This window comes from Phocoena phocoena, chromosome 17 (genome assembly GCF_963924675.1).
Source record: "Phocoena phocoena chromosome 17, mPhoPho1.1, whole genome shotgun sequence".
Taxonomy (NCBI): Eukaryota; Metazoa; Chordata; class Mammalia; order Artiodactyla; family Phocoenidae; genus Phocoena; species Phocoena phocoena.
In genome coordinates, this window is record NC_089235.1 from 78522908 (window position 1) to 78594013 (window position 71106).

At 55.7% G+C, this 71106-nt stretch overlaps 1 protein-coding gene across 1 annotated transcript; it reads right to left on the reverse strand.

Annotated features, from left to right (window-relative positions):
* Nucleotides 1-3150: 3150 nt before the first annotated feature.
* Nucleotides 3151-34398, reverse strand: SLC45A4 (solute carrier family 45 member 4). The gene is made up of 7 exons (XM_065895588.1): nt 34155-34398; nt 10369-10557; nt 8863-9042; nt 7012-8045; nt 6165-6264; nt 4865-5076; nt 3151-3516 (listed from the first exon to the last, which is right to left on the reverse strand). The coding sequence occupies exons 1-7, from the start codon at nt 34396-34398 to the stop codon at nt 3151-3153; spliced, it is 2325 nt and encodes a 774-aa protein (XP_065751660.1).
* Between the last annotated feature and the right edge of the window lie 36708 nt (nt 34399-71106).

Below are 71106 nucleotides of genomic sequence, written 5' to 3' on the forward strand. Positions count from 1 at the left end.
CCGACCTCGATGGCCCCTCGAGCCTCCCCACGGGGGGGCGCTCCCGCACGGGCAGACCCCGCCGCGTGTCTGGGGCATCGATTTGATTCTCCACTCAGCGGACTTTTATAGGGAACCAGGGGTGCAAACCAGACCTATGTTACCCTGTTTTGGTAGTAAGTCCATTTATATGACACGGCGACCAACCAAATCCCTGCCAAGCCCTCTGCTCAGGGACACCGGGCCCTGAGCGGTGCCCGCAGACCCCCGGGGCCCACAAGGCCAACTCCAGGGTCATCTCCAGCATCAGCCACCCGGCCAGCCTACCCAGGGGTTGTCACAGCCCACTGGTCACAGCCTGACCAGTCCCCTTGGCCGGAACACCAGACAGAGTACCTTTCGAGTTAGCAGGCCACAGAGGACCGCTCTGGGGCAGTCGCCCCACATCGCCCTGAGGTACAGCGATAGGAAGCACACAGCCCTGAGCCATGGGCGGCAACCACCGCGTGCAGGCAGCCCGCCCGCCCTGCCTCTCGGCTTCTCTTAAGACACAAGGTGACGACAGAGCTTCAAGTCAGTGCGACCTGGGAATAACCTTACTGCAAGGATGGTCCCTGCTCGCTCCCAGGCGAGGGGCCGGGAGGGCAGTGCTGCGGGCCGGCTCCATGGCTGCCCCCGATCCAGACCGCAAGGCACCTGCCCTCCCAGACCGACACAGTAAGACACACTTTGGTCCCAAACAGCCAGAGGCTTTGAAATCTGTAAAGCTCGATGGCAGGACACTCGCTTCTGCCCCGGAGCCGCCAGCAGCGGCCACGCCCTTCCCTGTGGGCCTTTATCACAAGCACTTTCCAGCGTGGTTCTTGTCCTAACAGTGACTTCAACAAATGTCCTTTGATGTCTTCGCTGGTGCAGATCATGGATCAAGTTTAAGGCTGGGATCTCCAGGGTCAACACGCTTTCCAGGTGGTGGTCTCGCCACAAGCCCCTCTTGCTCCTATAAATCAAACCCCAGCCGGGCCCTGAGGGCCCTGGGTCTGGAAGGGAGCGCTGGCTATGGATAGGGGCAGGCCCACGAGGGGTGGCCCTCTCCCCACCATCTCCGCCACCATCCCCATATAGTCTATGCTCTCCGGCCTCCCTGTTTTCTAGCTGCCAGGAGAACCCTCGAGGAGCAGCTAAACGCAGGCTGCGATCGAATCACAGCGGGAGGACCTACCATCCGAAAGCTATGAAGGCCACTGAATTGCATGTAACTGACCTGCTGGGGGCACCCGCTTGGTTGGGGGGAGCGGAAGGCGAGGGGGAGGGTGTTGAAAAGCACACACCGGATGGCCAGTGGGTCAGTGGGGGCCTCCAGTGGTGGGAAGGACTTTCCCATCCAAGCATGAGATTCCCAAGGTCACGCTCCAGCTACGATGCCATCGAAAACACTCCCATCTTCTGGTCGGTTCTCTGTGATCCTGGGCTTCTGAGGGAGGACACGTGGCCTGTGGACACGTCCGACATGGACAGGCACCGCTGCTCCTTGGGCACAAACCACAACCTACGAAGTGCCACCAGCAACGGAGAGATGGGGCAAGACCAGAGGCTGGTCAAATACACTAAATACCGCTATTCCTTTCAACACACAGAAATCCAAGTGGTTTATTTCAAAACTGCTTAATTTCATCTTGAAATATGTTTGCTTTAGAGTGGTCATATTGCAGCGTGACTCTCACGCATTTTAAAGTCCTTTATTTAAAAAACATCAACTTGAGGCAGCGAAGGATTACAATCCTCTCTCACTTTACCCGGGTAACGGGCGGGAGGCCTCCCTTCTTTCTCCTGAGATCAGTAAACCTAGACTGACCGTTCCAAAGAAGAAAAGCAGAAACTGCTTAGTTATAAAGAGAGTGTGGTTTGAAAAGCATTTCCAAACAGCTGCAGCATGTGACGACCGTGCTCCCCCGGGGCCCGAGTTTGGTTCTCCGCCGAAACCAGAAACACCGCGCCGAGTTGACCCGTGGACTGGACCTTCCTTCTGTCCCAAGACCCACTTCTTCACCGTGAGGCGGCTCCGATGCCAGTGGCCAGCGGGGTGAACAGGTGCAGAGGTCAGAAGGGTGCAGAGTGTCCGGCGTGTGGGCCTGGTGGTGGGGCGCCAGAGGCAGAGCCACACCGGGAGCTCTGCCCTCGGGATTTCCCGCACAAATGGTTTACAGACAAATCAAAGTGCAACACAAGAATCACAGCCTCTCCAGGGAGCTTCGGACAGGACGACGGGCAGGAGGGCTGAGCAGGGCAGCCACACACAGGTAGGCCCGCAGGCAGGGGCAGGTCTGCTAGTTCAAGGGCTACCCCGGCGCTGGCAGCCCACCCCAGCCCGCTGGGCGGGGTGTCTGGAATTGGCCCTTGTGAATTGCCCTGGTCACCCCACGAGAACCCGGGGGCCTTGCCTCCTCCTGGCTTTGGTGTCACTACTACTGCTGCCCGCCGCCCACGAACAGGGCTGCCCGGGCACAGTGCGGCAGACTCTGAGGAAAACAGGAGACAGACGCTGTTCTTCCAAGAAAACCACAGTTTCGGGGAAAAAAAAAAAAAAAAAAAGAAAAAAATATTTTTTTTCCTAAAGTAATCATAGAGAAAAATACTCTCCAATAGCTGTAGCACCAACAAAATGTGATGAGATCTGACTGAACGTCCAAACACCTGCAGGCATCCACAGGGAAAAAAATTCGATAAAGATGTTTTAGTCACTGACTGCATGACTGCTATCTGAAGAATTCAGATAAGATATAGCAAAATACATCAGATATTTTTTGTTTTCAATTATAACTTTAGAAATGCAAAATTCTTATTTTTTTCTAAATCACTTATGGTCTATGTTGTAAATCTGGTTTATACTTTTAAACCATGCAGAATAATATACCTGCAGAGTAAAAGACAAAGTTGAAATTAAAAGATCCTTTTCAATTAAAAAAAAAAGATTTCAAATGATTCTTTTTAATTGTGGGAAAAGTAACTAACGTGGTATTTTTGCCTAGTGGCGCAAAGCTACCCTACAACTACCGAGCTCCCACTCTGGTTTGCGCTGCCGCTAAGGCCACAGCAGCCAGCCTGCAGGGGCGGTGTCCCCCGCCCCTCCCCGCCTCCCTGCCCACCCTGGAATGTGTGTGCACGGGGCGCGGCTCAGACCATCGACTTGGTCTCCACGAGCCGCTGCGGGCCCTCCTTCCGGGACAGCTTCAGGACCGTGGGCTTCTCGATGCCGCTGCTCCCGCCTTCGCCCAGAGCCTGGGAAGAAGACAGGCCCTTCTGCTCTTCCTTGGCCTCTTCAGACCCCTCTGGGTAGATGACCAGGAAGGTGGCCGTCAGGAAGCCCAGGAAAGAGCCCACAGAGGCCACCATAGGGATGACGCGCACAGTCCCGACCGCATCGACCACGCTGCCCAGGGCGGAGGCCACCAGGATCTGGGAGATATAGACCTGGCAGGAGAGGATGGCACAGTCTATGCCAAAGCCACGCTTGGAGTTCCCGGGGCTGTGGTGAACGTACTGCAAGAGAGGAGGACACAGGCGTGAGGGCCGGGGGGTCAAGCCATCGATCATCCTTCCCAGGGTTTGAACATTAGCTCAGAAGCCTGGACACAAAACCTGCCTTCCCCTCAGCCTGCCTGTCCCCGTCCTCACCCGACTTCTATCGAACATACAGTATTGGAGGTGCTGGCCATTGCGATAAGGTAAGGAAAATAAATTAAACCTATTAAGAACTGGAGTCTACGTATAGCTGACTCACTTTGTTATACAGCAGAAACTAACACACCATAGTAAAGCAATTATACTCCAATAAAGATGTTTGAAAAAAAAGAACTGGAGGGGCTTCCCTGGTGGCACAGTGGTTAAGAATCCGCCCGCCAATGCAGAGGACACGGGTTCGAGCCCTGGTCCGGGAAGATCCCACATGCCGCGGTGCAACTAAGCCCGTGCGCCACAACTACTGAGCCTGCGCTCTAGAGCCCGCGAGCCGCAACTACTGAGCCTGCGTGCCGCAACTACTGAAGCCCGTGCGCCAAAGCCCGTGCTCCACGACGAGAAGCCAGAGCAGTGAGAAGCCCAAGGACTGCAACAAAGAGTAACCCCCGCTCGCCGCAGCTAGAGAAGGCCTGCGTGCAGCAATGAAGACCCAACGCAGCCCAAAATAAATTCATTTAAAAAGAAATACAAATGAGAAACGTAAGTATTGTCTTTAAGAAGAATAGGAAAGCAAGAAATAAAGCTCATTATCCATGGATGATGTGATTGTGTATGCAGAAAGCCCAGAAGAATCTATGAATATGCTACAACAATTAATAGAATACACCATACTTGGGGAATACCATAAAGGCTCAATACTATAAACTTCGAACTCTCTCTTAATTGATATATGTAATCAATGTGTTTCCAATAAAAAAAAATCCCGGAAGCTTATTCTAACATTTCAATGGTCAAGAATACCCAAGACAGTCTTGAAGAACCAAGCTGAAGAACTTATACTGCGAGGTTTCGGGTCCGATTATAAAACTACGTAAGACAGTGAAGCATGACCTGTCTAAGGACAGACAGACCCACGGAAGAGGATACAGAGACCGCCCCCCAGACAGACCCCTGACTTATGATGATCACGGCACGGCAGTGCGGGTGGGGACACTGGGTCACAAGGCCATCCCCATCCTTTGTGAGGAAGCCAAAAAGTTCTGATCTACCTTAGATCACACACACGAAGTCCACCCCAGGTAGGCCACAGGCCGGGGGTGCGAGTGCGAGGGAAGACGTGAGCAGGAATGTCCCATGCAGCAGGGCTGGTGAGGACCCCAGAGCCGCCCACAGCTGCTGACCCTGCCCCAGGACCTCACCCACCAGCTACCTCCTTAATGTCGTGGTACTGCCCGAGCAGGGCGTAGGGGCAGTAGGAGATGCTCATGGAGACGACGCCCATGGTGCTGATCATGATCATGGCCACGTAGACGTTGGCGAACATGGCCATCACGGCTGTGCCCACGGAGAAGCCCAGCGTCCCCAGCACGTAGATGACCCTGATGCTCAGGTCGTAGTTGTCCAGGTACTTCTGTAGCAGGGCTGCAGAGAGACAGGCCACCGCGGTGACTGGCAGGCGCCGCCCACTCGCTACCCTCCCTCTACCGCTGCGCTCAGCCCGGCCCAGGAACAGGCGGCCGCCCCTCTTCTTTGCCCGCCAGGCCACCACGTGGTGCTCCCTAACGGGCCACAGCTCACCGTGCCCCACTCGGCTGCCGGGGGCTCCGCACCGCAGAAGCAAGGCGGGGCTCTTGGCCCCAGACCCCATGACCTGGTGCTGTCCTGCAGCTCCCTGGGGCCTCCCTACCCTGCAAGGTCAGGCCTTCCCGATCCTTCCACCAGTCCAGGCCCACTCGGCACCCTCTTGGGCCCTGTGCCTGGTCCTGCCTCGAAGACCGAGCCGTTGCTGGTTTTCCTCGCGAGCACCCACCCCCTCTGGGTCTGGAAGGACAGACTCCTGCTCACCCTTCCTGACCCAACTCTCCCGAGAAGTCCTCTATTAAAGCATCAACAGCACTATGACCGTCATGAAGGCTGCCCGCTGCCCCTGGCTGTTATCTTGGTCATCCTCAGGTAAGAGCACAGGCAGGGGGCCCGGCCCAGCCTCAGCCAGGAGACCCCTAACTGCGGCTCTGCCTCGTTTCCACAAGCTGTGCCAGCATGTCGCTCCCGGGACTGAAGCCTGTCACTCCCACCCCCTATCCTCCAGGACACAGCTGACCCCAGGGAAAGGCTGCTTGTCTCCTCCAGCCACCCTGACCTCCGGCAGGGCCCAAACATACCGTGTGCGCTCAGGCAGGACCCAGGATGCCTGCCTCACCTCCCCCTGGCTGAGGGCACAGCTCCTGCAGTGCCGCCACCCCCTGAGCCGTGGTCAGACCCCTCCCCGAGGAGCCTGGGCAGGCGCCTGCCCAGAGGACAGCCCCCGGTGGGTCTCAGGACACCGGTTCCCAGTATCAGGCTAAGGTGGCTTATTCCCAAGGTGAGGACGAGTGGATCTCTACGCTGCTGTCCCTGAGGGGTGGCCCTGTCTGGTCAGGGCCCGCCATCCACAGATCAGGATGCCCGTCGGTCTTTCCAGTCCTGGAGCACGTCCAGACAAACGGCTCACCTGACTGGGGGCCGCTTACCCGAGCAAGTCGCACCGGTGGCCGCGTAGATGACCAAGCCCCAGCAGCCCATCTTCACGCCTGCGTTGTAGGCCTGCCATGCAGTCGAGTTGGATGGAGCCTGTTCCAGAAACGAGACTGGGGTTCAGGGGGTGGGGACAGCGTGCTGTACCTCTGGGCAAAGGAGGTCATTTACGTGGAAATTTACATCTCGACTGCAGACTAGCCGTGTAGCACCGTGGTAGCACCGCACGGAGACAGGAGCAGCCGCGGCCTAGGCCGGGACCTGTGGCAGATCGTCTGCACCCCCGCCCCCAGCCTCGCTCCTGCCCCGCGTCCGGCAGATGCGACTTGCAGCTCCTGCCTCTGCCCTCTTGGAGCCCAGAGGCCACGTGAAGCAGCTCAGACAGTACAGGACGGTGAGGACCACGTGGGGCGGGAAGGCCTGAGCCTGAGCTGGGACCATCTCAGACCTCCCAGCCCGACTCTGGGCGACACGGGCACAGGTGCGAGTCAGCTGACGCCATGGGGACTAGGACCCAGGCCCAGCTGGCCCGGCCACAAGCCAACACATCGCTGCTTTAACCCTCTGTGCGCGGCGTCTGTACGCGGCGGGAGCGGGCCTTCCTGCCTCTGGCTCCTCGGCGCTCCGGCACTTGCCGAAGCCTGCCGTTTGCTCGCCGCGGACCCCAGTGTGAATGCCCTCTCGGGCGCATGTGCCGACTCCCGACCGTGTCGGCAGGGCCGCACGCTGGCTGGCAGCCCACCATGCACCCCCGCAGCTTTGGGGGTGGCCTGCTGGGCGCCAGGGAACCAGGCAGTCACCACAGCCAGGCTCCGCCCCCCTCCCAAGTGCCCGGGCGCTCACCTTGGGGTCCCCCTCAAAGATGACCTGGCCCATGAAGTCGGTGTAGAACACGGCCTCGGCGATGACGGAGAACCAGGTGAGCAGGTGGCAGAGGCAGAGCCGCACCAGCTCCTGGGGCATCTTCAGCATGGACAGCCAGAGCAGCCGGACAGTGGTCTCGCCCTCACCCTCCTCGCTCTCTGTGTCCCCGCTGGACGTGGTGGCCCCGCTCTGGTTGCGGCGGCGGCAGCGCTGCCGCTGCCGCTTCTGCAGGTCGTACAGGTCGCTCATGCTGCGCGAGGGCTTGATCAGGACCACGGCGTTGGCGCGCCGGTAGCGGTAGCGGTGGGACCCGGTCTTGCCGTAGTAGGAGAAGGTGCTGGAGGCCTGCCGGCGGAACACGTGCCGACGCCGACGCCCGGAGCCCGCCGTGGCCGTGGGCTTCACGTCCGTCCGGCTGCAGCCGCCGAGGCCGCCGTGGGGTGGGGAGCTGCCTCCGTTGGGGAGCCCAGTCGTGCTCAGGTGGTTCTCCAGCAGGGTCTCGTCCTCCCCGGCGGGTTCACAGAGCAGCGGGGGCAGGCGGGGCGGCCGGGCCCGGGCGAGCTCCTGGCTGGTGCTGCAGGGAGTGCCAGGGTAGGAGGCGTCGTGGAAGATGGAGGGCTCGATGTCATGCAAGAAGAGCAGCTCGGGCTCCAGGCCCAGCGCGGCGTCCGGCACGTGCAGCACCGAGTCGCTCTTGCTGCGCACGATGCCCGCGTCCAGGTAGTCCAGGGCCAGCTCGTGTGCCGACTGCACCTCGTCCGGGAACAGGGCGCCGCCGTCCAGGGTGCCGGCACGGGGGCCGGGGACCGGGGCCTCGGCCGCGTCCACGCTGCGCTCCTGCTGGGGGCCATAGTGCTCCTCGTCGATGCTGAACAGGTGCAGGGCCACAGACACCGAGAACACAATGGCCGCGAAGAAGAAGAGCACCTCGTTCTGCGTCCGGAACCAGGAGCCCAAGAAGGTCTGGGTCCAGTCCAGCCCCCCCAGCACGTAGCCGATGGCCCCGCCAAGGCCTGAGGGATGGGGAGGGGTGGCAGTGAGCGGCGAGCCGAGCCGGGGGGGAACCCAGACGGGAGTTCAACACCCCCAACACACACACACAGACACGCATACACACACGCACACAGACACACAGGTACACACACACACGGGTACACACGCACACATACACACACGCGCGCACACACACGGGTACACACGCACACACACGGGTACACACACAGGTACACACACACACACACACACACACACACACACACACACACACAAACACACACAGGGGTCCAGGGCCGCCACTCAGAGAAAACGGGAGGAACAAGGACATGAGGAATGACACCTGAGCCCGGGTTCGGAATCCTGACCTGACAGGTTCCTGCTTCATGAATTGGGACAGAAACAGGCGGCTGCCCGCCTGGCGAATGCTCTCCGTGCTCCCTGCCATCCCCTGAGCTCACATTCCCACATTCCCATCGGACGGGAAAGCTGCCCGACTGCAGGGGGCGGCCAGCACAGGGCCCTGGACGGGGGCCGCCTGGCTAGCATGTCCCCCGCCCCAGACCACAGTCACTTGGCCCTGCCAGGATCCCAGCTCACTGCCTCGCTCACCGGTGTCTGAGACAAAAAAGCCTCAGGCAGAGGCCATGGGAGCAGCCTCCGCCAGCCCTGCCGACCTCAGACGAGCCGGGTAAGGACCGGGGCGCGGTGAACGGGGGGCCGGGGCCTGGGGATGGGCGGGGCAGGGCGCGCTCACCGGCAGAGAAGGCATGGAGGACCGGGGTGCGGCGAATGCGGGGCCAGGGCCTGGGGATGGGCGGGGCACGGCGTGCTCACCGGCAGAGAAGGCATGGATGTTGAGGGCCATGTCCTGCTCGTCACTGTCCGCCACGTCCAGCAGGTAGGCGCGGATGGGCCCCTCGGTGGCGTCAGCGCTGAAATCCAGGACCACCACCCCCAGCACTGTGAGGACGATGCCAATGGGCTGCCGGGGGGGGACATCGCCGAGGGACAGACCTGGCAGGGCACAAAAGAGCAGCCGATCTCAGCCCAGTGGCAGGCAGTGACCTCCCGGGGCGACAGCGGCCTCCCGCCCCAGCCCGAAGGGCACGTGCTTCTCGGCACAGCCTCTCCTTACGGAAGGAGAGTTTTGTCTTTCCGGGCTCTGGGAAGGAGGCTGTGAGCTGTAATCACGCACCTGCCTCAGGTGAGTCTGGCCCTGAACCCAGAGAGCAACCTGCTCCCCTGACAGCTGAGCTAAAGCTGGTTTTACTGGATTCACCGCCGTGGGACCGAGGGGCACTCTGTGCACAGAAGTGATGAGGGGCACTGGGCTCATGGTCTGGAACCCAGGACCAGCCCCTGAGCTCTGCAGATGAGGCGGGCCTCAGACACACCCTCCCTGCTTGAGGGCAGGGGGCCTGCTGGCTACCTGGACCCGGCAATGCCCGGGAGCAACACAGGTGCAGCAAGACAGAGGGCACCGGGCCGGAGCTCCGAGCCGCTGCGTTTGGGCCACAGTGGGCCGGGTCCACCTGCACACACAGGTCCTCGAGAAAGCCGCAACATGCCCTCTAAGTACTATGCCCGCAGGTGCCAGGAGGGCGGCACCCCCGGACTCTTGATCCGGGGGCATCTGGATGGAGGGGAGGTGGGTGGGCGCTCAGGTCAGGGAGGCCTTCCTCTGCCGCCCCCACCAAGCTGGCACTGAGCTCGCCCCAGGCGGCCTCACGCAGCCTCTGAGCAAAGTTTTCTTTCTGCGCCGCCCTCCCCAATTCCTGAGCCCCCTAGCATCAGTGACCCCCGCCTGAACTGACGCAGACTCGGGGCAGGCTCGCCTATGTCAGGACACAGATTAAGCCTTCGACTTACAAAGTCGTTGCCAGAAAACAGGGTTTTGTTTTTCACCAGTGCGGGCGGTTGCTCTCAAGCAAAAGCTATTTTCCCACACGTGGTTGTTTTAATTGAAAACAAAACAACAACAAAAAGAGGCAAAGCCAACCACGAGGACACGAAAGACACAAACGAGAAAGTGTCGCGCTAGGTCTGCACACTTTCAACACCAAGCCTAGGAAAAGGAGGAAAAAAAAGAGAAAAGATAATTTCTGAAATAATGCTGGAAACAGGACGTGGTGTCAGATACGCATGAAAAACAAACGGATCACAACAGGAAACGCTCCCTGAGAACAGGTTCCCACGGCGTTCCCACGTGGGGCCCGTGGCCTGGCCACCGCCCGGGCGCCCAGGGCTCTGCACAGCTGCCCAGTCCAGGACCAGCCGGTCTAAATTCTTTAAACCTGCGCATCTTATCGAGTCCCAGGCAGGGCTCTGCAGGACACTCACCGATGGCAGAGCCGTTAAGGAAAAGTGCCACTCCAAAGAGCACGCCCACGCAGAGCACGAGGATGAAAGGCCGCCGGCGGCCCCAGCTTAGGGTGCACCGGTCACTCGCGGAGCCGATGAGGGGGGTGAAGACGAGGCCAAGGATGGGGCTCAGGAACCAGGTGAGGCTGTAGTACTGCTCCGGAAGGCCTGCAACAGACACGCGGGCCGTTACACACGCGGGCGGGCACGCTGCAGACCGCCTGCCCCAGGCAGCTCGGGCCGCGCGCACACACGCCTGCCAGCTAGAGAGCCCCCAGGCAGACATCCCCACCTGCCAGGCCCGGTGTCTGAAATCAGCCAAAGCCCGATGGCGAAGCATCAGGTGGCCCGAGGCCAGACCTGGGCCGAAGAGCCCGTGTCCTGGAACCCGCCCAGGGCGCACTCGGCAGGCGGGCACAAAGCGTACGGTGCAGGACACAGGACCCAGCGGGCCGCCATGCACACGTGGAGAGGCACCTGCAGGGGCAGCGGCACGAGGGCAAGACCCTCTCATTCCTCTGGCACTGACCAGGGCCTGGGGTCTCAGGGGCTGCTCAACGCCACCCTCGGGGACCAGGCACTGAGCCCGTCAGCCCACAAGGCGGGCGGGGTACTGACGCTCCGCTTCCGGGATCCTGGGCCTCACAGCTGAAATCTAAATCACAAGGGTCTTGCAGAGGGTTCTTGCAGCCACTGACGCACTAAATGACCCCAGCAGTGGGCTTCTGAGCGGCTACTGAGGGGCGGCAAGAGGGGAGGCCTCAGTGTGTGTCCAGCTGGAACCAGGGGGTTGTGTCGGGCGCTTAATCCTCCTAACTGCCCAGGGAGGCAGGGATTACTGTATCCATTTCACAGACGGGAAATCTGAAGATCAGAGAGGTTTAGGTAGGCAATCTGCCCCGGGTCACAGGGCGAAAAAGTAGGAGCCTAGGACTTAAACCCAGGGCTGCCTGATTTCGAAGTCTATGTACCCCCCACCCCACTCTACATGCTTCCTCCCTATAACACAAACCCAACGCCCATCGCCACTGGAACAATGAGAAACTGAGTCTGTCTCATTCATACGCAGGACAACACGGCAGAATCCCGCACATGCTGGGTGCACAAGGGCACACACTGTGGGTTCCATTTACATGATGTCCAACGGGGCCAAAGGAGTGTCTGCTGGCAGAAGCCAGGGTGTTGGTCGCCCGTGGGAGGGGCAGGGGCTTCGGCCTGGTATGTTCTGATCTTGATCTGGATGGGGGTCCCTGGTGACAACTCGCCCAGCTGGAGACTTGGATCGTGCGCCTTCTCGGTGTGTCATACTTCAATGAAGAGTTTACATAAAAAACAAAAGCGTGCCTTGGCACCCCAGCGACTGTTAGCTAATGTCTTACGCCACCAAAGGCCCTGAGAAATGGACTACTGTGCTGAACTACTAAGAAAAATAAACTGTGTAGGAGGAGGAAATCGTTTTCAAAGGAGGAGGGAAGCACCTTTCAAAATCGTTGCGAACGTGCCCATGAAAATATTTACGCATTCAGCCTAGAATTCAAGGTGTCAGCCTCGACCTTCACACCACACAGAACCTTAGCAAGGGCCAATTCTGTTCCCGAGTCAAGTCAGCAGAACGCACGGGTGTTTCAGGAAATGAGAAGCTTGCCGAGTGTGCTCCGCTGGCAAGCGGTGGTTTGCATGGTAGGCCCGGGTCCTCGGCGTTCACCGTCGAAGTCAGGCACTGGGGAAGCGACAGCGGTACCGGCCACAGCGGCCGCGGCGACACTTCCTACGCTCAAGAACGCACCGTGTCGAAGCGTCAGGCTTCTCAGAAACGGCTCCCTCACAAAACCATTCAGCGGGTGCGGGGTGGTCGGTTTCAGAGAGAAAGGAAAGCGTTTTTACCCCAATGGACAGACTCTTAACTATTGTTTGGCTTTTCAAATGTCACAACTTTACTAATGAACGGTGACTAGCTTGGTGACGGGGCTCCGTGCAGAGCTGCAGCACGCATGCACTTGTGCACACGCAGGCACGTGTGTACACACACGTCGACTCCCTGCCGTGCCTGCTGTCTCCCCTGGGGGCCTGGCCCTCCTGCTTCAGGCACAAGGAAGTGTTCTGGACTTCTGCACCTGCTGACTCTCACCTCCCTACCTGGTACCTCTTAGAACTCTGAGGGGGGAGGCTCCCACTCACCAGGGCTCACCACCACTGCTGTAATTCCACAGCCGCTGAACCACCTGTATGCGATCCCAAGAGACGGGCATCTCTGAGGGTGGAGACCCACAGAGGTATCAACAACAGTTGAACTGAACCAAACCTGAGGTGCACCTGCAGCGGGGTCAGCCTGAAGACCCCAACCACCGACCTCTGACCCTGCGCACTGCTGCTGGCCAGCCCCCAACCCGGGTCTGATCTTCAGCTGTGGTTGGCCACCCCATCCCCCGGTGCCCTCACCTGCCAGGCCTACCATCTGCCCCAGGCCACCTTCCCCATCCCCAGCCAGCCCACCACACACATGCCTCCTGGCATCAGTCATCTCGGCTCCCGCTGTTGAACGCACTCAACACTGGTCCAGGAGCAGGGAGACCGGGCACACAACACTCCTGGGACCGGCTGTGCTTGCTATGCAGTGGGGCAGCGGTGGTTCCTGGCCTCGGCAGCTTCCAGTCCCAGGGAGACGGGCATTAGCAAACTCACCAGGCGACAAGCATCTCAGGGTGACCCGTGGCGCTTCAGGGACTGAGGGGTCGGGAGGGCAGCACCCTTGAGTCTGAGGGAGAGAAGCGGATGGGGTGCCGGGCAGCGGGGGCAGAGGGGGTGGGTGTCTCTCGGGCCATGGCAGGTGGAGCTCTTTACAGAGCAGAAGGCCCTGCGACCCCGGCCGGGCCTCTCACAGGGGACAAGGGACGGGAGGTGCGGGACCCGCAGCATCACCCCTCGCACCTGCCTGGATGTCGGGGACACGGGAGGAGTCAGCACTGGATCCCTCCTGGCACCTCAGCTCGGCGTGGCCCGAGGGAGGCTGCTGGGCAGGGCGGCCAGCGGGGCCCCACTGTCATCCCGACGCTGCTCAGAGGAAAGGTGTCCGTTCCAACCCGTCTCCTTCTCAAGGTCAATGCTCTGGAACACGACCGAGCAACTTTGTGGCCCCCTTCTGTTAAGAAGGTTGCTACGTTTTTTAATGGTCGAAAAAGATCGAAGTAAGCACATTTCCTGACATGTAAAAAGTGCTGTAAATAAAGTTTTATTGGAATGAGGCCACACTTGTCCACTGATGAACGGCTGCTTTGAGCTCCACGGCAGAGCTTGGAGCTGCTACAGACACGCGGCCAGGGCGCCAGGAACACTCACTCTGGCCCCAACAGGAACCGCCTGCCAACCCCTGCTCTAGAGGCAGCGCGGTTGTGTGTTGTCCAGGGTTTGTCCGTCTCCTGAGGTGTGCTCAGTCGGCCCTATTACTGCGGAAAGAGGGGTGTGAAATTTCCCAACAATGACCGCGAATGACTGTTGGATTCTGCCTGTCCTTGCCTCGCCCGTGTCTTAGCCTCTGTTCCTCAGGAGCACAGGCACCTCACTCCTGAGCTCACCCTTCCGTCCTGTGAGCTGCCCTCTGTACCCCCGGCAGTGCTTCGTCTGTATCTGAAGCCCCCTTTATCTGGGGTTAATACTCCCCCCAGCCGACTCAGGCTGCCTGTTCCCACCTTTTCACCTCAACCCCTCTGCGTCAGTCACGGTGTTTTACAAGAAGATGGGCGGGTCTTGTTGTTCCATCCACTCTGGTGTGTCTCCTCGCTGGCGTGTTTCGTCACTTACGTTTCGAGTAACTGCTCACGTGGGTGATGTCAGGGCTGCCGTTTTGCTACTTGCTTCCTGTCTGCCCCCTCCTGGGGTCTCTGTTCCTCTTGTTCCCTGCCTTCTTTTGGTTACCTGAGTATTTCTCCACCTTCCATTTGCTTCCACATTGGCTTTTTAGCATTATTTTGTAGTGGCTGCTCTAGAGACCGCCTTACATGTCAACTTTCAGTCTATTAGTGGATATCGTTCACATCACGTAAGAAATTAGTGACTGTCTGTGCCCGTTTACCCCAAGCCCCATTATGGTGAAGCTGGAACATACGTTTCACGTGCAGACACGATAAACCCCACGCCGTGCTGTGAGTTTTACCTGAAACAGTCATTCATTTTAGAAGAATTAATAGGAAGCTGGTCTTTTCTCTTTACCGCCCGTCTTACCATTTCCGTACCCTTCCTTCTTCCTCCTTGAGGTCCCAGTGTTCGTGTGCTGTCACTTCTCTTCAGCCTGAAGAGCTGTTTTTGGCTTCTTCAGCATTTCCTACACAGTCTGCTGATGACAAATGCTCTTAGAATTTACCTAGCTTCTCTTTATCTCACTTTTTGTTCCTAATGGATATTTTTGCTGGATACAGAACTCTGGGTCAACTCCTCTCCCCGCCAGAACTTGAAGACACGGTTCCACTGTCTTCTGAGGAGGCTGTGACAGCCCACATGACTACATACACGTCTTTTCTTCCTCTGGTGCCCTCGAGATTTTCCCTCTGTTGCTGCTTTTCAGCAGTTTGACTATGGTGAGCCTAAGTGAGGCTCTCTTTACATTCATCCTGCTTCACGAAGCTGTAGATTTAAGCTTCCACCAAACTTAAGGAGGTTTTCAGTTATTTCTTACTTCACATTTTGATGCCCCATTCTCTTTCCTCTCTTCCGGGGCTCCAATTACACGTATGTCAGACACTGTCCCACTGCTTCCTGAAGCTCTGCTCATTTCTTTCTTCAACCTTTGTTCTCTCTGTTCTTCACGTGAAGTCATTTCTGCAGACCGATTTCTTAGTGCACTGAAATCTTCTCTCATCCCTAAGGTTAATTTTTATTTCAGATACTGCATTTTTCAATTCCAGAATTTCCATTTGGTTCTTTTTTAAAATAGCTTCTATTTCTCTGTTGAGATCTTCTACTCTCCACCTGGAGCCTGTTTTCCTTTATGTCCCCAAGCAGAGTCAGAACGTGTCTGATGATTCCAACACAAGTCATCATATTGGGGTCAGGTGCCTTGTGGCCTTTTCTCTGGAGTGAAGGTCATGTTTTCCGTTTTCTTTTCTCCCCAAATGCCTAATAGTATTGAGTTGTAGCGTAGACATTGTAAAACGATGTGTGGCAGAGACTATATTCTGTTACATTCCTCTGATGAACAATGATGTATTTCCCCCCCACACAAAGGTCAATAACTGGACTTTGATGAATAATTCTGGTAAAAGCGTTTCTGCACAGATACTCAGGTATAAAACACATACAAAAAATGAACATAAAGATTCCTTCTCTCCTTAAGTACGTCTTAGAACAGCCATGACTAAGTTTAACTTGATATGTATTTCAGAGCTTAAAAACCCAAGAAATTAATAACAAATTTTCGCAGCTTAACTTGAGGCACAGGCGTTTATTGTCCTAACACTGGAAATACTTTCTTGACATTTGATTTGATACTCTTATTGGTTAAGCTTTTGCCTTTTAAAAGTTTTCCTAGGAGAAAATACAAGAAAAAAGTATCTATCCAGATTACCCATCACTCTTAGGAATAACGTGATCTTAAAATAGATCCATTTTGAAAAACACTGACAAAATGCTGGACTGTTATTCTTATATTCAGGATCTCTGTTTTGAAAAAGAAGTGAGTATAAAAAAGTAATTTTGTCCTGACATTGGTGGGATGAGATACAGTCGTACTGTTCACAAATCCAGCACATAAGAGCGTCTGTTTTAAATGAGATCAACACTAATACGTAACAAGAAGTAGAGAAGACAACTTTAGGAGACGCACTCATCCTACCCAGTCCCTCTCGGGTTTTACCACCGTTGATACTTTTGTTTTAACAAACAATTAACTTGGCTGGACTCGAACTCAAAACTGTCTCCCTGCTTTTTTACCTTTAGCTAAAATCTGTCCCATTTCAGGAATTGCCAAGAGATACGAGCAGAGATGACACATGGGATTAGGGGTTCCCCAGCTCTCACTCTGCCCTTGGGTTCGGGTACCCAGCTGTGTTTTAGCCCCTCTGGGCGGCATCACGTGAGGCCAATCTTCAGGGAAAAAGCCATAAAACACAATGAGAAGCTCACCGGGTGCCCGGCCTTCTCCCACTCTGGATGCTCTCTAGTGCTGACAGGCACTAGAGGGGAAACTGCACGGATAAAACTGTTCCTTGAAGATTCGGCCTCTTAGCTGGAAGGACACAGACAGTGGCCAAGTGCCTGCTGCTGGCCATGGGCTCATTACCACAGTGGTGACCATGTGCTGAGAGGGGCTACAGGGCCTGGTCACGAGAGAACTGCTTGTCCACACTCTCTCTCTCTGGCCTACACAAACATTCTGTGAACGTCTGTGAGCTGCAAGGCTCTGCGTCAGACGGGAGCAACTGAAGACTGACCACGGAGGACACAGGGAGTGCCTGGGAGACATGCCCCGGCCCCGGCTCGCCCTTGGCTGCTAAGTGCCCACCGCCCACCCCTGACTGACCGGGCCGGCAAATGTGGGACACACAGGGTCTGGCCGATGGAAAGCCTGTGCTCTTCCCAAGTACACGCTACGACATGGACGCGCGTGGAGAGGCTGGCCATGCAAGGTGACAGAGAAAGCCATCTTCACCGAAGGCGCCCCCTGGAAACCCGGGCTTCTCGCCCCTCCCTGGGAGGGAGCACGGCGTGAGCAGTCTGCACTGCCCTGGGACCGCGACAGGAGCCCCAAGGAGCCCTCACGTGGCAGCTCAGGCTTCAGCACCCGACAGGCTGACCCACCGCCAGGTCCCCTCGGGCAGCGGCATTTACATTCCCGGGGCCCCTGTGCCTGCGGCTGTCGTGTGTGTACTTTGCTCAAGGAGCTGCTGCGCTGAGGACACTGCCCTGCCCGGGTTAAGAGCGCGGCTCACCCCGCACGCAGACTTTCTGAAGTTCAAGTGCGCGTCACCAGAGTCAGACTCCATTCCATATGACTCTGCTCGGGCTGGAGTGCCCGCCCGCTCCCCCCAAAAGGCTCCTTTGCACCGAGCTGTGCCCTGTGCTAAGTTTGATGAAGGTGGCCTTTCGGGGCAGGGCTGTCGGGGGAGCCTGTGCTCTGTGGCCACATCCCCTCAGACGCAGAGGTGACGTGACCTCTGACCCGTGTGACAGTACGAGGATGAGGTACGAGCTTCACAGATGTAAACTGGTAATTTCCGTCAACCTTCTCTGAAAACACGCGCATAACTGAGATTAAAACGGGCACGCAATTTAAAGTGACTCTTAGGAACTCATTAGGAAAGTTGTCAAGCTGGGTGCTGGTTAGCAATTCACCCCAAACCTGTGTCCTGCTCGCCCAGAAACACCACCATCACCAGGCTTCTCACCACCCAGAGCGCTGGCCGCCTCAAGAGGGAGCTGGAGGGACTGCAGGTACGTATGGATTACCTGCTTTGGAGGCTCCCCGGAGCCTCGGCCACCTTCACCAGCGCACCGACACTGAGAGACCGAGCGACATGGCTCGGGGCTGGCAGGGAGTCAGACCCTCAACCCACCTGCCCCTTCAGCTTTGCCCTCCGCCCCCACCAGCTCCAGCCTGTCCTTCCGACAGCCGCCGAGGCGGCTGGGCTGTGCCTTCCTCCGGTTAGGGTGCCATCGTCGCCCCCCACCCGACCCTGTTCAAACGACTCCTTCCTCATCTCCCGAACCCTCCACCTACTGCAGCCTGGTTTCCCCCAGGGCCCCCGCCCCCACCCTGAAACTGCCCTCGGAGGTCACCAGGCCACCTACCTGCCAACCCAGCTGGGCCTGGTTTATTAGACTTGGCCGGAGGCCCCAGGAGGGTAGAGGGCGTTGGCACAAATGCCAGCTCCTGGCACAGAGCCCCGGTGAGCATGGGCGCCAGAACCACGTGCTTGCTGCGTGAGACGCTGCCGGGCCCTTCCACTCGCACCCCGTCCTCCTTCCTGCTCAGCACGGGACACCCCACACCCAGGGAAGGCCTCCGTGGAGGGGCAACCGGGCAGAGGCTGCAAGACCAGGAGCAGCTGGTCAGGCCAAGGAGGCAGGAGCGCCCAGGAGGCCCGACTGGACCGACAGCGGCCTCTGTTCTCCTCCGCCTTGTCCCCAGCTCTCCTAAACGTCCCCCTGGGCTGCAGAGGGAGTGCGAACCCACCAGGAGCTGAGTGCTTGGGGTGTGGGGACAGCCGGGGTCACCCCGCGCTGGGCAAGGAAGACAAACACGTCCCATCACGTCCCCAGAGCAGCCCCGGAGGAGCGAGCGAGCCCTGAGAACATAGCCCCGACCCCATCCGTCCCTGGCGTGGCTGACGCTGGGATGCCCCGGACACGGCATTTCCCAGCAAGGCTCTAAACACACGCAGCACCGGTGCGTAGTAAATAATTTTTGTTTTCTTCCCGGCAAAAATGAACAACAATGGTGGGACCAGAAAGGCTCCCCGTTCACAGGAAACGCCGAGGGTGTCACCGCTCGCTGAGGGCTGTGTGAGGTCACGGGCGACAGCGGCCACGCTCAGTCACGCGCGGCCTCCCATTCAGCACAGCCAGCGGCTTTTTTGATAAACTGGTCCTTCTGGGGGGAGGGGGCCAGGGGACTGGGAAAGCTGCCTATAAATCTTTAACAAAAGATCTGAAATAGGAATAGGAACTACATTCTTTCTCTCAATAGACAAAGCCTTCCCCATCAAGATATGCTTGTATTCTCAGACAAAACCTTCATGATAACATTAAAGCCATGAGAACCCGCTCTCTGTGGGAACGCTTGGCAGCCTGCAGTAACCCGGGATGAACGTAACCAACCCAGCGGGGAACATGGCACTAAGCAGCCCCCTTGAGGGCCACAGCCATGAAAAAGCACCGGTCCGGCCGAGGCCCCGGGGCCCAGACACAGGCATGGTCCCGAGGCAAGCCCCCCCACCCCCGCCCCGAGCAGAGAGGGTCTGCACTGGGCAGCGGGGCAACGCCTCGTCCAGCTGGAGGGAGGGCCACAGAGCTGAAGGAGCCTTCCAGAATCCCAGGAAGGTAGGAAGAAGGATTAAGAAGAAGCAGCTCAGATGCCTGTTCTTGGGCCTCCCCCTTGGAACAGCAACCCCTGGTGTTCCGAGTGCAACTGGCCGGACCCCGTGGGTGTCCGCGGGGGATCCTGTGCAGCCCAAGCCCCTTCCCAGAGCCCAGGCACTCGCCCCGGGCTGGACCTGGGAGCCCAGAACTGAACACAGATGTCCCTCATCACAGCATCAAAGAGCAGGGATGGGTGCCTGAAGGTGCAGACCCCAGAACCTGGGCCACGCGGGGGCCAGTCCCAGTGACGTCGGGGACAGCAGCGACATCAGTGCCGCGGGGGGGAGCCACGTGACGCAGGGTTCGTTCGGTGTGTGCATTAGGTGCTCCCTGCGGGTGGACTCTGGTGCCGAATGAGCCATTTCGGATGCAGAGGCAGTAGTCTGGAAATAGCACGATTCGCACTTACCAAAGGCACCATTAGTCAAATTCCGGAAGGTTCCCAACGGCCTTTCTTCCGGTAAAATAAACATGCTCCAGCCCCTCATGTTGGCCCTGAGGCTGGGCTTAGTTTCTAGGGAGTAGACCGCCAGCCCCACCCGGGGGGCTGCCCAGCACCTCGGTGGGAGCACTGGTCCTATGCTGGAACGAGGAGGAGCCTCCAGGGCCCAGCTGGATGCCCTCGGCCAGGTGCACGCAGGCACTGAGGCTCTGGGAAACCCGTGGGCGCCCCTCCTGCTCTGCTGGGGCCTGGCTGCGGGGGTCCTTCTTCCCGCAGCTCCCAGGAGCACAGCCCACTGCAGACTGGAGCACCAGCCCCTCCCCGCCACCCACCCATCCCACACTCTTCAAAACAGATGCTGCATGCACTAAGCAAGCGTGCCCAGGGCACGGGTGGGGGGAACGAGCCCGCCCCGAGCCCCGCGACGGCCACTCGGCACCCCGGCCCAGGCTGGCCCCTGTGCAAGGCCTGGACACAGTGGCAGCCAAGGTCTCTCCCAACTCTGAGAGTCTGCGACCCGAATTAGGGTCGGGGGGAAAGAACCCAGCCACCACCCTATCTGCTGCGATCCACAGCTCTGGTTTTAATACCAAGTGGGCAGCAACACCCCCAAAGCTCCGGTGGAGCGAGGTTATGAAGCACGCGCTAGGGCGGCGGGACCCCTCCTGCGGACGCCGGCCGACTCCCCTGGTGTGAGTCAGTACTCCCTCCGGCCCACCTCACGATACCGAAGCGAGGTCAGTGAACCGGGGTTTCAGAAAGCCTCTGCATGACATCTCCACACGCAGACACGACACACAAAGGTCACCTCCAAGGGCTGGGGACAGTGAAGTGTAGACGGAGAGGTAGGTAGGCACGTGACTGTGCTACCTTCCTTGTCAACGCAATTCATCTGTAAGCGCGTAATTAATGTTTAAATAATGGATGTGCTCAGCCAAGGACGGACCCAGAGGATTCCTGGAAATTTAGGAGCTGGCTCCAGCACGCCCCTGGGCTGCAAGCAGCGGGGCCTTCAGGGTCTGGTCATTATATCCTACCTCCTGAAAACGCTATTACATGAAAACTAACAAGTGTCTGGAAACTTAAAAAATTAAGTTCTTACTAAACGTTGCTATTACCTTTGTCAATAAAGATCTGGAGTATTTTTTAAAAACCTCTAACCCCATCTCCCTTTATCACATCTCCGCCAAGCGCAGCAGGCGCAGCTCCTGAGGGGCAGGGGCACTGAGAGCCGAGTTCAAATCCCAGCTCCACCACTGACCTGACTCTGTGGGCGCCTCCTTCCTCACCTGCAAAAATCTGTAAGAGGATGTCATCTGCAGGTTTGTATAGGGATTAGGTCACTGGAACAGCTGCTGCTGGCATCGTCACCACGGGGTCCGCACACCTCACTTGTAAGAGCGGGAAGCGGGAACCAACACCGTTAGCCCTGCTCTCCTCTCCTCGTTTGCTGCAGACTCAGGCCTGGCCTGCCCTCAAGAAGAGGAGAGGCTCCAATTCTGAGTCTACACTTTCTGGCCATGGACCCCTGGGCAAGCCACCTCCCTTCCTGAGCCCCAGCTCCCTCGGCACAGACGGCCTTGTCCAGGACCCTGGGGAGGACTGACGGATGACAGGCCACAGCCCTGGGCCAGCGTGGGAGCCTTATTCACGAGCCCGTTTCGACACTGCCCTTCTGTTAGCACTTAGAGCATCCCTCCACCCCGCCCACCAGAAAAGGGTTCCAGGGGTGGTCAGGGAGTGTGCCAGCTCCATCCTTCCCCTGGTCCTAGACAGCTTGCCTCCAGAACTTTCTCCTCTGCACGGCCACGGCCTCGCCATACTGCAGCGCGGCAGGGCCCCAGAGCTGGTGATGTGGGAAAGCCAGCGGTTGCAGTCTGGCTCCCCGTCCAGGCTCGGCTCTGAGCCTTCTTCCCGGCAGCCGGGCTCTCGGGGCTTCCGTGCCCTGGCCTGCAGTGCTGTCCTGCGTGGCAACCTCGGAACCCACTGTGAAAGTGGGTGTCCTCCCCTTAAAGCTGGCCTGCCCTCCCCGAGGACAGGGGCTGCAGTGCCCCCGCACGTGTGGCCTCACCGCCAGGGAAGGTGGAACACGCGGGCCAAGAGACGCAGACGACCTGCAAGGGCTGGGCCTGGCCCACCCTGCCCCAGGCCACACCACTGGCGACCACCCCACGCAAAACAAACAGCGCGAGACACCTACCCTGCTCTTCAATTAGGTGGGATGACTAAAATTCATGAGAGGCACGACAGGCCCCATTTATAAGTCATGAGTGTCGGATTACAGGGGGCCGGCTGGTGCCTGGAAAAGCGCTTCAAACCCAGGTGGTGGCTGGGTCTACACAGACTGCATTTCCGGTCTGGCTGTGGTTAAACCCTGCTTTGCTGTCACAGTCTAGCCCGGAAAACGGTGAAGAAAATGAGGACTTATTCATGGTCCGGAGACTGTGGGGAGGACCCGGGGACCAAAGGCCTTCGGCCAGGCCTGCAAGGCAGGGCGGCAGCGAGAGGGGGCAGAGTCAGGCTCCCGGCTGAGGAAGAGGAAGAGCGAGTGGCCCTGCGGAGCTGCTGCTGGGCCCAGAGACCTGCCATCAAAGCAGGCAGCGACACCCCCTAATCGTGCTGTGAAATGACAGCAGAGTGCAGGGTGTGTGAGTCTAGAGGGACTTTAAGGACATAAATAATTTGGTTGAAACTGATGAAGGCTCACACCCTCTCGCTAGACTCGCTGCCCCCGCCCCTCCTGAGCGGAGCCTGTGGCCTGACCCTTGGCTGTGCTGACCTTGTGCGGGCCCAGGGGCAGGGCTCTTCCAGCGGCACTCAACAGCACAGCACGCAGGTGCCCAGCCCTGACCGCCTCAAACTGAGGCTTAAACGCTTTCAGTTTCTGCCCATTTTGCATGGCGTGCTACATACACCTCCGCTGCGGATTTGCAGATCAAGTACTAACAATCACTCCCAATTCAACATGATGGGTGGCCGTCCTTCAAGTTTCTTTCTGTGATGTTTCCATCAGTTTACAGGCTGTAAGATACACCCCACATCCTCTCTCCACTTAAACGGGGGGCAAACAACCTACACTCACCCCAAGACAAAGGATTCATCTATATACGATTTACATAATTTATTGATACATGTGTATGTACTTCGTGTAAGACTTAAATAGCTGGTTTTTTAATGACAAAATTACCATCATCTGGGAAATAGTTTGCTGGTGGACACATGCTATACAGGTTGCTTTTAAGAGCAAAGAGTAGGACCTACCTGGTGGCGCAGTGGTTAAGAATCTGCCTGCCGATGCAGGGGACACGGGTTCAAGCCCTGGTCCGGGAAGATCCCACCTGCTGCGGATCAACTGAGCCCGTACACAACTACTGAGCCCACGAGCCACAACTACTGAACCCCGTGCCGCAACTACTGAACCCCGTGCGCCTAGAGCCCGTGCTCTGCAACGAGAAGCCACCGCAATGAGAAGCCCGCGCACCACAACGAAGAGTAGACCCTGCTCGCCGCAACTAGAGAAAGCCCGCGCGCAGCAACGAAGACCCAATGCAGCCAAAACATAAATAAATAAATAATTAAAAAAAAAAAAAAGACTTCTAACAACCATTCTTGCTTTGCCGCTGCTCGTGTGTGCAACACTGGCCAAGGGCAGAACCGCTCGGGTTTCTCTGTAAATCGCCTCCTTGGAGTGGCACAGGAGGCCTCCTAGGATCTGGCCCACCAGGGGCCAGAGCTCCCTCAAACGACTCTGCACCAAGCTCGTGCCACGCAGACTTAGTCTCAGCTTCCCCAACACGCCGCACTTCCCCCTACGCCCCTCCCTGCCATGCCGCGGCCTGGAATGTGCCAACTCACCTTCGCTCACTGAGCCCCTACTTATTACTCTTTGCAACCAGGAGGCCCAGGGCCACGTCCTCCACACAGCTTCCCCATCCCCCGCCCCCTTTCTGTGCCCGGGAGTTGCCTCCTGCTCTGTTCCTGTTGTCCGCATGCTTCCCTTTGACACAGCGGGCAGTGACCTGTATTCTGACTGCCCTTCCTACTCTTCCTCTCCAGACCATGAATCACAACCTTGACCCCAGGCCCCGTGAGCACCAGGCACAGCCTCGGCGCCAGCGTGCGAGATGACCTCCCTCCAGGCCTTCCCTGACCTGGGGCCCTTCGATCGCTGGCATGAGGGCGCCGGCAACCCCACACGGACCCCTCCGTGCACGCGGCTCCACCTGAAGCAGAAGCCTCAGGCTGCTCCCCCCCCCCCCCGGGCCCGGCACCTGGCACCACGCCCGGCACCTAGCAGGTAGGTGCTCAGTTAGCGTTTGATGGAAGAACAACAGGCACAGAGCTCCTTGGGAAAAACGACTGCAGCTGACATTTCATTGTTTCTAAAATACAATGATCTGAAACACAAGGAAATCCAGACTTCCCAACGCAAACAAAACAGCCCTGCACAACAGGTTTTCAATCACCTCAGTCAAAATTCAGGAGACTTTGACAAACCCCTGCCTATTTATGGGTCCCCCCGGCATGCTGCCTGTGCTCTGGGGGGCACTGCGAGGGTCCCCCGGCCTGGGTGGGCGGTCACGTCAGGGCTCCCAGGCACGGACACACACGTGTGTTTGGAACTCTCGTCCACTGAGAGAGCGGGCAGTCGGCCACCTCCCAGCCTGGGCCATGTGTCACCCTTCAGGCTTCCTTAGTCTCTCGTCAGCAGGAAATCCAGTTTTCAGTCAGATATTCTGTAAGGCCCATCCAGGTTTCTTTCACATTTAAAAAATGGGGGTAAAATATACATCACGTAAAAGTTACCACTCTCACCCCCTGTGGGAGCTGGGTTCAGTGATAGGGACATCCCCCCCGTCCCCCCAGGACTGAAACTCTGCCCCCGTTCCCTCACTCCCCGTGCCCCTGCCCCAGGGCCCACATTCTACACACGGGGCCTCAGGGCCGCATGGGAGTGGGATCACACAGCCTTCGTCCTCTTGCGTCTGTACTGTTTCACTGAGACTGAAAGTCTCTCGAGGCCCGTCCGCCAGCCCTCTGGGCTGTACCTGCCCCCTCGCTAGATGGCACTCGGGCGGCAGGGGGACGACGAGGACTGAGCCCAGCGATCTCTCCACAGGGAAGGACCGACTGCTGGACAATCGTCCCCCACGTCCCAAGGGGAGTAGCCTGAGCACCGTCTCCCAACAGCAGGGGACCCTGCGGAGCAGAGCAGACCTGCCCCTCCCCTCGGGCCTGCAGACGGGCAACCCAGTGTAAGCCTCAGGGTGAGCCAAGCGCCACGCAGGGCGGGCAGGTCCCGGGGGAGCCCATCCCCAGAGGGCCTTCTGATAACATTCTCCAGGACTGGACAACAGCAGTTTCCAGCGATGCGAGAAGAACTGTTGGATAAGAAGCACAACAAAGAAACCCTCCACCACCTGATGGAGGACGGCCAAGCGTGGTCCGTTTTTCGCTGAAAATGAAAACTGGAAGCATCGACGCAGAATTCAAACTCAAAGACCCTGAGCTGTTCTCAGCCCAGGACCGAACCCCCACACAGGGGAGGTTCCCACGCACTGAACAGCGATGGCACGGAGGACGGGCCCAGAACCAGACGCCTCAGGACCCCCTGCCCGCTGTGACGGCGAGGGTCCTCACATGTCCCAGCGGCCTGAAAGCCTCTGGAGGCCTGTGGGCATCGCCTCGGCTTGGGCAACGAAAGCAAACACAGTTACAAGCTGGGCGCTGTGTCCTTCCCCTGGGTTCTGGTCCCCAGAACCACCACTCGTGCCTGGACCACTTGCCCATTTCCCGGGCCTTCTGGTATGAGGCCTCCAGACCCCTTGAGTTGTCCCTCTTTCAGGCGACACGGTGGCCCGATTCTCTGAAAATAGCCCGTAAGTGACGCAGCTTCGTGAAATCAAGGAGTACCAGGTGTGTATATATATAGCTGATTCACTTGGTTATAAAGCAGAAACTAACACACCGTTGTAAAGCAATTATACTCCAATAAAGATGTAAAAAAAAAAAAAAACAGGAGTGCCAGGTAAACCAGAAAGGTATGCCTTAGGAATTCTTGTGGCACAAAGGAAACTGAGGGCAGTGAGGTGCTAGATCTCCTTTTCCAAAACAGAAAGACGAACCAAGAGTGCCACCTGCAGAGGCCCCTGGGGCGCCATTAGACACTGAGGGCATTCCTAGGAAGGCGGCGGGCACATCTGAGCTGCAGAAGTGCTGCAGAGTATAAAGCACACCTGCTGGAAGGTCCACGTTAGATGCGTCATGCAGAAGGTGGACTCGCGACAGGTCACCCGCGGGCAACATCGTGCTCACTCAGGGAGGCCGCAGGGGACATGCGTTTTCACTTGGGATACAGCATACGAACCTGCATCGCTCAATTCTCACCACAGACTTGTGTTCCCGGGCGCTGCCCTGTGGATTCTGAACGCCAGCCTGAGTCAACAGCACAAGAAGGCACTGGGCGGGCCGGGCTGTAACCTCCAACTCAGGGTGGCGTGAGGGGGCAGGGGCCTGGATTACAGAAGGGTGTCGACGCGGCGGGTGATTCAGCGGGTCTGCCCCCGGGTCATGTTCCCACCCTGCTGCAGCAGCGCGGGCCTCGCTGTCAGTTTCCCTCAGCAATCCGGGGAGTGGAGGAAAATGACTACAGCGCTTGAGGCACTTAAACTTCGAATGTTTTCTTTAAGGTGCGCTTTTAAAGGGTAGGTTTTTCCCACAGGAAGAAGAGGTGAGATTCAAGCTGGGACAAATCATATCCTAGGAATCCTGATTCACATTAAGCTAGGACAGAAAGTGGAAAAGTGTTTTATGAAGAAAAATAGACATATACGGAATGAACAAAGTTTCACTCCTCCTGAATGAGGCAGACAAGACTAAACCTAGCCTTCCGCACAAATAACCCTACAAACCACTCGGTCACTCCCAGGCCACACGGCACCCCCGACGCTGTCAACTGAGAGACCACAGGACATTCCTCTATGACTCTCCTTTTCCCTCCAGGACACTTCCTGAACCAAGAAGGAAACAACGGGCGGGGGTCTGCTTCCCAAGGGAAAAGGCTGTCTGGGAACAGACTGGGTCAGCCCAGGAGGGCGCCTGCCCCTCAGCGAGGTCTGCTCAGGGCTCTGGGCAGGCTGTTCCCAGACTCTCAGAGGGGACCCCAGGCTCCCACTTGATCCCAACTCTGAGGCCAGATTCATCAGCTGCACCTGAGGGCACACACACATTAATATGTACACCCACGCACACACGCGCACACATGCACACACACGGCATGCAAATGACGGGCACCTACCTCCAGCGCCAGGCATGCAGCAGGAGCTGGTCTGCAGGAGCTCCTGGGCAGCCCCTCCCTTGCCCTCAGACCACAGGCCCTGCAGGAAGCAGGCACGGATGCTGCTATGCCTGCTGGGGCCTCTGGGCCCACAGCCCCCAGCATGCCACACCTTCACCCTCTTCCTCGCCTCAGGTTTGTGGGTCTTACCAGAACCCCCTGGACACTAACAAAACAGCAGTTTTTACAGGTGCCCCTCTGACCTCCTTTATCTGACGCTTTGAGCCTGAAGCCTAAGAACATAACATATTTTTACAGGCCCCTCCTAAAGCTGCAGTGTTTGACGAATGGTGGGAATCCAGTGTGTTAACAGACGTGGCCTGTCAGGAAGCGGGAGAGATGACGGTGATGCTGAAGGCACCTGTGGCCAGCCCCAAGGCCAGCCCCGAGAAAGCCCCGGGCTTTCTGCTCTGACCTGGACCTGGGCTCTCTACCTGCCGTGGATGCTCTGCTGCTGCTGGGGGCTTGTCGCGTGTGTTACACGTGCGGGAACCTCCGGATGAAGGCGCACGAAACCGGCTGCCTGCAGGGGCGGCACCAGGTGCTGCAGGGCGGGAGGGGCGGCAGTCTCACTACCGTGACCGCTGAACTTGGTGAAAATGCTGTACATTCAAGAAAGCAGAACTGAAGTTGTTTTTTTGGGGTTTTCTTGCGGTACGCGGGCCTCTCACTGTTGTGGCCTCTCCCGTTGCAGAGCACAGGCTCCGGACGCGCAGGCTCAGCGGCCATGGCTCACGGGCCCAGCCGCTCTGTGGCATGTGGGATCTTCCCAGACCGGGGCACGAACCCGCGTCCCCTGCATCGGCAGGCGGACTCTCAACCACCGCGCCACCAGGGAAGCCCAGAACTGGTTTTTAAAGGCACCCTCCCCTGCGAGGGACGATGTAGAACCACGGTGGCTGCACTGGGCCTGTTCCGTTTTCTTCCCGAGCTCACGGCACGGCAGTCATGGGACTGCTGGCCTGCAGTGTCTCCCACGAGAGGTGGGCGTTCCTCCCATGCTGTGGCCGACCAGAGGTCTCGGCCAATAGGACCAGGGAGGGAGGGCTGTCCTGGCGTCACACCCACCTCCTCCTCTGCTGTCACATGGGCCTTCTGTCCTCCACAGCCCAGCAACGCGGCATCGCCTTCTACCACTGCGGGATAGCACTGCTGCCGGTCCAGAGGCTCCGGCACAAGAGGTGCTCACTTGGAATCAGGGGCCCTCAATTCAGGTCCCAAGCTGGCCGGACAAAAGCCTTGCTGTGGACGAGGCCAAGAGTGCTGCGGTGTCCTTGGTGGCGGGGCACACACTTCACGCCAGGGGCCAGCAAACACAAACGGTTTACAGTGTTCCGATTTAAACTGCACTTACGGGCCTCCCTGGTGCCACAGTGGTTAGAACCCGCCTGCCAATGCAGGGGACACGGGTTCGAGCCCTGGTCCGGGAAGCTCCCACATGCCGTGGGGCAACTAAGCCCATGAGCCACAACCACTGAGCCTGCGCTCTAGAGCCCGCATGCCACAACTACTGGGCCCACGTGCCACAACTACTGAAGCCTGCACACCTAGAGCCCGTGCTCCGCCACAAGAGAAGCCACCACACTGCACCGTGTCAGGAACCAGGAATTGATACTGGTTTGGCAAAAGAACCATCTCATGAGAATGAAGTTACCTGGTTTGTCACCTGGGTGGTGGGTGCCCCAGGTAACAAGCTGCTCAGCCCAGTTAAGGTTTTCTGACCTGTCATCAGTGGGGTTGCTCCTGCCCTGGCCCCCCGGAACCGCTGGAAAGAGGAATGACCTGGCCTCCTCCAAGGGCGTGTGCAGAGCCCAGGCGTGTGGCTGAGGCTGGCTCCCCGGTACCTACCCCACCACCACGGTCTGAGCTCACAGACGGACCACGGAAGTTAACGCTAACCTAAATACGGATTCCAGCTGTCAACCTCAACGCCAGGCGATGGAAACCTGGGAAGAGATGGTGGGGTTTCAAAGCGGCCGCCATGAGTCGGGCTCCTGCACCCACACACGCCCGGGCAAGGCCGCCGACCTTCGGAAGGAGCCGTTTCGATTCCAGCGACACACTCAATTATGAAAAGAATTATTCCAACCAAATAGAAAATACAGATTCTAACAAAGCCACTACCCTTCAGTATGCCACAAAATTACCAAGTGAATCCCAGACGACTTGAGATGGGCGGCCACGGGCTGGGACGCCCGCCACTGGGAAGAACCACGCAGGGGGGATGTGGCAGGACCTTCCCAGAAGCAGGGGAAGGGAACCTGCTGGCGGGTGAGGCGCACCCTGGAGCCCCCCTGATGGGGCCCAGCACCCAAAGCTGTCAGGATCTCCATGGTCTCAGAACCAAGACCACGTGGGGCTCTGTTCCCTCCCGATTAGGGTGTGTGCTTCACCTCCCGGAGGAGGACTCAGAATTCAGTGTCTCCACCATGAAGTGGAGCCAGCAGGGAGGGGATGAGCTCCCCACCTCGGTGCCCGCTGGGGACAAAAGAAGCACATGGGAACCAGGCATGATTCCCGGGGCCTGCGCACTCCGTGTATCCTCCGAGCACCACCTTGCGGCGACCACTCCCTGCCCCTATCCATCCTCCTGCCGGGCCCCTGTGGCGTGGAGGGCACCCCATCTCCCAGCCTGTGACTCCCCTGGTCCTCAACGCAGCGGACTTGAAATGCAGATGGAGGGAGGGGCCAGGCCGAGGGCTGGGGATTCAAGCTGAAACCACTGACTTCCCTCAGCTCTGCTCACCGCGCAGCCCACCTGCTCTATTCGCGGATGGCCGTGAGACCACAAACCAGAAAGGTCTGTAACACACAGTGAAACCTACAGCTTCCACTGCCAGGATGCTGAAGCTGAAACACGGGCCAGACACTTCAAGGTTTAAACACACCCGACTTCCCCCTGGTGGGCTCCCCCGAGGCAGGTGGACCAGCCCTCCCAGCCTCTGCTTCCTCACGTGGGATGGTGAGTAACGCTGTCTCCATAGTATTTACGTGTGTCCTCATCTGAGTGGTTGCGCAGCTCTAACGGAGACTGGCCACATCCGCTTAAAGGGCAAACACACGCAATCGGAACGAGAGGCAATGCATATTAGCTCCGTTTGGGGTGGGCACCGACCCTAGTGTTCCCTAGTTCCCCACAGGCCTTCTGTGTCCTACACGCCAGCAGGTCCAGAGGCCTCATGTGCCCGGGTCGGGGCAGGCCGTCCGGGACCGAGGAAACCAGGAGTCCGGCCTTTGACGAGGCCACGTGGACACGTCTGGCATCTAAGGCACGTCACTCGTTCTTTCCTTCCACACACCCACACAGTGAGCCTCCCCTGGGCACGGGCCACTAGGTGAGCCCATCTGAATCTGCCCTTAAAGGGGGCAGGGCAGGGTGGGGACCTGCAGGAACAGTGACGGGACGACGGCGCTGCGGGCGCTGCTCGGAGCCTCCCCGGGGGCGGAGGACACGCACACACCACAAGAGCCTGGCCCGGGGACGGGCTGCGCGTCATCACATCTAAACCGCCACTCACCGCAGAAGCGACGTGCAAGACAGGATCATCCCTCGGACAGAACTAGACGCCCAAGGGCGTCATATCTGATAAAGGACTCTTTAATAAAGAACTCTCACAACTCATTAAGAAGACAAACAACCTGACTGAAGTATCAGCAGAAAACGTGAACACGCACTTCATCTAAGATACACGAATGCCCACGCAGCACACGGAAAGCTGCTGAGAGTCAGCATCCATTAGGGAAACACGAATGCCGCGAAGGATGTGGAGGCTGGAGGGAACGGTCTTCTCCTAGAAAGCAACCCTGGCACTTACCGTACGGCCAGCCGCCCACTCCGGGGTCTCTACTCATGGGAGATGAAACACAGGTCCACACAGAGCCTTGCAGGTAATGCTCAGAGCAGCTTTATTTGAAACAGCTCCCAAATGGAAACAACCCACCTGTCCGTCAGCTGGTGAGTGAACAGAGCAAAGGGGGGTGGGTCCACTCAGCGCGCTAGCAGTCCGTGCAGCAGGATGGACGGCTCAGCCACAAACGCACTGCAGAAACCAGGCCACGGACCGTGTGATGCTGTTTACACGAACTTCAGAAAGGGCAAAACTATGTATGACAGAGGCGGGCGGGTGGTGACTGGGGGCCAAGGTGGACTGACGTGAGGGGCCACTAGGGAGCCTCCTGGGACAACGAAAATATTCCTGCTCTTAACTGTGGTGTTGGTTCCAACTGCAGACATCTGTCTATCAAGGGGATCAAACTGTCCACGCTGAGTGGGAGAATACTGTTTCAGCTTTAATAATTATTAATATACAAAATCCAGTAATAAGCACCCCACCTCTGGGTGTGACAGACAACTTTAAGAAGCTCTGACTCAGATCAGAAAATTCTGAATACTACGTTGCCCCTAAGAGTATAATGAAAGTACAACCCTGAGAAATACACTGGCCGTCTGTTGTCTGTTTGCAGTCTAAGCCCATCTAGGAACAACTCTCATTAAGCAGCACTCCTTTAACCTGTGCAAACAGCCTCTGTCCACAGTCCTGCTCTGCCCATGACCATGACCTATGCAGTGTTTAGGGTCAATGACAAGGGTCACCTTCATCCCCTTTGGGTCAGTTTGTCACGGCCACCTGTGACGACAATCCTCCCTCTTTCCATCACCATTTCTGGATGTTTATATGGAACCAACGTACCTGCGACTTTCAAAAGCTACATTTAATGTCTAGCCTACGTATCATATAGTATAATACGTATTACCCTGGAATACCTAAAATAGATAGAATTCTCATGTACTACACGAAATACTCAAAACCAAACAATGAAACGTAAGTTGTGTGGAAATTGAGACTCACAACCTGTAAAGTGTGAAAGTTCCAAGGAGCTGTGTTGGTTCCAGCCATAATACACATAACTTATCACCAAGGAAATGTGGAAATAAGAGCTCCCAAATCTCTACCAATTGTACCAACTTACTTCTCAGTAATCAGAGGTTCTGAATTCTGTATTTGTCACCATAACCATGGTGAGATGATCCAGAAGTTAAATAATGGTGCCTGACTCTGACCACACGAGCTTAGCCACACTGCTTTCGTTAAGGCCTCAACCCACGAACCCACATCGCTGCACATCAAAGGGACAAAATAAATGCTTGGTAAGATTAACTGCCACCGGATGCACCCCATCCTGAGGTCTGGCCACAAAGGTGGTCTCCAAGCCTCTCGCCTCACTGCCACTCTGGAGCCGCCCACCCTGAGAGGCCTCCCCAGCCCGCCGGGGCGGGGGGTGTGCCGCAACCTCTGGGGGCCGGCATCTCACCCCAGCTCTTCTCCTCTCAGCAAAGGCGGGTCACTCCCCAACCTCCAGCACGAGGACTAAGCCGCACGGGGACAGACATGGCGCCCTATCCACCCCCAGTGGCCTGGCACATGTGGGCACCCGAGGAAGGTGAGCAGGGTAAATGAGAGGTGATCGACACACGGATGAAAGAACAAAGAGTGGCCCACGTGGTGCACACTCCACCACCCCCAACTCTCCAGAAAAGGTTCTTAACTCATCCGGGCCACTTTCTCAGGCCTCTTTTTTTTTTTTTTTTTTTTTTTTGCGGTACGCGGGCCTCTCACTGCTGTGGCCTCTCCCATTGCGGAGCACAGGCTCCGGACGTGCCAGCCCAGCGGCCATGGCCCACGGGCCCAGCCGCTCCGAGGCATGTGGGATCCTCCCGGACCGGGGCATGAACCCGTGTCCCCTGCATCGGCAGGCGGACTCCCAACCACTGCGCCACCAGGGAAGCCCAGGCCTCTTATTTTTAAAGATGAAAAATAAAACACCGGGGATGCCAAAGGGAAAACATGTTGAAACACAGCAACCTAAACACTAAGAGTGATGAGCCTGCTCCTTTATTAAGGTGCACGGCACCTGCTGTGCTGTGAAATGCCCAAGCGCATCTGCCTGCAGAGCGCCCTGATGCCAGGGGGCCTGTTCATAACTGAAGGGTTTGCATGCTTCTCTAACTGATCTGCACCACGCTGGGCCTTCGCTTGTGCTCTCTGAACAAGAAACATTTTACCATGTTCAGAGAAACTTTCCTGTAACAGCCAAAATAAATAGATTGTTTAAATATTTTACTAGACATGTGGAATTCTAGAATGAAACATGCTTCTAAATAGTTTGGCCCCTTATCCAGTTGGAAAATTACAGATTTTAAAACTTTCTTAGACAACGGGGAAAATTAAATACCTGGCCACATTTTTAGGGCCTAAGGCACCCCCGGTGGCAAGTTGGAAGGGATGTCAGCGTTTTCATATACCAGGCTTAGTAATGCTAACCTGAGTGCAAACTCTGAGAATCCGAGTATTTCTGGAAATATCCATCATTCAGCCACCTAAAGTCCACAGTAAACTCAGATTTAAGTCGATAATAACAACAATATGATGACAGTAAAACAAAACAAACACACACACACACACACAGCATTCTTTGGTGTCTTCTTCAGCCAGGCCCTATTCTGAGCGCCGGCATGTCTCCTGCCCAACAACCCGGGCTGGTCTGCGACTGACCTCACTTTACGAACGAGTGAGAGGCAGCGGGGTTCAAGGGCTTACCCAGCTGGTGGCCGCGTCTGGAGGCACCTTGGGGGAGGTCGGCACGCGCTGGGCCAGAGCTTGGGAACGCCACACACGCCCGAACGCCCAGCCACCAGCTGGCTGGGACCTCTGACTCCACGAGAGCATCCGAGGACCTCCCCCCAACCCCACCCCACCCCACCCCCGCCAGGGGACACGGGGAAAGCCCATCGGAGGAGGCTGAAGGGAGAGGAGACCGGGGACAGCCGTCAGCCAGCGTGCGGTGCTCCGTGTGCCGACACTCACGGGCGTGTGAGGCCCGGGGCCGGGACCCCGTGGAAGCCCAGGCGGCACTTACCGATCTGCAGCAGGATCGGCGTGACCAGCGCCGTCTCCATGGCGTAACAGAACTCCCTGCCAAACATCACAGCCCCGTGCATCACCCACAGGCGCACGGGGATGCGGTCTATGGACCCCTCGCTGACGGTCTCGTCGTGCGTCTCTGCCTCCGCGCTCCCCGGCTTCTGCAGGTCCGGCAGGGGCACCGGCAACTCCTGAACTTGCAGAGATTCTGAGTCGGCATTCTGCGGAGCCATTTTCATTACCACCAAAAAAATATATATATATATATTTACTCTATCTATATAAATAATTCTATCATATATCTTTAAGGATAAATTAAGACGTCTTCTCTTTCTGCTTCAGTGTGTTCCTCCAGCAAGTAATAATACTTATATTCCTCTTTGTACAAACAGGTATCTCGAAACTTCTCACAATCGGATGAGACACGCAGCAGAATAGAACGATTTTTGGTTGGATTCAACATATGGCTTGCTGGTTTACTGTGAATTAGAGTTAAAAATCCATAAATGCCATTCAGTTAATACCAGTTTCATCATCATTACTGAAGAAGTGCTGAAGCTCCTTTCCTTGCTACAGAGAGGTGGGCAGGTGACACACAGAGGTAGGCCGCCGTCGCTCCCCATCGAGGGACTGGTTGATCTGCAAGAGAGGAAAAGCCCTGCCCGGTAAGACGGGGCCTCAGGGCCTCCCACCCCGGGATCCGGGCGCCCTGCTCAAGGGGCTGGTCCTCAGCCTCTCGGAGACCATGGGCCTCCGTTCACTGGTCCTTACCCTAGGTCATCTGCGGAGAAAACAAAACCCAGTTTTTAGAAGAACAACATTTTCCTGCATGGAATCAATCGTGGGGGGAGGATAGAGACGGGACAACAAAGGGAGAAAGGGAGACAGAAAGAGAGCTCCCCGGCAGAGACAGCCCGCTGGGTGCGGGGACCCCGCCCAGGGAAGGGGCACATGGGAGGCTCAGAGTCCATCCTGAGGCGCTGGATTCCTGTTGTGGGCCGTCTACAGCCGTGGTCCTTGACCTGTTTGTTATGAAGTCTTTTGCTAATGAAATGAAAGAGTGCCTCTCCGGGAAAAAACATACACGCAACGCGTGCCGAACACTGAACAAACACCACGTTGAGGGGCCTGAGGACCCCCACCCGCACAGGACATTCCACGGGGCCCTGGAACCTGTCCCTCAATCCTATGTTTCCACCATCCCGGTACCTATGACCCAGCTTTGTGACGCTGTCTCTACCTGGATGAACACAGCACTACCAAGTGTGGATTGCCGAGAACCTAACTAGAAATGTCCCCTTAGAAAGGTTTTAGGAAAGCAACCATCTGCCCTGTGCAAGGCCAGAGCACGGATGCAGTAACACCCTTGCTTTTCTGCACATGGCCTTCCGACATGGCTTCCGTTCAACCCGAGGTGAAATCACAGAAAATGTGATTTTACATTAAGGTAGACCGGTAGCTGAGGTCTTACCGAAAATTTTCAACCATCGTTTTAAATAAAAATATTTCTGGTTAATATTCACTTAACCCAAGATGATCTTAACTCCTTCTCCCCTTCTCCCCAGAAAGGACCAGAAATCAAGGGGTGGCCTTCGCCGAGTGCCCTCCTCAGGGAGCCCTGGAAGTGATGGCGGGTCCCCAGCCTGACTGCTGGCACCGCTGAGCTGCTACCCTGGGGCTCCGGAACCCCAGCTTCACTACTCCACCACGCTGGGGTCTCCTCATGCTCTCTTTCCTTCAGCCCAAACTTCCCAGGGAATCACAGGTCCAAGTGATCCTACCTACTTATTTGCTTCTTAGGCCCCAAGTTTAATGACAATTCCAAACTGCAGCCTTCACACCTGAGATTTCTATCACGTTTATAAATGTCCTCTCTACTGTATAATCAGTATCTGGATTAAAACCAGCATTTCCGGGCTTCCCCAGTGGCGCAGTGGTTAAGAATCCACCTGCCGATGCAGGGGACACGGGTTCAAGCCCTGGTCCGGGAAGATCCCACATGCCGCGGAGCAACTAAGCCCGTGCACCACAACCACTGAGCCTGCGCTCTAGAGCCCGTGAGGCACAACTCCTGAGCCCACGTGCCACAACTACTGAAGCCCGCGTGCCTAGAGCCCGTGCTCTGCAACAAGAGAAGCCACAACAATGAGAAGCCCACGCACCGCAACGAAGAGTAGTAGCCCCCGCTCGCCGCAACTAGAGAAAAGCCCGTGCGCAGCAACAAAGACCCAAAACAGCCAAAAGTAAATGAATGAATGAATGAATTTATTTGAGGGGAAAAAAAGTATTTCCAAACTGGCACCCTGCTACAATCTTTTTACAAAACATTACCATGAAACTCCCTCACATATACAATGCAAACAAAACAGTATGAAAACAAAACACCCAGCATGAACACCTGCCAACACCCTACGGTTCTCATTCCACCCCTGCCCTTCGAGTGATTCCCATCCTGAGACAAAAATCTCAGGACCTTCCCTGAGTCAACCTGTCACTCTTACACCAAAGCAGGGTCAGTGATTTTAAATGCCTTTTTCCACTAGGTAAGGGGTCATTTTCATGTGAAGACAGAACATCCAGACGTGTCTTGAAAACCTACACTGACTGACCAGCCGGACGACTGCAACTAGTTTTCTCAGAAATGCTAAGGACTCAATTATAATCATCAAACCCTTCAGTTCTGTCCCATCACCCCTTGTACCGCTGTGTGTCTATCCCGAGACTCAGGCCCGAAATACAGCAAACTCCGCTAGGAGTCGTTTCAGCAATGGCTAAAAAGTAGGCAATAAAGCTGTGTAATAGCGCACTCAAATTATTCTAAGGCCGTGGGTCTCACCCGGGGCCAACCTGCACCCTTGGGGACCCCACCCTGGGTGATGGCTGGAGATGTTTTTGGTCGTCACGACTAGGGGGAGGGGTTGCTACTGAGGCTCAGGGCGGAGGTCAGGGATGGGCTCAGCGCCCTGCAACAGCCAGGATGCCTCCACAGCAGAGCACGGTTGTTCCCTAAGGTTATTATTAGACAGGAAAAAGGCTCTCCTAAAAACGCTGAAACCCTTATCACACTGAATCAATCAGCTAGCCCAGAAGCTGCAAACTCAACTTCACTTTGAGTTGAAGTGAACTCACTTCCCTTGGTTTTCCTAAACCAGCCTCTGCTCAAAGCAGAACAGGAAGCGCAGGTGAGCTCAAGGCACTGGCTCCTGGAGGACGGGTGGCGTCTAGGGTCAGGTTTATAAGCAGGAAGAGGTGCAACCTGTTCCCTCCCAGTCGATCACCTAGGCCACAGGTGGTGGCATTTCCTGGTATTTATTTGCAAAGAGAAGGTGGGTAAGAGCCAGCGAGGGGCTGCAAAGGACGCACAGCCAGCCGCCTGGCCTCCATCATGTTCAGACTGTGGGTTCCAACCCCAGGCCTACGGCTGCACTTGCTGAAAGGCCTGCGGAATCGGCTAAAGATGGCTAAGCAAGAAGTCTTGAATTTACTGGGAAAGCAAAGGAGGTAGAGACCGAACCCTTGGGGAGCAAAGGGCCCTGCGTCCTTAGGAAAGCCGCACGCCAACAGACCACCAGGTCAGTGCAAGCGTGTCCCCTCTACAATGCAAAGCAAGTCACCACACCTGAGTCCCTTCTGTTTGGGGTTCCCACTAAATTTCTAAGAATGGTCCAACAGTGGCCTCTGGAAAGAACGTGAGGGAGAGGGAGGGAGCCCCTGGCTGTACGCCTCCACTCGCAGGACTTCTCCAGGGTCCCTCACGGTCAGGGGCGGGCACAGCTGCCTAACCTGTCAGCGGAGTCTGCTTCACACTCGGCATCCTGCTGGCCAGTCTGGTGGCCCGGGGACTGTGCACTTCCAGACATACCCATGGGTCCCACTTTAACCCCGGCCACGAGCACCGTCTTCTCAAAAGGGGAGCCTGCCCAGGGCTGGGGCGGGGCTGTGACCTGTTGGGGGGCTCATCCAACATCCAGATCCTGCCCTGACGCTGTTTCGGGCGGGCGGGGGGCGGGCAGAAGGAAGAACTCAGCCTGCAGGGCAGGAGGGCCCTCCACCCTCTTTGTGTCCCGTTTTCCCAATGGCCGTGCGGTTGTCTCCACGTGATTTATTTACAAGTCCACTCCCAGCAATTGGAGATTTCTCCCTTATCATCTCACACTGACTCCGTCTGCAGTGGGTCTATATGTCTCGGTTCGTCCCCTGTTCTCTCCGTCCCGCAAGCCCGTCTGCCCACACCCAGCAAGGCACTATGCAAGGACAGAGCCGCCAGCAGGTCCTGAGGTCTGAGGAGCCACTTCCCTCTGTAGCTTCTCTTCCCAGAGCTCTCCTTTTCACTCCTGCCTTTTTATTTGCAAGAGCTTTATGAGTGTGTGACCTTTAAGAGCTTGACTAGCTCGGGGGGGCGGAGGGGGGATGTTGGTATTTTCAGTGAGATTCCACTGATTTTATAAACTAGCCGAGGGAGAACTGCCATTCTTAGGGCAGTCTCTATGTATCCAAGTCCACCCCAGTGCCTTTCGGGAGGATGTCAAAATATTCCTTCTACAGTTTTGCACATTTCTTGTTAAGTTTCTTCCTAATTATTTTATCTTTTTTGTGGCCACTGTAGACGGGATTCTCTCTTCCTTTGTATTTTCCAACTGGTTGGTTTGCGTATGTCAAGGGGAGGAGTGCTTGTTCATTTCCTCAGGTATAATTTATACTTGGTGAAAAGGTACCATTCAATCAGTTTTGACTAATTTATGTGGAGACACAGAACATTTCCAATGCCCTGGAAAGTCCACGTGAGTCCCTTCCCATCTAGTGAATGCTAGCGATTTTTATACTTTAATTTGATAACCTAGTTCTTTAACTGAGTGAAAATGGGGGAAAGGGAGACTATAACCAAATTAACAGCAAATCTAACCATTACCAAGATGCATCTAGTCCCCCGCTTACCTGAATGGAGAATTGGACTCGCCCCCCCCCCCCCGCCGCCCGGCCCAGTCTGAACTAAGCACAGCACCTGCTCGGGGCGGGGGACAGGGACCCAGGGGGCATGCGGGCACCTTTCCTGGGCTCTGAAAGCCTTCCCTTTACAGCTTCCCACCCTTACTCTGTCTTGAGGGCCCCTCCCCATCAGTGCTCTGCTCTGCCAGAAAAGGGAAGGAGGGCAGCTTTGAGAAGAAGAAAAGGAAGGTGTGAGTGGAGTAAGGACGCCTGCACTCAGGGTGTCACCACGCCCAGGGGACCGAAGGGACACACAAAACCAGATTCGCTGCTCATGACATGGTGCCGTGAAGCAATCTTACACAGGCAAACTGTTTTCTTTAAGGAAGCTATTTCATACAAAGGCCGGTGTTGTTAACTATATAATATCTAAAGCCATGAAAATGCTCTCTTCTGAGGCACCTAATGTAAAAAAACATGCCCAAGCTAAATGACAACAGACTGAAGCAATGTAAGGAGGATTAGCTGCTACTTCCCGAAAGCGCTGGCAGCTGTGTGTTCCTAAGGGCCTCCTCTTGAGCTGCTGAAAAGTGTGGAGAAGTTTGCGTTGTGACCTGTTCCGGCGTCTGCTCTTCAAAGAAACCAGATGACCTCCGAAGACAGGTTTCACCCTGGAGCCTGCCGCAGGACCTGCCGGGCTGTCACTGAAAACGATTTGGGTATGATTCGCAGGTGCACTGAGACAAGTGAAACTACAACTGTTCCAATCAACAACTTCCCCTACTGTCCTGTTTCTAATTTAAGGGTAACTGATGCCAAAACATGTGACTTCCTACTATTTGCTATGTGGAAATGTGGCTGTGTCACGTCATCAGAAAATTAACTGCAGAATCATTTCTTTTTTTTTTTTTTGCGGTACGTGGGCCTCTCACTGTTGTGGCCTCTCCCGTTGCGGAGCACAGGCTCCGGACGCGCAGGCTCAGCGGCCATGGCTCACGGGCCCAGCCGCTCCACGGCATGTGGGATCCTCCCGGACCGGGGCACGAACCTGTGTCCCCCGCATGGGCAGGCGGACTCAACCACTGCGCCACCAGGGAAGCCCCCAGAATAATTTTTGACAGGCAACCCCAGCTTCAGTTACAGTGAAGAGGCTACGTGACAATCACAATACTCCATGTGAATGCGGTAACAAAGGTCAGTGACCCACACGTGCTGGAAAATGGATGAAGAGGGGTTAACGCACGTTTGTTCCCTTCACGGGCCCCCACGTGCAGGCGTGCGTGCGGCCTTCCAGTCACGGGAGACATGCGGCGCATGCTGCGCGGTGCCCGGTGATTTTGTGCACGCACCATTTAAAACAGGCACCTCTACCCTCGGAAAATCCACTACAACTGCTGGTATCTTCATAAGACATCGCCAGCTATCGGCCTCAGCGGAGCCCATCTGACTTCCCTAACTTTCCGCAGCACACAGCACTAATCCAGGACGACACCGAAGCCGGGGAGGCCGGACCAACAGCTGCACCCCACACAGAAGAGCAGCTTTTGGACCAAGAGTTCAAAAGGTGTAAAATCAAATCAAGCAAGGTCGAAGTACCCTTGACAAGAAAGAAAAAACATTCTGGTAAATTTGTTTATAAAGTTATTTCCTCTCGGGACTTCCCTGGTGGTCCGGTGGTTAAGAATCTGCCTACCAAGGCAGGGGACGTGGGTTCGATCCCTGGTCAGGGAACTAAGATCCCACATGCCGCGGGACAACTAAGCCCGTGCGCCACAACTACTGAGCCTGCGCTCTAGAGCCCACGAGCCACAACTACTGAGCCCACGTGCTACAACTACTGAAACCCGCATGCTTAGAGCCTGTGCTCCGCAACAAGAAGCCACCATGATGAGAAGCCCCCGCTCGCCGCAACTAGAGAAAGCCCACACGCAGCAACAACGCAGCCAAAAATAAATAAATAAATAAATTTACATTTTAAACAAACAAAAAAAGATGGGCCAAAGACCTGAACAGACACCTCACCAAAGGGGACACGGAGATGGCAGATAAGCACCTGAAAAGATGCTGCATATCATCTGACATCAGGGAAATGCAAATGAAAACAACGAGATACCACTACTCTACGCCTATTAGAATGGCCCAAGTCCAGAGCACTGACACCACCGAACGCTGGCGAGGCTGTGGAGCAACAGGAACCCTCGTTCACTGCTGGTGGGAACGCAGGACGGCGCAGCCACTTCGGAAGGCAGTTTGGTAGCTTCCTCCAAAACTAAACACACTCTTACCATGCGATCCAGCCATCGTGCTCCTTGGTATTCGCCCAAAGGAGCTGAAAACAGGTCCACACAAAAACCTGCACATGGATGTTTAGAGCAGCTTTATTCATAATGCCCAAAACCTGGAAACAACCAAGATGTCCTGCAGTAGGTGAATCAATAAATACATCAATGAAACAGTATCCAGCACTAAAAAGAAATGAGCCATCAAACCATGAAAGGCCACAGAGAAGCCTTAAATGCACATTACTAAGTGAAAGAAGCCCATCTGAGAAAGCCACACGCTACAGGATTCCGACTATGTGACATTCTGGAAAAGGCAAAACTACGGAAACAGTAAAAGGATCAGTGGTTGCCACCCGCCGTGTGTGTGGCATGAGGGTGGAAAGAATGAGCAGAGCACAGATGTTTAGGGCAGTGAAGCCACCACGATCTAACGGCAGATACACGGCACTGCACGTGTGCTCAAACCCAGGAACGTACCACCAAGAGCGACCTCAGCGTCAACTCTGGGCTCTCGAGGATGAGGACGTGTGGATGGAGGATCGACCATTTACCAAACACAGCACGCTGGCGGGGGAAGCTGGTAATGGGGGAGGCTCTGTGTGTCTGAGGATGGGGGTTTACAGGAGGAACTCTGTGCTTTATGCTAAATTTTGCTGTGGACCTGAAACTGTTCTAAAAAATAAAGTTTATTTTTTTTAAATGTTGTGTCCTTACATTAGAAAAACAGAAGACACAGTCAAAAACATCTGGCCAGAAAGGCATTAAGAGGTGGTCGTGCCATGACTTGGGGACCCTTTCTCACACCTGAAATTATCCAGTTGCGAATTGACCTGCCTCAGGTATTATGTGTGTCACTTGCAGAAACCCAGGTTGGTTTCCTGTGATCACTCACTCAAATGTGCCTCTAGTCTAACGTGTTTGGGCTAAAGAATTACAAAATTAACATAGACTTAAACTAGACATGTTTAACACACAGCTCAACATCCATGTGGATTAGTGTGTGCTCTGGCCTGAACGTCTGTGTCCCCCTCAGATACACACGTTGAAACCCTACCCTCCAAGGTGATGGATTAGGAGGCGGGGCCTCCAGGAGGTGACCAGGTTATGAGGGCAGAGCCCTGTGAATGAGATCAGTGCTCTTATGAGACCCCAGAGACATCTATGAACCAGGAAGCAGGCCCCCTAAGACAGACTTCCCCCGTCTATGGTATTCTGTTATGGCAGCCAAATGGACTGAGACACTGAATCTGTCTGAAACAAGTAGATTCCTGGGTTCCACCTGGCCCCACCGAAACAGAACTCTGGGGAAGGGCCCAAGAACCTGTAGGCCAACTCGCTCCAAGTGTGAGCCACTGGCTGCAGGCACATTGCCGGCCGTGCCCCCTTCGCTCTCAAGGGTCCCGGCTGGCCAGCGCACTGCCCCTCTAGATAGAAATGACCAAAAGCTGATCTACGACTTAACTCTTCATAACCCAGGCTTTGAGCGTCCTGTGTCACAAGACCTAGTCAAGGACACTTCAGAAGCCGATCGTGACGCATGCTAGACCTGACACCCCTTTTGGTCTGTGCTCCTTTCCATCAGTCTGCTGTGAAGTTGGGGCGGGGGGGACGCGGAGGGATGTGACTGTGTGTGTTCTTGTGCGTGCCTTTGTGTGTCTGTCAAATATTCGGAGTATTAGGAGACTGAACTGAACGAAAGGAAATCTGGAAAGGGGCCCCAGGGCGCCCGGGGATGAAACTATCGCTACACTGTAACAAGCCAGTCTAATTAAAGCACCTCTCAAGCCAGGAGCAGCCTGCAATGAGCAGACAGCCCAGACCTGGGCACTGCAGGCATCCAGCGCGCTTCTCCTGGGCTTCTCTTCTGTTGACTACACAGCCCAGCCCTGCACCCTGGTCCCTCCCCGGACAGGGCCCGGTCTCTTCAACCAGAGGGCACCCTGCAAGGCGGCTCTCGGCACACACCACACCCACTGTGAGCTCTCAGAGCCGTGGACCCAGCCCCTCTTGTGTGTCTGCAGGACAGACAGTCCCGGCTGTCAAGGTCCTGGCAGCGTGGCATCCTTGGAGGTGGCCTGGGCCCTCTCTTTGCCTTCAGGTGCCATCAGACCCGGGGGGGCACCCAACACCAGCATCCCAACCTTTCTCCCACCTTGGCACCCTGGGGAAGGGAGAGGGAGCTCCCTGCGGGAGGTAAGTGGGCCTGGGCCGCCCATCCACGGGCCAAGCGAGGAGCAGCTCGGGTCACTCTGGGTGGGCACAGGCACCCGGATGGCTTTATAATAATGAATCCGCAAGCACGGAAGGCAGAGGACCAGGCTAAGCATGATTACTCCGCTCAAAAAAGAAAAACCAACTTTTAGAAATCCCTCCCCCTTCAGAGAGGAGAGCAGGGTAATCGCAGGGCTCGAGGAAAATCCATTGCTCTTCTGAATAGGAAGCAGAAGCCAACGTGTCAATGCCAATGAATAGTAGAGATCGTTCTTTATGCGCCTTTAAACTGGCACACTGCAATTTAAGTAAACTTTCAAAATACACACTCTACTTCAGGACTATTTGTTAAAAGTCACCCCCCCACCCCACCCCCAGATAGATCACAGCATCTCACAATGTCACGCCTATGTGGGATTCTTCAGGAATCACTGTCTTCAATGGGACAGGACACAAGAGCAGTGGCTCTCACCGTTGGGGTTTACATGGGGCGCACCCCAAACCCTCGCCGTCCTGCCTGTCGGGGTTCCCGGTGCCCTGTGTAGAGCCAACACATCTAACACGTCTAGGCAGACTGGTGTCCGAGCAGCTGGGAGGGCTGCGCTGGCCCTGCCTCCTCAGAGGTAATCTGTAGGCATCAAAAGGGCTTCCGCCAGCCCTGGGCTTCCTGGTCCCCAGGGCGGCAGGAGGACCACCTCTGATTCCCCCACCCCGGCCAACATCTGTGACCCCGAGGGCGGGCAGAGAGCAGGATGGGAGGCAGGGGCTCAGATAGACCTAAAGGACAAGTGAGGTCACATCTAAACCAGAGGGGAAGAGCCTCGGCCCACGGTGCTCCCTGCAGAGGGTCTGGCAAGCACGCCCGAGCCCATCCGTGTGCGCCCAGCACGCTGGGTGAACCTGGGCTAGCTGCGCACCCAGAGCGGTGAAGCGCATCGGGGCAGAGCCCTCCTGGAAGGGTACCAAGAGGCTCCCGAGAACAATGACCCTCCAGTTGCGAAGCAACCGGCCAAGGGCAGGGCGCTGACGGAAAGGATGCCAGGCAGTTGACTCTCTCCACTCCCAGGGCCTTGGGTTTTCTCTGACAGCACACCCAACTCCAGAAGCCCCTTTCTCATCCAAAAAGGGAACATCAGAATTGCCAACAGAGCCACGAACTCCTACCAAGAATTCCTAGGACCTCCAGGGACAGGGCACAGCTGCAGGTCCTGCATGGTTGCAGCCCTGCCCAGACATGGAGGACTGCATCATCTCTTAGGAAAGGAACCTACAAGCAGCACGAGGGGGTGAGTGGCGTGGAGCTCATGACAAGCACCAGGGAGCCAGCGCCCCCCTTCCTGACTCCAGTCCAGAAGGAGCAAGGAAGGCTCGGCTCTTCTCCACCGGACAACCTCGGGGGAGCCCCGGTCAGCTCCGATGCCAGGTGTGTGGGAGCCCCCCGCCCGCCCCCCGCCAGCACAGAGAGCACCATACAGGACTCCGTGCTGCCCCTGCCCTTCTGCCCCGGGGACAGGGCAGCTGCCGCTCTGGACCATCTAAAAGCACAGTGTCAGGTAAAAATAAGCAGAAAGGCACGTGGAAGCAAACTCGGCAAACTCTAGTGACAGCTTACATGACAGAAGACGTGTTTAATATTGGACCCTATCAAAGCACACACTACCTATCCTACTTCCTAAAATTGAGAGGGCACGGCACTAGGACGGAACTCAAGCACGCTCCCGAACAGTATATCCGTCTTCACCTTCTACTAAAGCAAACTGTTCCCAACACGCGAAGGAAAGCGAGGCCTAGCATCCAACACCCAGAAAGCTCATGTGGGAGGAAATTACACTGAGACAAGGACGCACTGCTTTGTCCCCAAAGGAGACATTCTCTGCAACGGTTACCTTCTTAGAAAAATACAGAAAGACCCGCTCACCTAACTTTTCACCTCTGACCTTTACATGGTTTTCCTTCATTTGCACAATCAGGTGAGTAGGAGGGTTTTTGTTTTCTAATTAAAAAGCTGCCAGAGGTTTTTCTTTCTTCCCCTTCTTCTGAATGCTTCTAGCATCAATTTGCTAGTTTAAGCCGCTGGGGTCAGAGTGAAGCTCCGGCTACCATGGAAACGGCAGCATGCTTTTCAACTGGGCGGCTCCTGGAACCCCAGCTAAGCCTAGGAAAACTGAGCTCCAGGGTCCACCTAAAATGCCAAGTGGGAAGCCACTTCCAACAGTTCCAGGAGAGACAAGTATTTCTCCAAACTTCTCATTACTTCATCTAAGGCGCAGGGCCAGGTACCAATAAACGCAGGTTCTGTCATCCACGATATGGAAGAGACAGGCAAGCTGCCTACTCGTAACAACCAAATGGTACTTTTAAACAATGAAAAGAAAGATTCCTCACATTACACACATATAATCAAAAACAAGGAATTCCCTGGCAGTCCAGTGGTTAGGACTCAGCACTTTCACGGCCGTGGGCCCGGGGTTCAATCCCTGCTAGGGGAACTAAGATCCCGCAAGCCTCAAGGCACGGCCAAAACAAAAAGGAAAAAGAATAGACCTCAAAGACGGGTAGAATTAAGGGATGCCGCTAAAGACTGCCGAGATGTAATGAACCCTTCTGATGGTACTTACGTGGGATATCAAATCAAAGCAGTTTCCAGACTCTCCGTGTACGCAAAGGCAAAAAAGGATGCGGTGCTACAAAAGGAGAACTGGAGACAACTCAACTGTCTAACAATATGGGATTATGTGAATTACATAAACACAAAATGTCAATGTTTTTAAAAAGAGGAAGTACGAAATATATTTGAGGAACGTTAAAATCAAAACTAGTTTTTTTTTAAAAGGTAACATTTTGGTGAATGAAGGGAACATAAACAGCTTTAGTTTGGGGTTAAGTTCATTCTTACTCTCTGAGACCATAAAAACAAACAACAGGGGCTTCCCTGGTGGTGCAGTGGTTAAGAATCCACCTGCCAATGCAGGGGACACGGGTTCGAGCCCTGGTCCGGGAAGATCCCACATGCCGCGGAGCAACTAAGCCCACGCGCCACAACTAGCGAGCCTGAGCTCTAGAGCCTGCGAGCCACAACTACTGAGCCCCCGTGCCACAATTACTGAAGCCCATGCACCTACAGCCCACGCTCCGCAACGAGAAGCCACTGCAATGAGAAGCCCGCACACCGCAATGAAGAATAGCCCCACCTCGTCGCAACTAGAGAAAGCCTGTGCACAGCAACAAAGACCCAATGCAGCCAAAGATAAATAAAAATAAAATAAATTAAAACACCACCACCACCACCGCCACCACCACCACCACCACCACCCAGCATTCTGCAGTCACCGCCCCGACCCTTGCACACCTGAATGTGGCTGAAGGTCAGGACTCCACACAGAGGGGATGAGTCATGCCTGCACCATTGACAGGACAGACCGGCACTGCTGAGCTACCAAGAACATGGTCTAAAGCCACACTGCAGACCTTGTGAAGTCCCTACACCCTTCAAAAACCCTCCCACCGACTCATGGTTACCTACAGTCGGTTTTACCCAGAGGGAGGCGCGGTCCAAGGACAGTCCCCATCGGGGACCCCTGTGCTGGGCCTCAGGCCCACTGCAGGCAGGGGACAGGGGAAGGCAAGGCAGTGGCTTCCTCGGCCCAGCTCAGGGAACCGGCTGGAGCGCACAGGACAGCTCCCACGAAGGGGGAGGGGGCAGGAGGGAGCTTCCCGAATGGCGCCAATCAGACTGCAAGCTCAGAACCAGTGCTTTCCTGGGATCCCCGGAAGCTGAAGTGCTCAAAGTAAGCAGTACTATCACCTGTGCAATTAATCATGACAGTCCTGGCTCCATCAAAAATGACTTCTGGGGCTTCCCTGGTGGCGCAGTGGTTGAGAGTCCGCCTGCCGATGCAGGGGACACGGGTTCGTGCCCCGGTCTGGGAGGATCCCACATGCTGCGGAGCGGCTGGGCCTGTGAGCCATGGCCGCTGAGCCTGCGCGTCTGGAGCCTGTGCTCCGCAATGGGAGAGAGGCCAGCGTACCGCAGGAAAAAAAAAAAAATCAGACTTTTAATGGTGACAAATAAAAGACCTTATTTGTGGGGGGCAGGGAGGGGAAAGAAGCAGATTATAAGTCAAGTACACATTATGGTCCCATTAAGTTTTTTTTTTTTTTTAAGGCATGGATGCAGAGGTATTCTGAGTGATTCATCATTTTATCTCTCTCTCTATCTCTCTATACTTATTGCTTCTGCAGAACCCCAAATTATTTTTTAATTTAAAAAAAGGTAACAGATTTTTCTGGTTGCCCCATCCAAACATCACATAAGATCTTGATATGTGGAATGATATTCAGGAGTGTTCTACAACGAAGATGAATCTCAGATGGCCTAGACAGTGCAGAGAGAGGTTTGCAACACCACGCAGCCTGAGAGGGTTGGATGGGGAGAGGAGGGGCAGGGGTGGCAGGTTTGAAAAGCCACCTGTGGACTCACTGAGCTGCTGGCAGGTCCACGGAAAGCTGGTACGGACTCGAAACTGATCACCAAGAAGCATCTCAGAAGCTTTCCCCAATCTGACACCAGCAATAAAGTGAATCAAGATTGTTCTATAACCGCACCCAGGAACACAGCAGGTCCCTCCCAAACATTCTGGTACATGGAGGCTATTCCTCCCTCCTGTGTCCCTGGCGAGACCCTTCACTCGGTGGCTACTCCAGCTTCCAATCTCAACCACAGGGCTTTTCATTCGATAACACCTATAGCCCCTCTTGGAGCTCAGATTTATCTCTGCTTTATTTAGCCTTCTCCCCACTGGACTGACGTCAGACACCCACCCCTAGCTACACCACCGCCTACTTTGTTCATCACAGATTCGCCCACAATGCACTGCACTCAGGGGTACTCATGGTCAGCCTCGACTACCAGCAAGGAGTCAGGGTCAACTCTTTTCTCTCCAGGCCAGGAGTGGCTGGCAAGACAGAAAAGCCCTGCAGCAAGGTCCGAAACAGGTCCACTTTGGATTGAGGAGCTCTACTTCTTGTCCGGGGGTTACAAAGCATCTTCCCCTGCCTGCAGCCCAGAGGGCACCAGACTCCCCAGGCCCAAGGCTGCAAACACCAACAAGCCCATTTTCTTTCTCATTCATTAACCATGGGTGCTGACACCCCAGGACTAAGCACTGCCCTCCATCTGGGGGCTGCCTCCTGCCGGAGCTGAGAACACAGCCAACACACAGCAGTGGGGGCTTCCCTGGTGGCACCGTGGTTAGTAACCCGCCTGCCGATGCAGGGGATACGGGTTCGAGTCCTGGTCCAGGAAGATGCCACATGCTGTGGAGCAACCAAGCCCGCGAACCACAGGACTGAGCTTGCACTCTAGAGCCCTCGCACCACAACTCCTGAGCCTGTGCGCCACAACTCCTGAGCCCGCGTGCTCCAACTACTGAAGACCGCATGCCTAGAGCCCGTGCTCCACAACAAGAGAAGCCACCGCAATGAGAAGCCTGCACAGCACAACAAAGAGTAGCCCCCACTCGCCACAACTAGAGAAAGCACACGCACAGCAAAGAAGACCCAATGCAGCCAAGAATAAACAAATGAATAAATAAATTTATTTAACAAAAAAACAAAAAAACACAGCAGCGGGAAATAGAGTCTGAGCCTGAAAGGAGGCCCAGAATTCCCAGGCACCTGCCATCCAGGTGAGCGCCAGCACTGGTGCAAGGGCTAGACGGTTCCAAGCACACCTAACACAAGGGCCAGAAGTACATATGCTGCCTTCTGCAAAACGATACCCCAGGGCTTCCCTGGTGGCGCAGTGGTTGAGAGTCTGCCTGCTAATGCAGGGGACATGGGTTTGAGCCCTGGTCTGGGAAGATCCCACATGCCGCGGAGCGACTAGGCCCGTGAGCCACAACTACTGAGCCTGCGCGTCTGGAGCCTGTGCTCCGCAACAAGAGAGGCCGCGATAGTGAGAGGCCCGCGCACCGCGATGAAGAGTGGCCCCCGCTTGCCACAACTAGAAAAAACCCTCGCACAGAAACGAAGACTCAACACAGCCCTAAATAAATAAAGAAAGAAAAAAAAAAAAAGAGTAAATCCTATTTAAAAAAAAACGATACCCCACACCACACAGTGCAAATCCACACAGGGGCTGCCAAATGTGGCTACAAGTACTTCCTTCTACCGTTCTGGGGGACAAGCAAGCTCCACCAGGCTCCCCACCTGGGTGCCTGATGCTGACACAAGTCCAGTGGTGACTGGGATGTAAATATGGTCAGGAAGCCACAGTTAAGACCATAAATACAAAGAATGACCACCGATATTGCCCAAAGAGTGATACCTTTCCACTAAGCCGGACAAAAGTTCATGAGAGGGGGCTTCCCCGGTGGTGCAGTGGTTGAGAGTCCGCATGCCGATGCAGGGGACACGGGTTCGTGCCCCGGTCCGGGAAGATCCCACATGCCACGGAGCGGCTGGGCCCGTGAGCCATGGCCGCTGAGCCTGCGCGTCCGGAGCCTGTGCTCCGCAACGGGAGAGGCCACAACAGTGAGAGGCCCGCGTACCAAAAAAAAAAAAAAAAAGTTCATGAGAGGGAAGCACAAGAGTATTTAAAACCTGGGGAAATAGTTAAAATCAAGCCTCCCTGGGCACAATGGAATCCTCCAATACATAAACATACTGTATCTAGTTATGTAAACTCCACATGACAGTATGACCTGAACACGTATTACAGTCAGTGCATGTGCCTGTAAGATGAGAGGGATCAAAAGAGATTAGATTTTACCTCTACTGAAAACGAAAGAAATTGCTCTTAAAAGTCACCGCTTTTTAAACACAGCACTCACTTCCCGTCCACGAATCAGATACACTGCACCCTGGACTCCCACCCACACACACACACCTCCCTCAGGTCAGCCCAGCAGAGCATCCTCATACCAGGACCTGTGTTTCAACCTCTCGAAACAGGAGTTCAATTTAAGAACACACAGCACTAACCACAGGACCTTACTGCTTGCCATGACTTTCCAGATGTATTAAACATAAACGCAAGGCACGTGCTTCCTCATTGTAAATAAGCGTGTCTTCCTATCCGGATTTTTTCTGTGTATATGTGTTCTACCAATTAACTACTTTTGCAGTTTTAATCCTACTTTATCTCTTCTGCTTTGTTTTGTGTAAAAGGGGAAAAATGAAAAGCTGGAATCCCTCCATAAATAAATAAATAAATAGATAGATAGGTAGATTGGTTGATTTAAGAGGTACAGAGTTTCCACTGGGGGAGAAGAAAAAGTTCAGGAGATGTATAGTGCTTGAGAGACACCTAGAAGATGACCTGGAGAGTTATATGAGCAAGAAATCACATTTTCCCCTGTAGAAGCTCCGTGCATCCCCCAAACAATTTGGCCAACCATCAGTGGGTTTAAACGTGGATGCTGAACCCACAGGGATGCTGGGGCATGGGCAGGGAGCAGGAAGACCCATGGACACACACTGCCTCCCGGCCCCCCTCAGGCCACGGGGTGAGTCAGCAGGGAGGGACAGAGGCAGACAGAACGACAAGAGACAAAAGAGGAACTGCGAGTCGGCTGACCAGGAGGAAGTGCTCGGTGCTGACTGAGACCTCCGCAGGGCAGGGCACCACGGGCGCCACCTCACATGTCCCCACCTCTGGCCCCCAGGGCAGCCCACCTGAGTCCCCTCTGCCCACACTGGCCCGGCCTCTTGCCCTCACCGGGCTCCCAGCCCCCAGTAACTACGTTTTAAACTCCCTTCCGGACCTCCGTCTCCAGACTTTATCCACCCACCCTCCCACCAGCCACGCTCGAGTCCCCACGTCTGTCCCTGTGCCCAAGCTGCAGGACCCACTTCCGGGCTCACCTCTGCCCGCTCGTGCCTGCACCCAACACTCGCTCCTGGACCACTGGGCGGGGGCGTGGACATGGGCCCCCTGGCACCGTCCTGTCCCCAGGAAGCACCCCGCCTCCAATCCACCCAGTCCAGAGTCGAGCGGGGCTGCCAGGTAGGGGAAACGGGCTCTGGAGAAGACCCAGAAGTGGTTCCTTTTACTGACAAATAACACCCTCACCCTCAGGAAAGCTCTTTATTTAAGTTCACTCTCAGTGTGCTCTCCTTTAGACCTGAAACCTGGTGACCACTCATAAATAATACCACCTACTGCACATTCTTGTTATTTATATCACTTTTCCTTTCCTGCGCGCTGTTAGGTCCTTGAAGACTGCATGGCGAGGCCAGTTTTCCCTCTGGAAGGAGGCACCTCCACTTTTAAAGGGACAATTCATAAAAAGTGAGGGCTCGAGTACAAAAGTCCACATTCCTAAAAAGCCTGCCAATCATAAAATGAGTAACACCCGAATGTATTACAGAACCAGCTCCCCTGTGCCAGGTCTCCCCTCTCCCAGCGCACGCCAGTAACAAACAAAAAACACAAGGATAAAGACCTCTTTACAAGAAGAGCCAACACTATTCCATCTGTTAACAAAAACTAACTGTTGCTTAAAGGTTGCAAGTTCAAACACAATCTGGCCATTGTAGGCAGTGCCTCAGTTTATCAATGTAACAATGACTCTCTTTCAAAGATTGATAAAGCTCTCAGAAAATAACTCGCCCTCCAGCATTTTTAAGATACTTCGCAGGATAAATATTAGCTTGGGACTTGCCTACATGAGAAGTGAAAGCTGCCAAAGAAGCAGGTTTACAAAGAAAAAAAGAAGGAACAGCAGTAACCGGACGGGAGCAAAAGCCACCGTGCCCTGGGCCCTGGGCCCCGGGCCCCTGCCTCCCTTCCTGGGCCCCTGACAGGGACTCTGTCTGCAAACCACCCTGGCAGGGAAAACGGAGTTAATTAAAAGGAGAGCTTTTAAGATGACCGTTGGTGTGAAAGTGAACAAGGAGCGTTCCAGCTTAACTGTGATTTAAACTTAATTTCTTGACAGACAGGTAGGTCGCCTGGGTGGCCAAATGCAAGCAGCCAGGGGAGGGCGGGCTAACACGACGCCCAGGGACCCCCGTCGGTCAGCACCCCCGTGGCCAAGTCGGGTGGGCGCGCGGCACAGCTCTGAGGCCAATTCACACGACTGGCTCCAGAAGTTACTGACCCTGACATCCCCCCGGGGGGCCTGTGAGCTTAAAACTCGGCAGGAACTGGATGCAAACTCACAACGGCGGCCACAGCACAGGGGACGAAGGGATCACCAGGGGACGCGAAAGGCTCCCCCGAAGCAGGTGGCTCAGGGAGTGGCTGCAAAAGGGGTGGGACAGAAGACTCAGCCGGGGTCCCACAGACCTGGACCCCCACATCCTGGCTCCTCAGATGCCATGCTCCCTCCGAGACAGAGCAGGGCAGCCTCAAGAGTCTCAGCACCCCATGAGTTAGCTCAAAACGCTCCGGAAACAAGCTGAGCTTCTGAACTCGACGGCAGAAAACGGTGCAGAGATGTGGATGCCAAGCCGCTGGTAACAGCTGTGACTCAGACATTCTGCCTGCAGATCCCACACCTGGAGGTGGCGGCCACACCAACACACAGTTTGGGGGATGCAATGATGCCACGATGCGTCATGCAGAATAATGCAATGATGCGGAATAATGCTGCTGCTTCAGGGCTGTGGAGCAAGACGGGCACCTCTGATTGCATTCGGAGAAGACTGTGCTGAAAGCTCCCCGGCAAATGGAGCCCTTTGTTCGCCTCCACTGCAGAGGAGTACTTAGTCCTAAAGGACACAAATCACCAAAACAACCGGGAACCGGCTAACTGAGAATTTAAGTTTGGTTTGAATGGCCCAGAAGAATAAAAAAGTAATCTAATAATGACGACGCCGTCAGTTTTCTGAGGATTTTTACCCAGAATGGTCACTAGGAAAGATAAATATTTATTAGTAAAACAATTTAGGTTGAGGGTCCTACTCAGTTAGCAGAACCAAGTGCAGCCTCTCTCTGTCAAGGAAGGTCCCGAGCCGCTGACCCACAACCCTGCCTCCTGCACAGTACCTGCCCTACCACTAGGATGACCAGCGAGGAGGTGTGTAAACAGGTGCTGGAGGGTGGGAGAGCAGAGAGCAGGGCGGGCAACTGGACATCTAGGTGAGGGTTTCCCTCTGACCCTCCCACCCCCACTTTCAGGTGCCTTGAGGTGAGGCGCCCTGGCCTAGACCACGCGGTATCCTGTGTCCGTGCTGCCTGCCCCCCAGCAGCCACCGGGCACGGGGCTTCCAGCAAGAGCAGGAGGGTTCGCTCCCTCCACCGTGACCCGCCCTACCCCTCCATGGGGACACCCACGTGTGGACGGCACAGCCCAGCGGGCAGGCCTGGGAGGGGGTCAGGCGTGCTGTCCAGAGCCCCAAGGCAGACCGGGGGCGCGCAGGGCTGGGAGGGCAAGAGCTCGGAATTCACCCAGGTGGGCCATGGGGCTCCAAGGAGCCTGGAGCAAATGTGAGAACGGACACGAAACTCCTCTGGAAGCAGGACAAGAATCCACAATCGTCGGGCTCCAGGTCAGAATCGGTGGTGGCTTGGAGGAGCCAGACATGGTGCTGCCCTTCCCCCACCCTCAAAGGAGAAACGGGGCCAGGAGGCCAGGGGTGCCGGACAACAGCGACAGAGACATCGGCCCCTCCTGCCCTCCCAGGTGCCCCCATACCGGGGCCTCCTCAAAGTTCTGAAACCTGGCCGTCTGTCCTGAACGGAGCTGGAGGAGGGCTCTGTGAACTCGCAACAGCCCGATGTGCGTGCCCACCTGTCTCGACAAGAAGAATCTACAGGTGTGCCACATCCCATGCAACCTGTGACCAGTGACACAGTTCCCTTTAGCCTGTGGCCCCTCCTTCCTCCCTAGGCTGTCCTGCCCCCACTGGGGGCATCACTCACTCCCCCCTCTCCCACTGACTTCCCAGGCCCCTTGCTCCTCTGTCCCCAGCACAAGGCGTAGCCAGACTGAGGGGCACCTTGGACGTCGTCTCGGCTCAGCCCTCCTGGTACCCCGCCCTCACATCTCCCCTCTGCTGTCCCTCTGCTCTCGCCTTCCTCGCCCTCCAGAGTGGCCAACTTCACCCCTCATCGCCCAAGGCCCAGGCTGCACGCAACAGACGACCTCCTTCCCTGTGGAGGCGGCTATGCCTTTGAGCCTGAACAAGCGGCCACAGGTCTGGGGCCTGCACTAGTCTTTTTCCCTCCTAAGGCTCCAGGGTTACTGTTTGGCCGCCTGGAAGTGACACGAGCTGGATGAGGCCAGAATGAGAGGTGGCAGAACAGGGTCTGCGCAAGTTCAGATGGCCTCCGCCCAGTCCAGCGGGGCGGGCCTGCCTGGTGCAGGGAACCTGGGTCTGGCTCCGCGTGGAACCAGCGCCGGGCGGCCAAGCAGGCATTTCTGGCCAGGCTGCAGGTACAGGGGATCATCGGTAAACCACCCAACCACCTGAGCTCTGCTCCTTTACAGCTCGCTACATCCGAACTCCACAACCTCACCACCAAACGACCCTGCACGTCCTGAGCTGTATGCAGGGCCTTCTGGGAGGGGGCCAAGGGTGGCGAGCCTAGGACCCCCAAGGACATCAAGGGCCTCTACGCTGAGAAAAGCTGGGGGCACTTGGCGCTTCTCCCCGTGGGGAGCCAGCAGCAGCCCCCTCCAAGCAGGCCGGTGTCTAAGGTCACAGGAGCTGCCCCCACCCCCAAGTTCTGGACTTCCCCCCCACCCCCACCCCCCGCTTCCCGTCCAGTGCCCAGGGACACACGGGAGACGCAGGCAGCACGGAACACAAACGAGGAAGCCTACAAGGTCTCAGCTTCTCCAGAAATCCCAGGTCAACACTGCTCCCAACTCTTCCTACACTTTTAAGGGGACCCCGGGGCCACGGGACAAAGGGCAGCAAAGGGGCTTCAGTCCCCTCACCGCACAGCTATAGGGATTCTTCCGTGACGACCGCTCCGTAGCTTAAAGGCACAGAAGAGGGAGGGCAACGCAGACCCGGACTTGCCCCCCAGTCGAGACCCGAGACGCCGAGCAGTTCCAACCCCGACGGCAACATGAAGTCAGGGTGCAGGCGGACGGTGCAAAGGCGACAGTGCCTGGTGGTCCAGCACCACAGTCCGTGCCAGCCACGCGCATGTCTACGCGAGGCAGAACCTCCGCTGTACACGTCACACACGTGCTGCTTGGACCCTGTGCCCGTTACCAAGGTTGAGAAAGTCAACCGTGGGACGTCTCTGTGTGGTCGCCACAGCACAGCCTTGCCTTAACAAGGGCTGAGGTCACACTGCCTTCCCCGGCTTTTGACAACAGCTATATAAGCACTTGCTGTACCCTGAGATTCAGTGATGACAGTGACCTTCTGCAGTTCAATCGTGAAAATGTTGAGGTTTGTGATCTACGAAGATCCCAGGAGAGCTCGCAGTCACGGGGGAGCTGAGAGGCACGGAGCGCGGGCCCCAAAGAGGCCGGTTGGCCGCAGCGACAAGAGGGGCAGGTGCTGGCTTTAGAGGCGAGTGGAGGGGCCCAGCAGGCGCCAGCCAGCTCACGGCATACCCCATCATCCCAGGATGGAAAGTTGGCTGGGGCTGGTGAGGACGTCTGGTGTCTATAAAAATATTCCTCCCGGGGGAGCCTCTGGAAACAGAGACTCAGAGATACTTTCATTCTTTTCCTTATTTGCCGCTCTGAAAAATAAGCCGTTCTTCCTATTCTGAAATGGAATACGGGTCAAAACCTTCTACAGTGAATAGTGACCCAAAGAAAAAGGTCACCAGACCCAAAATATTTCCCGTTTGGCCAGTGGCCCAAAGTAACTCTATTCTGTTTATTTGGTCTCTCTCCTGGGGGATAAAAACCTAATCCAATATACCAAATTGGCCCCTGTCCGGCTAAGTTCTGCAAAGAGGCTGAGATGCAGAAAGCTTCTCGCTCCCTCTGGCGGGTCCTCCTGGACGCTGCCCCCTCCCCAGCCCAGGGACTCCTCTGTGTCCCCACGGGGGCTCACACGGGAGAAAGCAAGTGCCCACTCCGCCGTGTGTCTCCTGGGCGTTCACCCCACGCACCGGCCCCCAGCAAGGCCAACTCCGCAGAACGCGTGACTGGAAAGGCCTGAGAAGAACCAGAAACGGAGCTGACTGGGGCTCAGGGTCAGCGAGGCTCCCCAGCAGGGTTCCTTCCACCGCCCAGGCCGGCTCCCTCCACCGCCGCGTTTCACCGTCTCCAGCAAGGGAGAAGGAAGCGCGAGTCCCTGCCTTCACCCCGGGGCCTCGGCCCGAGAGCTTCTGCAACAGCAGCCGCTGGGACCACACCCGACATCCAAAATCTCAACAGGCCTTCCTGGGTCACGACCCCACTTATCACTCCGAGCTGAGGGCCACAGCCTCGCCACGGCCGGTCCCTGCCTGGGCTGCAATACCGGCAGTCACCCACAGCTGTTCAACCTTCACTTGAAGCATCGCTCAGTGCCCCCTCCAGGCTGACAGGCCCTGTGCTCGGCCCAGACCACAGCGTGTCCCATTTTTCCGCAGAGGGACCCAACTCAGAGGACTGGACACACACTCCCAGGGTGTAAATCCCATCCGAGCAGCTGGTCTTTAAACTCCTGCGCGTCTGCATGTCCTGCGGTGCACATCTGTGCCCACGTTCACTGAAGGTGTTTCCCGAGGACCTGCACGCCCCCAGAAACAAGGCCAGCAAGGCGAGGGGGAAAGGGAGAGGCAGGGACAGGATGCACACTGAAGGCCCATGACAGAGGCTGGTACAAAACGCTCAAGAGACAGAGGAAGGAGCAACTGAACGCACAGGTTTGTACACACTTCCTGAGGCCCACCCGAGGGAGCCCAGGATGTGTGCAAACAGGAGGGTGTTTAGTCTTCCCCAAACAGTCCCTGAAGACGCTCCATCAGGTTTAGCAACGCTTCTAGAACCAGTGAGGGGGCTTTTCACCCTCTGACGTCAGTCCACAAGACACCGCTTCTCAGGACACATATGAGGGCTGTCAGCCGGAAGGGGCAGTGGGGAGGGAGGGCGTGAGGGGGTCACATGGAGGGAGGGCCGTGGGGGGCACTTCGGGTCCCCCTTCTGGGCATCTCCTGAGAGAGAGCTGCCTCAAAGGCACAAGGGAGACAGGCCTGGCTCCAGCCCTTTGGCAGCCCCTGGGCTGGGGCCCCAACACCTCCACCTGTGCCCCCTTCCCAGCCCCCGGGGAGGCGGGAGTCTGAGCTCACAGTCCCTCTGCTTCCAGCTCCCTGACAGAAAGATGGGACTTGGGAACAGACAAGGAGGAACAATGGTGGCTTACAGCAAATGCCCCTCTGTGCCCCCGGGAAGCTTCCCGGCGGGGAGCCCCGTGCGCTCACTGCAAACAGACCAAGGCAGAGCGAGGTAGGAGCATGCAGGGCTACAGACATACCTTGGCTGTATCTGGAAAAAAACGCCTTTGAAGTACATGCTCTACCTAAGCCATCTTAAATCCTCTCCAGAATAAGGCAAATAGAAGCCAAATAAGTTACAGCTGAAAAGCAAGCGCTTCCCCCATTGAGGCCCAATGAACACAATAACCTGCATTAACCTGCAGGTGACAGGGCTCCTGCCCCCGCCCTGGGCCCCTAACCCGCAGGAGGACTGCCCATGTCCGCAGCCAGCCAGGAGGCGGCCCCTCAGCAGCAGCCCTCCCCTCCACGCTGCTGTCGTCCACCTTGTGCACACCTGCCCCCAGCGAAACAGAAGTCACTGCCCTTTGCAAACTGCTCACACCTGCGTGCGGCCAGCCCTGAGAGGTACCTTCCCCGCCAGCTGCGGGGGGCGGGGTGCTCCTCGTGATGCTGTAGGGCTCCGCCTGCAGTATCCATCACCCTACACTAAGAACGCCAGAACAGCAAAGCGGCAAACCAGGCCCCAAGACCACTGCCCGACCAAGGAAGCCACTGTCCTCTCCAGGCCGCAAGCACCGTCCCACCTCTCCCACTTCCATGAGCTCGGATCCCGCTTAAAGCCACACATGGAGAGCACTGCCATCACAGGAGAAAGGCCTGCAGGGCTGGCGGGAAGCCTGTAATAGACAAGCTATAAACGCAGCACACCTCACTCTCCCCTCAAGACTAATTTAACAGGGAGAAGACATAACCACAGCTACAAACCTTCCCTTGGGGATATAGTTTACAGCATCATGACTCAGCTGCCCTGACGGCCTGACAGGTGAGGTCACCTGGGTGTGTCATGGGTGTTTTCATGAGTAAGCCACCATCAAACAGGGTCAGGAGAGCCGGATGTGCGCCTCGCCCGGGACCACTCTCCCCAGCCTCCCTCCTCCAAGGCCCTCCAAGCCCCCTGAGCCCCCTGACCACCCCAGGGCTGGCCCCCTTGTTAACCCTGCGTGGTGCATCTGGATTTCCAAATTCCTCCAAAGGAACATGGAACATTCCCAAGGCCAAGATGGCCGAGCTGGCTGAACAGCCAATTACAGGCAGTTAACTACAAATAGGAAAATTATGTATTTGGTTAAAGAGGTTTTTTTCCTTTGGGGCATCTGATAAGTCTATCAAGAAAAGGCTTCAGGCCGTAAAAGGCTCACTGTGCCACCTCCCATCACACCACCCTCCAAGGGCTGCAGCAGGTGCAGCTGGGCCAATGGCCGCTGGGCTGGGGGCTCAGACGGGCAGCAGCAGACCAGCACCCTAAGGGTCCCATTGCGGGGGCGAGCCATGGGCCCCTGGGCTCTTGTGCTGCCCCACCCCGTGCAGGCCCAGGCCCCTCTCAGCTCCCAGAATTCCAACCCTCCCAACCGGATCACAACTTGTGCGTACAGGCCGGCCACTCCCACGCCCCGACCCCAAGCTAGTCCCCCCCCCGGCACTGGGGAACCAGCTCCCACCCAGGGAACCAGAACCTCACTTCTGTTCACAGCCCGCCCTATTCCACAGCTGCTGCCAGGACACGGAGCCAAGCGTGCCACACAGCCCAGCTGCCGGTCCCCCTGCCGGCCTCCTCCAGCACCACCTCCCTCCGCTCCCGCCCAGCTCGGCCCGACGTCCCTGCGCCCAGGAGTGCTGGCTCTGCCCCTGCACGAAGGCACACGCTCCAACACCCAACCCAGGAGTGGATGGCCCCCGGAAGGCCCGATTTCCCATGCGATCTCATCCCTTCCTCTCGGGAGCCGGCAAGTCTCTCCACAGATACTGGGTCTTCAACTGCTTCGTGCGGGTGCAACACTGCAGCTGAAACTCTGCAAGTACTTCCTAGGCGCCAATTACTATTGCAGATGTTTTCTATATGTGCACTCACTCCATCCTTGCAACAGTTCAACGCGGTGAATACTATTCTTAGCCCCAATTTACAGACGAGAAAACTGAGGCACTAGAGGTCACTTGTCCAGAAGGATGCTAAGTGGTGGGCACACAGGAACAGCAGCCCTGCCAGTGGTACCGCCTCCCAGTGCTCTTATCAGCCAATCAACAGCGTTGCTAATGGGCTGGGAGAGACAGCGGGAATCAGAGGGGAGAGGCCAGAGCCCCATCCTGGTCTTGCTTCTTTGTGGGAATCCTCCTCCTCCAAATGAAGAGGTCAGGCGGGCAGCTGGACATGGGCGTCTAGGACCACGGCACACTTTGGAAACGTGGCGTGAAACGGCGCAGAGAGGCTGCTGGGTGGGAGGTGGGGAGCCAGCGAGGGCTGTGCTTGCTCCTTTCAAGGAAGAAATTAAAACCTGGCCTGATCAAAAGTCTTAGTTTAGGGCTTCCCTGGTGGCGCAGTGGTTGAGAGTCCGCCTGCCGATGCGGGGACACGGGTTTGTGCCCCGGTCTGGGAGGATCCCACATGCTGCGGAGCGGCTGGGCCCGTGAGCCATGGCCGGTGAGCCTGTGCATCCGGAGCCTGTGCTCCGCAACGGGAGAGGCCACAGCAGTGAGAGCCCCGCGTACCGCAAAAAAAAAAAAAAAAAAATCTTGGTTTAAAACAACCTTTACTTCACCTTTCACACACAATAACAACCATTAGAATGCACAAAGTCACAAAGATGTGATTTGACTTGTGGCTTCCCATAATTCTAATCTTTAGGGCTGCAGATGGGGTAAGAGATTGCTGAGAATTATCAGGAACTGCTGTGCTTCCTTTTCTGGAGAGCATGCCGAGGTGATCTGATAAGCGGGTGGGACTCTGGATTCTTCCCCACTTAGAGGAGGTGGACTGGAAAGGATCACACGTCCTGTCTCGAGAAAAACTAAGTGGCCCAGGGGCAGAGGCGGGGAGGGGGGCGGTCCCGGGTGGCTCTGGGCTCTGCAGAGGGGGCCCGGAGGAGGCCGGTGCTGAAGGCCGGAGGAAACCCCAGGCCCTCCTGCTCTGCCAGGCAAACAGACTCAGGGCAAAGCAGGCCCAGGACACAGGGGCACCAACGGGAGCCTGGCCCTGCAGCTTCGGACCTAAGAAACACGCTGTCCCTCAAGTTATCAATGAAAAGGAGCTGGTGGGGGACTGGAATCCTAGACATCCCTCCAAAGAACTTGAAATAAAATACACATTCCTGGTGGCACAGTGGTTAAGAATCCGCCTGCCAGTGCAGGGGACACAGGTTCGAGCCGTGGCCCGGGAAGATCCCACATGCCGGGGAGCAACTAAGCCCATGCGCCACAAATACCGAGCCTGCGCTCTAGAGCCCGTGAGCCACAACTGCTGAGCCTGTGCTCTAGAGCCCGCAAGCCACAACTGCTGAGCCTGTGCACCACAACTACTGAAGCCTGCGCACCTAGAGCCTGTGCTCCGCAACAAGAGAAGCCACCGCAGTGAGAAGCCCGCGCACCACAATGAAGAGCAGCCCCCGCTCGCCACGACTAGAGGAAGCGCACGCGCAGCAACAAAGGCCCAACGCAGCCAAAAAAAAAAAAAAAGAGCAAAACTTAAAAAGTACACATTACGATATCAGACTCCGCTATACACATTACATACATATAAGGTGTATTATGTACAATATGCTATACTGTACAGTTCAATAATGTCATAACAGATAACTTGCTATAACATAATACACACACGAGAGAGTATACTGTACTATAATGTTACCCCTTATATAAATGAATACATCCGTCTCACGGTACCCATGAGGGACTGGTTTCAGGACTCCCCACAGGTACTCGAGTCCCTTACACTATAAAACTGCATGGTGTGGTCGGCCCTCCATATCCGTGGATGGGAAACCCGCAGGTGCGGGGTGGCCCGCTCTCCAAGCCACGGCCACATCCACCTCTGGGATTAACCACATAAGGGGCAGCGCTGGCAGAGGTCTAACCCAGCGCCCCTCTTGAGGACTTGGCACTAACACCAAGGTCCCGCGAGTGGCAGCTGTGAGCCTGACCCTTCCACCTCGGCTTAGCTTGGGCTGGGAATTCCACCCGCCACCCAATATGACATTGCTCAGTTCTCTTGGACAACCTTGACTCTCGGAGGCTCCGGCTGCTAATTTTAACTACACTACATTCCCCACACAGTGAACGGGAGCACCCCAATGTCACTGTCACGACAGCATCCCACAGCCGCTCTAGCTGGCGCTCGGACCACGGCTCTCAGACTCTCCGGTGCCACTGACGGACCCCCAAGTACAGTGGGCCGTCGCCCCACATCCCAGTCACAGCAGCCGGGAAACACCTCGAGCCACCGCCCTCGGGGCTGATCTCTGGAACTGCCAATCGGGGAGTGCCAGCCGCTCCATGTGACAGACCAGGCAGCCCACCGGGCAGGGCCCTCTACCAGGGCCTGGGGGACCATACTCGGGGGTGCCAGGAGACCCATGAATCCTCCCTAACACACACAAAAGATGGTGTCTCTTTGCACTTTTGAGAGAAAGAGGTCCATAGCTTTCAGCAGAGTCTCAAAGGAATCCATGACCCCAACCAGGTGGAGGGAAGGAGGAGGGAAGTAGTCACTCAACTGCCCAGAGGAATTCTTGCTGTGATAGGGCTTATCATCTTTTCATGATTTTTTAAAGTCAGTCTTCACTTTTGTAATTTCCTTTAGAATTTAGTTGAGCAATTTAGGTTCAAACAAACAAACAAAAAAGGCAGGTAGAGACAAAGAAAAGTGGAAAGATCAATTCTAAATTTAGGAAAACTGACAAGGGCCAGCCTAGATTACTGCGGAGCTGAGTTTTCTGGAGCACACACACACACACACACACACACACACACACACACGGTGACATCAGAAAGTAAAGATCAAACCACAATTTCTACAACTGATCCTAAAGGAAGAGACAAAAATACAAACCACTGTAAGTAAAACGACTGTCATTCTGTCAAACGAAATAAAGTCAGCCTGGCAAGCCCTGATGTCTGGACCGGAGTCCAGGATAAATGTTATTTACTTGGTTCGCCAGGGCGATAATGAGCTTGTTTTGAACCTTCTGTATATTGTATTAGCTCATTCATTTTGAAAAGTTACCCAGGACAGGGCAAGCTGGGGAGGCACGAGTGAGAAAAAAACAGGTCAGCAAAACACTGGTCTCACATTTCATAACCAAACACAAGCTGTACTCCAGATAATACGTTAATCTGATCTGCACTTAAACGTGGGGTCTGGGCATTGCCCATCTCCCGCAAACCCAGAGAACAGTCCTGCTCTTCCCTTGGTGCCTGGCTCCAGAGCCGTCCACCAGACGCTGGGACCACGGGGTTCAGACCGCGATCCAGCCCAGGCTCTCCGCCCTCTTCCAGCCCCTCACTGTACCCCCAGCACACGTGCATCAGGGGGCTCAAGCTGCCCTCGAGATGCTCCAAAGCTACCCCGCACACAACGGAGCCCATCTGCAGCCCCAGGAAAGGAGAAAGCGGCCTGCGCACAAGGGGCCTGAAACCCACAAGCCCACTGGGGGGCCTGGGTTTCTCAGCGACACTGCCAAGACCCCAACTTACCATAAAACCCACAGCTGTCAGCTCCCACGCCAGGCGGCAGAAGGCAGGAGGCTGGTCCCACATGCCGGCACACTCTGCCCAGGGGCAGAGCAGGAGAGCCGAGGGCACTGGGCTCCCAGGCTCCCGCCCTGACGCGTCACCACTGGTTGACCAGGGCTCCCTGTGGAAGGCCACCCCACCTCCTACAGACCCCTCCCCTCGCATGGCCCTGGTCACTGCTGCTCCCAGTGCCCCTCGGCCCAGGGGTGGCTTCCAGAGGGGCTGCTGTGGTCCCGGAGCCCTGCCCACCCCTTTGTATGGGCCTAACTCTCCTGGCTCTGCCTGTGGAGGCCATCTGCTTCCTGCCACCAGCAGGATGAGAACGATACAGCCAGACTACCCCTCCATGACACTGACACACATGCAGTCACCCCGGGGCACGGAAGCTGGCAACGGCAAATCCCGCGACCTCCAGACAAGTATGAAGGAGGGACTCTCTGAAGTTCTTGGTCAATTTGTTATCAAATCAAGACAAAACCCATCAGCCTTGAAACTGACCCTCAGCTGCAAGACAGTAAGTAGGAAGTGCAAGCAGATTCTGAGGCCTGCGTGCCCTAAGGGCCCAAGGTACCCGTGACTCATGAGAACTGGGTTCACACACATACGTGCAGCCACTCGGGTCAGTGGCGAGGAAAACAGAACCCAAAGGCAACTCCACATAAACTGGACATGTAGGCCCTATTTAATGCAAATTAGCAATTCACTGTAAAGACAGCAATTTACTTATATCACACCCACAACGTGGAAAAAACGCATGGCGTTCTGCAAAGTACAGGATGGAACCACAAAGGCACCACTGCCGACGGCCACATGTGCTCCCTCTGGCTTCCAGGGGTGGGGAGGCAGTTATGCTGGGAAATGAACACTGTCAGTCCCTCAATCCCATTATTAAAGATACGAATATCTCACTTCCCTGGTGGCACAGTGGTTGAGAATCCGCCTGCCAATGCAGGGGACACGGGTTCGAGCCCTGGTCCGGGAAGATCCCACATGCCGCAACTAAGCCCATGCACCACAACTACTGAGCCTGCGCTCTAGAGCCCACGAGCCACAACGAAGAGTAGGTCCCACTCACCACAACCAGAGAAAGCCCGCGCAGAGCAACGAAGTCCCAACACAGCAATCAATCAATAAATAAATAGAAATGGGGATAACAACTCATCAAGGGCTCTTTTAAGTTTAAACGCTATCAGAAGCTGTGCGTGAAAGCTGCCCAGCACTCAGCAGATGCCAGGTCGGACGGAGCCCCTTCTCGTCCCCCCAACCTGCTACCCTGCGATGGGTTCCGTGGCAGAGAAACTGGTCTGGAGCAGCCACCTTCCCTCGGGGACCTGGGGGGTGTGCAGGCTTCACCAAGCAGATACAACTTCAGTCTCATCTCCTGAGCTGCCCAGGAGCCCCGGCCGCAGCAAGAACACGGGGACCCTGAGGAAGAGAGACTGGAAACCAGGCCAGGAGAGCAGCTGGGTGAGCGGGGAGGGACACGCTCTGACCAGGGCAGGGGGCTTGGTTGATCCGTGAGCAAACACACTTAAGCCACGTCTAATCCATGTGCTTCGACGGGCACGTGCTGAAGGCAGCTCCTTCCCATCAGCCGAACCGCAGCGGGCAGGGCACAGCGGGGCCCCACAGATGCCACTTGTGGCACAGAGGAATGGATCTGAGAAGTTCAAGGACTCCATGCCAGCCAGCAGCACATCTTGCCCCGTCCCCGGCTCTGGGGCAAAGGCCTTGCCCCACCCAGCAGTCCAGGCGGTCAGGCTCCGGCGAGGGCAGCACCATCGAAGCTTGGTGGTGCCTCTTCCCCGGACACATCACTGTGGCAACCCAGGTGGGGTCGTCACTTATTAAAATAGATGTAGTTGAAGGGGCATCCCATCTCCACCATCCAAAGCAGCACTGCGTCCTCAGGCCCTGACAGTCAGGTTTTATTTCTTCCTGAGCCAGCTATAAGAGCCTCCACTTCCAAGAAGCCCTCCCTGAATAGGCTCACCTGAGGATGATAATAATTATCTTGTGTGTTCGGCCAGCACAGTCATCACTCTTGTTTGTGTATTATTCTTCAGCCGTCACCTGTCTGCTTAGGCTAAAACTGCTTTTGCATCTCCCACTGTCCCTAGCAGATTTTCTAACAGAGGCATTCAATCCCGAGATAGAATTCCAGATGGACTCCTTAAGGCCTCTGGGCCTTAGTTTTCTCATCTATACACCGGGGATACCACCCGTCCCGTGCAGAGTGACCAGCAAATTCAGAAGTTAAATCGGGGGCTTCCCTGGTGGTGCAGTGGTTGAGAGTCCGCCTGCCAATGCAGGGGACACGGGTTCGTGCCCCGGTCCGGGAAGATCCCACATGCCGCGGAGCGGCTGGGCCCGTGAGCCATGGCCGCTGAGCCTGCGCGTCCGGAGCCTGTGCTCCGCAATGGGAGAGGCCACAACAGTGAGAGGACCGTGTACCGCGAAAAAAAGAAAAAAAAAAAACTGTTAAAACTCTCCCCAAACCATATGGTAGCCAGGCAGACGGCATGGCCTGCACTCCCTGGGCTTCCAGGCTCTCCCAGCCCCTCGAGACCGAATCAAAGGCCTATCTGAACTTCACAACCACAAACTGCCACCTTCCACGGGGCTCTTCTTATCGGCGCACAGCCTCTCCGCAGTTGCTCAAACGGTCAGGAATTAACCAAGGACTGATAGCTAGCCGGTGACACTGCCGGTCCCTGAGCCCTGGCCAGTGGTGCCTCGTCTACCTGCACCTCCAGGATGCCGCACAAGCCTTCCGTCTCTTCTCACCGTCTGCTGTGTTAGTGTGACTGCCACCGCCTTGTTCACTTGCCGAAAACGTGGTCCCCATTTTATTTCGCGTTTGGTGAGTGTTAAACATTTCATTCTGTGGAAATGCACTGATATTTTCCACACGGAGTCACAGCACTGAAGAGAAAACCATGATCCCCAAACTTCAGAAACACCTATATTCGTCTGGGTGGAGGCGACCCACACCCCCAGGGCTCACGGTGCCACGGGAGACCCAAGACCTCGGGCCCAGCAGCCCCATACGTGAGCTCCAAGGCTCAGCCGCTCACTGTGTGGCTTCAGGCGAGTCGCTTAACCTCTCTGTGCCTCCTTTTCCTCTCTAAAATGCAGCACAGACCCGGCCGGGTTGTTAGAGGATGAGCCGAGTGCCCTGCACAGGACCCAGCCCTCCATATGTTACTTCCCTGGGCCTGCTAAGTGCCAGGAACAAATATGCATTATGCTCCCCTGCTTCTAACACAGAGGCTGAAGCTCCGAGCTGTGGGCGGCTTCTGGGCCAAGGTCACCAAGTCAGGGATGGCACGGCCCCGGGCTCTAGGGCATTTCTACTGCAGAATAAGGCACAGGGCCCCTCCGGATCCTCTTAAGAATTAAGAACACTTTCAACATCTGAATAATTCAAGGATGAGCTAGCTAGACATGTTTCAGACAGCCCTGAGCTTTGTCTCAGCTGCCCTGTCCCACTAGGCTCGCTGAGAACCTAGCCCACCGTCTGGCAAATCCAAGAAAAGGGCAGCCTCAACCCCACAATCCTCCCCAGCACCAAATCACAGCTGCCCTCGGTGGGCACCCAGAATGACAGAGAAGCAGCGCTGGAGGCCCCCGGAAGGCCCAGCTCCAACCAGCAGAGGGCCTGATGGGGAGGCTTTTTGTCCACCAAGCTTTTAATGCGACAGTTTTACATAAGTGATATTAAAAAGCCACTAGCGGTGACTCTAGTATCCCAGTTCCCCCAGCACGACATGCATACTGAACCCCGCTGTGCAGGGTCACCTGGGCACCCTGATCTCCCGTGAGCAGCCCAGGCCTGTCTCTAAGCCCTTGTCGTAAGGGCCTTAATCCTTGATTTGAGCATCAAGGCCCAAAATGCCAAGTGTAAACTGGGATTTGTGCGCAGAGCTCAATGGAGGCTTCTCACCCAAACCCCCTCCACAGGGCGGGTGAGGCTGCACCGCCTGGCCCATCTCCTCACTACCTGGATACACCCCAGGATCCCTGGAACATGACCCCACCTTCACTTATCTCTAGAAACAAAGGTTCTGCCCCACAGTCTGAGGAACCACGTTGTCCACATTCAACGTGAAGCATTCCTAAGTGGACTGCTAACAGCTGGATCTGAGGACAAACGATGGTAGGACTTGAAGCTGACCCCCATGAGCAAAGTCCACAGAGCTGGACGAGCAGCCTTGCCCTTCTCCCCACCACGTGAATTAGCAGAGACCCCTGGCTACTCAGGATCTCTCGCAGGTCACAGGCTATCCCCCAACACCCCGTTCTACAGCCCTCGAGCCAAAGCACTTCCTGATTCAGGGCGTGAAGGCAGAGCAATCTGTTGTTGTTTAATTACTAAACTTACTTTCCTATCCAATTTCAATTGGCTCTTAGGCTAAACACAGTAAGTGTCCATGCTTTGAGGGCGTGTCCAGCTTAGCTAAGAGAACACCAGCCCAGGACTTCCAAGCAGCTCTGAGGAAGGTTTGGGAACTAACACCAACCTCACCCGCTTCTCAGGGAGAGAGGCCCCATTTCCACAAACCCCGACCTGTCAGGCTCCTCTGTACCCCCAGGGGCCCTCCCCCAGCCCAGGGGCCCTCACCCTGGAGACCAGCAAAGAGCGCGCTCTCCTCCCTACAGACACACTCACAGCAGCCGGAGAAGGGAGCTGGGCAGAGCAAGCTGACAGGATCCCCGCAGGGCGAACGAAAACCTCTTTAACTCAAAGCACTATTCCATAGGCTTCGATTTTAACCCAACCAAATAAAAACGCGTTGCCACTAACCAAAATGCGCACACTTATGAGCTGTATTGTCTTTTGCCCTTTAACACAGTCCATCTAGGAAACATGCAATCAAATATTCAAGTACACGTGGATCAGCATGGACGCCACCACTAAGTGAAGTAGTGGCAGATCCTCTACCCCTCCATCCACCGAGCACAGTAAGGTGACAGGGCAGCACCGCACCTTAAGGCACGTGTGCAAACGCAAAGGCGTTCTCAGGGTTCTCAGGTGTGGGTGACTTGGAGGGTCTGAGTTCACAGATCCTCAGCGCTGAACTGCCTGTGACATGGCCGGTGGTGAAGTCCCAGCCTCAGTGCCCTCCCCCTCCACCAAGGTCACCTGCACACTCCCTTCCTCAGTCCCTGTGGTGGGGTGTAACTGGCATCAAGGACAGGTGGGTAATTCCTTTAACTGAGGCACCTTAAAGGGACCCTCGCCCCACAACCCAGCTAGCTCTTTAAGACACGCTCTGCCAATGTTTTTATTTTGTACATCCAGTAATTATCAAGATCAACAATACATTTCTGCTTCTGTGACCGCTTTTGCACTGACAATATTTACAGTGACAAAAAATTCTTCTGGATTAACACAGCCTCACAATCACAGAAATGTTTTAAATTGTGGTTTATGTGTACTCTGGTGACAGAGAAGTGTGAACAATGATCGATAAAAGGCTTTCAAGTATCAAAGTGCGTGGCCTTAGAGTAAAATCCGGGAGGGAGAGTGGAGCAAACACAGGAGCTCAGGAAGAAACGAAGATGCACATGTTAAAACTGTTCAGACACTTTGCTCCTTTTTTCAAAGGGTGATGGTAGGCTTTCAAGTCATTAGAGCGTTTCATTATTTTAAACGACAAGGAAAAAGTTTAGATGTCAACTTAAAAAGGTGCCCATAGTTTTTCAAAGTTATTTTACAGAACGTAAATGTCTGAAGATCTCTGCTTTAAGGCAATATACCTCTGAAACAGCCCCAACTTAACAGGTGATTGCAGTGGTGAAAGCGCAGCCTTCCACACCCTCAGCTGGTGCCCCTCCTCCGTCCATGCCCTCTGGATAAACAAGTTCATCCCAAACCGCTCCCCTCAAGATAACTGATGGGAAAATATTCCTTTCTCTTTCCAAACCCAAACTCATCCTCTTTTGGATAAATACGTTTCCTTAAAATGGTGCCGAAAATGTTGGCAACGAGGAGCTTATTTATTGTTGTCTGGCCCTGCAATATCCTAGTGGTCACTTAAAATCCTGCAGCGAGATCTGCACGTAAAAGTACAGCAACCACTACATCTGGACCAGAAATGCACTCTCTTTATCTGTATTAAGGGTTTGCTATGAATTTTGCACTCAAGATTTTCCTTTCTTTGAAATGGGAAGAATTTGATTGCCAACCAGTTCACCTGGCTCCAGGATTTAAAGACAAAACCCCAGGAGAGACCCTCCAGCAAACTCCAAAAACTCAAAACCAGCTGCGCCACATAATCCCAGGTTGGAAAGTACTTTTTCAAGGCGGCACAATAAAGCACCTCTCGGGCACTGCTTCAGGAATGCAGGTTTCCTCACTGCCAGCGAAATCCTTCAAGAGGCTTGGGAGGATGCAAACACCAACGACCCAGGTGGAACAAAGGTTCCCTCACCTGGGCTTGGGGCCAAGCAGAGTGCGGGGGAGTGAGGGCAAGGCAGCCTTGCTCAGTAACTTGAAAAGACTCTGCAAATCCTCCAGCTGCAGGAGGATCCCACCTTAGGACAGCCAGCACCCCAACCCTGCACTTGGGGGGCAAAATGCCCAGCACAGCGTGCGCCCTCACTGGGGGCTCCCTGCGGGCCCTGCTATGGACCCTGGTGACCTCTGTCTTGCGTGAGCTTCCAAACTAGCCGAAGAGAACTCAGAGACCTCTCCAACCTTGGGAACCTGTTTCCTTTCCCATCATCTCTCTCAAAAAGCTAGCAGTGTACTTAACCCAAGATGAGCGCACTCAACAAACGACCCAGACAGACCCACTGCCCATGCATCTGGGCAGCACATCTGCGTCGGCTATGGTGGGAACGACAAGTGTCCAGGCCCTGCTGCAGGACCCGGGTGTAAAAGGAACACTTAGTGCCACGGAAACAGCGGGGATCATGCTGTTGCCCCACAAGCCTGTGGGTCTTAATCTTCTTAAAATGCCTCCTCTAAAAGTCACTTGCCAAAGGAGCAGCGACACAAAGCAATGTCACCACTGCCCAAGTGGCAGCGGGATGGAAACGACTGCCGTGAATACTGCTGTGAACAGAGGCAGGGAAGCCTCCTTTGCACCCACATTGAAAAGGTCCACAATCTCCCCGTTCGCGGAAGTGCCTTATTTCACAAAGGCTTAGTTAGCATTTGATACCCTTAAAAAAAAAAAAAAGCCACTCGAAGCACATTTTGAAAGTTCCATGTTTAAAAAGATCCTTGTTCATTGATTTTGGTGGGATAATTAAGCTGATGTAAACAAGGGAACCTTGTCCAGGCATGGGTGGGGGAGGGGTGGCAGGCCTGGCCTCGGCCTGGGAGCCCCTGCTCGGGGGGTCCCCTCCCGCCCCCTCCTTTCTATGTGGCCTCTCTTCATCTGGGAGGCTTTTTCCCTCCGGTCAGATTTCCACTCGGCAGAGCTAAAGTGCTCTCATGTCTCCTGGCTTGGAGTCGAGGCAGCCCTCCTAATGGGGTTTTGTGGAGTACACCTTCATCAACGGAATTCTGCTGTGATTAAAAAAAAAACAAAATCTAGGAAACCGGAGGAAGCGAGTGTGGAGCAGCATCCTCGCCCGTCCTCAGTAGGGACACGGCTTCCAGCGCATTC

Excerpts from the sequence above, each read along its gene's own strand:
- SLC45A4 (XM_065895588.1), bottom strand. The coding sequence starts at position 34,398 with ATGAAAATGGCTCCGCAGAATGCCGACTCAGAATCTCTGCAAGTTCAG. Across the intron at positions 10,558-34,154 it reads GCCGATCCTGCTGCAGATCG|GCCTTCCGGAGCAGTACTAC; the intron begins GTAAGTGCCGCC and ends TGTCTGTTGCAG. Across the intron at positions 3,517-4,864 it reads AGTACCACGACATTAAGGAG|TACGTTCACCACAGCCCCGG; the intron begins GTAGCTGGTGGG and ends CCTCTCTTGCAG.